At 39.2% G+C, this 72,089-nt stretch overlaps 1 long non-coding RNA gene across 1 annotated transcript; it reads left to right on the forward strand.

Annotated features, from left to right (window-relative positions):
* The first annotated feature begins 26,022 nt into the window (after positions 1 to 26,022).
* Positions 26,023 to 36,580, forward strand: LOC106034124 (uncharacterized). Its single transcript, XR_001205822.3, has 4 exons — positions 26,023 to 26,124; positions 26,702 to 26,862; positions 34,991 to 35,080; positions 35,893 to 36,580. It is a non-coding gene; the product is annotated as an uncharacterized lncRNA (long non-coding RNA).
* The last annotated feature ends 35,509 nt before the right edge of the window (positions 36,581 to 72,089 follow it).

The raw sequence follows: 72,089 nt of genomic DNA on the forward strand, positions 1-72,089 counted from the left end.
CTACAGAGCAAACATGAGGGGTTATTACCAGAGGGTCAGTCTCTGGTGTAGCTATCCAACTACACCGCTGTGAAGCTGTGGACCATTTAGTCTCTATCACAGTGGGTTTGTTCTGTTCATAATATGACTGCTAGGTGATATTTTCATGCATTTCCTCTTCCTCTGTCTGCCGCTGAAACTGATAATGCATTACAAATTCCTTTTGAGGAACAACAGGCTATTGTTTAAAAAGTAGACAAGCCATCGAGGTTTAGATTATAGATATGTCAGAGACAAAGAAAAAGAACGGTGTTTTACACAGGTCACGACATGCAGGAAGGACACAGATGTGTCTTCTCACTCTTGCAAATACAATTTTATGTGTTTGTGACTGTATCTGAAATGAAAAGAGAACAAACAACACTAACAAAAAGCAAATTTCAGCTAGAGAATTTGAGGAGATCTGGGACATGATGAGTACAGATTGTTGTCTGACATTCCTGATAACAGTTCAGATTTGGCCATTCCCACAATGATTGCGCTGTGGTTTATTTTTCCCATATGTAAAATAAGCCATGGCCCAACCCATATGCCTACAAATATTTACTGTAAGCAAACAAGTTATTTTTACTCTCCACGGACAAGACAGCTTTGGCATAATATAACCCAGGGATATATTTCCTGGCAGGATACTGGGGATGGTATCAGTACTGCTCCCTGCACAAAATCTCTTGATTGACCACATTATCTCTTCATCCATGTCACAGCTTCATCTGGCCCTCCTATAATCAATGGATATGTAGAAACACTTGTCTAAAGCAAATGTTAGACAAGGACTGTGAAGTGAAATATGGAGTGGAAAGACTTGGGTAATGAGACTAGGTCCACAAGTTTATGTTTTCCTGTAGGGTCCAAGAATTTGCGGTAGAGAGATGGTGGTGATCTTGTAGAGGACTGAGTTTCCCTTCCCCTGCAAACAAGCACGGAGACTCCCAGGTCTGCAGCTCCATAGGTGTGGGGATGAGAAGCCTCTATCTGAGCCAAGCACTAGCACTGCAGCTTGCAGGGGAGGCAGGAGCAACAGGAGACTGGTTTCCTGGAGGCATTTGCTAAACTCTGTTTCTACTGAGCCACACTGAATCATCTCAGTGATGCTGATTCTGCGCTGACCGGCCACTTCTGGGATTTTGTGCAGTGACTTAGTAAAGCAAATGTGTCAGTTTGGTGTATACTATAATAGGGTTTCATCTCACCTGACTCCCTGTAAGTCACTGAAGTCCAGTCACAGCAAGTGGAGGCAATAAGGTTGTTAGAGAATGCAGATCCCCTGACCTACTTTGGATATCTGCCTTTAAATGATATGGATTCTGTCTGTGAAGTGCCTGTTTTTCTCCACTAACAGCACAGGGACTGTAGATAACAAGATCAGATGTAGATATCTACACAATAGATGTCTAAATTTGATGAGATTAATTCCATTTTATCTATCTGTACCAAACCGCAAACTCCATTTTGTTCATGAAAATGTGTCATGTCTCCCATGTTGTCTTTCAGCTTCTACCTTAGATTCATAATTCAATAACTGTTGTGGAAGGCAAGCAGTGGAGGTAAATCAAGCACTGCTAACAGCACACATTTCTCCTTTTTATTCAGGCTAAAGGAGAACAGGAATAGCGATCTAGTTTACACAGTATCTCACTGTGCCTTACACTGACACAAAACACGAAGTACAAATAGAGCAGAGTAAACATAAGAAGTAGAGTAGAAGTAAGCAAAGAAAAAAATGGTTTGGATAGGAGAGTGTGTAAGAACATCTTCAAACAGCTTTGCAGGCAGCTTTGATGAACCAAACATGGAAGGAAGCCTGAGCTGAAGAAGTGTATCTTTTGATCCCAAACAGTTATCAAAGCCAGAAGAGCTTTAAAAAATGTGGCAGCAATGAAGACACAGATTTTGTTTAATATTTTGCACTTAGGCATCTAATTAACTGTAATAGGAAAATGCAATAACTTACAGACCACCAGGTGAGAAAGATGTTGAGTATAGTCTTTGGGTAGTCTCTCCCTGGGAAGTGAAAGGTGTGTTTGTTTAAGAAACTGTTTTGCAAAGTTATTTTGTTCTGTTTTTCCTGCCAGAACAATTTGAACATTTGTGTTGTCTAGGAAAGGTACAGCTTTTTGCAGGGAGTAGCTAGGGGTAGGAAGTTTCAACATAATTTGCAAAAAGTGATCGAGCAGAGAGTCGAAGTCTGTGACCATGTTTCTAAAGACTACAAGAGGATTCTGCTCAGACCCAACAAGCCAGTGCTGAAGGACCACAAGCTTGATCCAGTATGTCAAACTCTGAGTGTCCAGCTGTGGTAAGCTCATAGCAGTAGCAGTAAATGTATGCACAGCAAGATAGAATACCGTGGTTAAGTTGGTCTGCTATGTACTCAGGCCTACCAGTAGTCAGGTTGGTCAGCTTTGTATAAATTGTTTCCAGAAACACAGAAGTAGGAAATGACACTCAAGAGGATTTAAAGAGGCCATCCAGGGCAACACCTGCTCCCAAACAGAATTTATGGCTGGCCCTAATCCTCTTACAGGTGAAAGATAAAACTTCCAACATCTAGAGGTATATTATTCAACCGTTTAACAAGTCACCCAAACACAAAAAGCATACCATTTTTTGACAATATTTCCTGTGTACATTATAGGAATTTATTATATGGTTTAGTTAATTCAAACCAATGAATGGTTTTGCTGACCTTTCATTAGTAGTTTGCTTTAATGAGAGATTTTTCAATAAAGGATTGTTTGAACATGCTAAACCTGCCAGTTCATTTTTATAAAATATTTTGGCAACTCTTTTGCTAGACATTGTGATGCAATGTGATATCTTTTCTGAGAGATTAGAGGGTTGCTTTCTTGGCTGACAGCTTTGTTTCAAATAGAAAAGAAAGAAAAACGACGTCACTACCGATGTTGAAAATGATATCTTTTTGTTGCACATATTCCTAGCCATTATCTTGAACAATACAAAACACTTTGTTGGATTTCAAAAGATGAAACAGCTACTTCAATTTCAGACCTCATGGAGGACTGGTTCATGGGACGTGTTTGGAATTGCTCATAAGTAATAACGTGTAGCTCACAAACTGTCATAACTATTTCCTGGTCTGGTTCCCTCCAATAATAAATGTAGCAGTTCACAACTTGCTAAACAAGGAAAACATCTACTTATTCCAATTGGTAAAGCAAATCCATCTCTTTATTTAATGCAGGTATGAACATTCCAGGCTACAAATTTTGCACTTAGAAAATTCAGTTTACAATTAAAATAACTGACTGAGATGGGGTATTTACTGATATGAGTGAATGCCCTGTTTTTCAGGACACCCAACGGAGTAAGAAAAGCTCATCATTTTTTGTATGTACCAGTAAGACATTTGTTGACAGTGTAGTGGCTTTTATCTATCAATATAGTCCCTCTGGCGATATGTCAGTGCATCTTGAGACTTTATGAATTATCCTTGTAAGGATTTTGACATGAGTTACAGCAATTTTACCCTCAGTGTACAGACGGCAGAGATGAGGTATTTGTCCAGAACCATAAAGAAGCTATGTCTGGTTTTACTGAAACTTATCTTACAGTCTTAAACACAATGCACCATTATTCCTATCTTATGTCTTTGGGACATCAGTTAAGGACACGTTGAATCAACAGGGGTAATTTTGCCAGGTTGAGTTTTAAATGTGCCTTTAGAACAGAAGAAAAGTAATTTATGCCACAATTTTCTCTTTGGACTGGTAGAAATCACTGGGCCAAGGCATCCAGTTATATGGATAAATGTCCCAACTATTCTTTTCCCATGAATAGCAAAAAAGGAAAATATATTCTTCTGGTATAGGACATGGCTGCTCCCACTCCATATTCTCCTTTATTTTTTTCTCCCTTCACATTAGAAAACAGACTTCTGCAAGTAGCAGTGAACATGGTACCATGGTCAACTCAAGTAGCATCCAAATGGCCCACAATTGCCCTATATTGGCGGAGCTGCTCAGACCATAACCCTGTCCCAAGGGAAGCAGGGCAGGAACCTCCCACCTGTGTGTAAGAAGTTAATGTGGAATACCATTTTTCCATACAAATGTACATGCAGGAAGTAAGACCCTGCAGGCATGTGCATGTGTGTGTAATCATATGCATGTCATGTCTGCTCAATTGTATTTTTTCCTCTTTCTAGAAACTGAAGGGTCCTGTCACCTGAGTGATCAATTCATGTGACTGGTGAATGGATTAGACAGTAAAAGTGAATAAAGACAACATTGGAAAGATGTGAGAAGGAATGAATACATCTGCACAACGCTCAGTGGTAAAATTAAAGCATAAGGAACTCAAGGAGCAATTGTATGCAGCAGTATGGATTTTGGTATGTGCTGTCCAGCCTTGCTAGAGTCCTGAATCCTGTGCACCTGTTTGGATCCTTAAGGACATGTCTGCCATATCTTCACTGTGACTTAGACCCACATGAAATAGATCACAAATGAACTTATTCCACAGTTCAGATCAATCAGCATCTCTCAACAACCCTTCCTATTACCCAACAGCTGGAGATGAATGTGGGCTTTTCTCTAAGAATTTGCAACAAAAGTGCAACATCACATCAACAAAATACACTCATAGAGAATCAAAGGGCCAAGAAAGTCTGCCCTGCCTATAATCTACCTCTATCCTTTGAGATTATCTGGATTCTTGTTTTCTACAATTTGGAGTCTCTCCTTCAATGCTGTAAATTGCAGACGTGGTATATCACTTTCCGAGATGTATGCAATGTTTTGTTTCATATTCACAACCAGAGCTGAGTCCTGATTTGTACCAGGCTTGCTGTTTTTCATCCAGTTTGTTTCTAGGTAGTACCCCATTGCTAAAAGGTATTTTTGGTATTTTGTAGTTGTTTGAGAAAACATGCTCCCGGGGCAAGGATAGCAGTAGATGATGGAGATCTTGCATGTTGTCTTTTTTTTCTCAATATAGCCTACAGCATCAGTTTTTTCACAGTCTCCAGTCCTTTAATGAGAGTATTTATGGCTAGATCTGGATCAAAGGTTATGACTTTCTTCAACTTGAACTTTTATATTGCATCAGTTTTAGCTTATTACATTTTGTAAAATAAAAATGATGAGCAACTTGTGCTGTTGTAGTATGAGAAAAAGCAAAGCTTTTAAATGGTATCTGTCAGAACACATTTTGTGGTAAATATTTTGGTTTATTGGTAAATGTTTAACAATACTCACTTGAAAAATAGCCACATATACAGTGTGATCTCAAGTAGTTCTCAGTTCCAGTTCTGCAGATAATCTTTCTCCCATTTAATGAGTAAAGGGCAAAGGGTGGCTGTGAACAATGACACTTTTCCCATTCTGTGCAGATTCTCACACTTATGACTGCAGTATATGGGCTGAGCAAAGTGACTAATGTCTATCTAGTGTTTGCTTTCTCTTCCCCTTCCTATGAGGAAGCACTGCATGTACTCGAAGTATAATACTGTTGGAGGTAATTTGTACTAAAATTTATATTAAATACTGGACTTTGTTAACTAGGGTTTCAAGTTAATTAGGTGATGTGTCTTGTGATTTAACCAGCTGATAATGATACTTAAATATTTTTTCTTTTTTTGTTTGTTTGTTTGTTTGGCTCCAACTTCAATTTATGTTGAGATCCAGTTGCTGTGAGTTGTGATCTAAACCGCAAAGTGACCAAAGGATGGAACTGCATACGCTGAATTTACTTTTTAGATTATATAGAGAAGCATATATTATGTATTTTTAACAGAATAGAACATTTGAAGGAAGCATTTGAAGAAAGCAGAACATTTGAAGGAAGCAGATTTGAAGTCAGGCAAAAAAGGGCCACTAAACTCAGTGAACAGTAACCAGGAAGAAGAGCAGATGTGCTCCCACAAGTCTGTAAGGAAAATTCAGGCAAGAGATATAATCATGGATGGCACAAACAAACTCCCTATAAACTTGTTGTGTGTATTCTGAAATAAGAAACAACACCCCTTAAATTATAAGCATTTGAAAAACACTTTCAAATTTTGCATTAGAAATAAGCAAATACATTGCATGAGTAAGCTTTAGTTTGAGCAAATCCCCCTTTCCAGTTCTTCAGATTGAGGTCTCTAGAGTTTATTATGTGAATGGCAATAACTCCCAATAGAAAACAAGTATATTCCTAACTTGTGAGGCTAGATGACAAAAAAACTTTATCTGATTTCTGTGATATGCATCAATTAACATCACTGCTGACTGCTGGGTGCAGCTTTTCTCAAAATTCTTTACTTGTGACCTACAAAATGACTAGAGATGTAGCATCTCTGTAACAGTCAGAGGCCCTGCCTCAGTATATCAGAAGCTCTAGTTTTTAAAGTATTCTCCCCAAATCCAGATAATTCCCTATTACTTTGAGATGGCACATTTGAAACATGTTTTAGGAGAAAGTGGCTGAATTGGAGTGGTTAAATAGCAACATTGAATGCCAATATCGCTGCTGAATCTAACAGCTGGCACACATGTCTGTATTAGGGAAATCTTTTGCATATTACCTCCTCAGTGATACTTACAGCGTTTTACAGAAAAGGCCCAGTTACCTCATAAACGGCTCCATTATCTGATTTACATTTTGGACTTTGATAAATCTTCTGTGATAACATGTTACGAGTTGCAATTAGGCAAGAGGTATGTGGAATAGATTCACTTCATTAACCGGCTTCTGGCATAGAGTTTAAAGGTCGAATTCTGATCTCACCTATAGGGAGATCATGAGTATACATCACATGTAACCTGCAGAAATAATCTATATTACCATCTGGCAAAGAGACACAAGAGTCATAACAGATAACCCAAGAGTATTGATTGTGACCTATACCGCAGAGCTTATTGAAAACTACTTACAGCTGTAGGGTCATATATAAGTTTAAGGAAGGTTTCTATCTACTAAGTTCCAAGAAAATATACTGATTTTATTTCCTTGAAGTTGTGAGTTACCCTACATGGGACTATTGCGAAGTACAAAACACTTCATCAGCATATATCAATGTCTACCAACTTCATTAATATCATTAATGCATTAGAAATGCAGCATTCTTCCCTTGACTGTTGTAAATATATAAAAGTTTGTGCATGTCCAGAAAGTACCCTTAGGCCACAGAAAGTAAATTTGGAGCAACGTCACTTATTTGCCTAGAATTGCTCCAAATTTATCCCCATAAATCTCAGAACAGCATTTTGCTCCCTTATTTGAAACACACATGCAAAATTAAGAACGTTAAGCCATGCTGAACCCGGAAAAGAAGTCATCCTGTCACAGAATAACATTAAAAAGACCACATTTCATGGATAAATTAAGGCTGTATGGTCAGAAAATGTCATGTTTTGTGAAAAAATAAAAAAAATTAAAAAAAATCCTTGCCATTGCTACCCAGGAATGTGCAGAAAGAGCTAATGAAAGTCCTTTAATGGGTATATATTTCAGAATACTTCTTTTCTGAATATAATAATTTTTCATATAAAGGATACCAAATCAGATAAGGAGAAGCTTTGATAGAAGCTATTGGTAGGTAAATCTAATTGAACTGCTAGAAAAGGAGTAGCAAATGGAACAAATAATATCCTTTTGTAAGAAAGAAAAAAGGAATAGAAGTGCATGCTTTCTTTTTTAATACAAAGAATAATCAGAACACGCTGCAGTGTTGAAAACAACCATATTAAAACAGATATCTGATTTCATTGGGGTAACAGATGCTTGGCTAATTCAAGATATCAACAAGGATGTAAAAACAGTAGGACATAAAGTCACCCCATGATGTGTCAAAGCTGGGGAAATTTTAAAAGATGTAATTCGCTGAGTCACCAGCTTAATTGTGTGAATTGCTGTTACTTTCAAACTTGATGTTAAAAACTTTATTTTATCACTGTGTCTTGTCCTACACCAACAGCAAGAGAAGCAGTGACTCTGCCACCTTTTAGTGCTCCTAGGTTCTTCTGAACTGCGGCCTCTGAATACCTAAAACTTCTGGAGTTTTGTCCAGACAGAAACAAGAATATATCAAAGATAAGCTTGCTTATTACTTACATTTTCTTCAGCTTTTATCTTTCTTGATCATTGAGGGCCTAATCTGGCTAAGACTTCCGTGTATTTTATTTATTGATATATTCCGTGTTGTTATTCCTGCCACAACTCTGTAGCATGTGATAGCTTTACTTGTCAAATAAAGAGATAGAACCACACGGAAAAAAATCATCAGGGCCAGATGAAGGATTTGAGCCTATGCTTCCTCGTTCCTTGTCTAGTTACTTCTTCAACAACCTGAGCTATTTTGCTGATGACACAGTAAGAGTATAACTGCTAAGTATTTGTTAAAGCTTCATTTTGCCAAGGAGCAGTGGGAAGGTGAGGAAACACGAATGTGTGAATGGGACCATCAATATGATTTTTCTTCTAGCTTTCTGCATTCACAAGAGTGAGACCATGCCCCTATATCAATACAAATGCCTGTTCAGCATGGCACAATGTGTTACAACATGTAGCAGAAAGCCATATACATGTAAGTTTTCTGGTCCACTACAGACAGGATCTTTTCAAAATGAAGCTTTTAAATGTTCATTTCAAAATCTCTTTTCAAGAAAGGATTTGGAGATGGCATATGCAGGGTGCACATTTCCTCTTACAAGCTTTTACTTTCAACAAATGCTCTCTTTCTGTTACTTTTATGCTGCTTCCTCTTTTCAGAAAGCATTTCATAAAATTGATATGGAGAAAGAAGCAACAAGGTTTTAATATACATAGAGCAATCAAAGGCTCCCCAGGTGCTGACCATAATATTGACTAGAATATGATTATGGAAGACATATAGAAAGGCAGAAAAACATAAGGGGCTAGGTAACATTGTGGTACATCTTCTTCTGAAGGCCCATGGCAGAATAATTACCTACAGTCTTCTGCCAGTTCCCTGCTAGGGATCACACCCAGTTCCTGTGAATCACTGCTCCCATTGCAGGAATAAGAGACAGGGAGGAAAAGATCTTGTAAACCTCTGCTGTCAGCTAATCCTTTAGAGCACTTCATCCTCTGTCCCAAATCCACTTTCATGTACAGGATAAGAGCAATCACATCTAGAGGAGCTTCTCTGTGTTGCACCCAGGGAAATCAAAATGTAACAGAAGTAGTAATGTTAAAAATAAATAAATAAATAAATAAATAAATAAATAAATAAATAAATGCTAAAGACAAAAATATTGTCCAGAAAGTAGATGAGATTGTCTAAGGAATGGGCCAAGGACATTCATGAGAAAAATAAGCATTTACAGCGGAAGAGAAGAGGAAAAACATAGGGTTCCTAGGTTTCCTCAAACTCATTTTTTGTCTGATTATGCCTCACTCTTATGTCATTTAAATATTTCAGTTCCATACCTTTGGTGAGTCTGATGATCAAATTCTATTAACTCCAACATCTTGATCCTTACAAATTAATACTTTCTCAATTGTCAGTCATGGTACAATCCACCTGTATGACAAGACTGATGGCACATAAATGCATGTGATTTACAACCCATATCACTCTCTGCCATTAATTTCTGCATCTCCAATTTCAAATCCTAGCTTACACCCTGTCTCCTCTAACTAAACTGTGATAAGATTAATATCTTATTTCTAGATTCTCATTATTTCTTAAAGCTGTTTCCTACCTTTCAACCTTTACTTGATGAATATAGCTGTCAAAAAACTGGGCATGAACCCAGAAATGAATTTTCTTACACTATTTATATTAGCTGTTTTACTAGAATCTCTCTGCAGTTGTAGTTCACTACTGTGAAGGACGTTTTAAACTGTTTCAAATGCACCACAAACTAAAGACACATTATGAAACAGTATAACTAGATAGTGTTATTTGCCACCCAGTAAATCTTGCTCATCAGCTTATACCTACTACCAGAAAAATTAGATTTCCCTTTAAAATGAGAATAATCAGGTTTTGCATTTGATTGAAATCATGCAAACAATGTATTGGTGAAAAGATGTTGCTCTCTAAAATAATCACAATAATAATAATAATACCATGCAATAATTACAAGATTTTGGAAGCAAATAAACATATCAAGCATAGAATTGAGTTTTGTTTGAGAGGTTTTTAGTTTGGAGAGAATCTTTCCTCATGCTTTACAATAACCCAGCGAAAGACAAAGAAGAGTTTAAAAATTAAATAAACTAAAAGTGAATTGGTCAATAGGACTTACTAAAAGCCATAAGTGGAAACAAAGAGAAAAATTACATAAATGGGACAAAAAGAATACACATACAGAGCTAGTTTAAAGGTCCATTTACCCCTGTACAGTGTCTGCAAGTGAAACCAAAAGTAAAGACAATGGTAAAGAGTATAAGAAATAAAGCTTGTACTGATTTGTCTTGGTTTATTTCCCTACTTTATGACAATCTGAAATTAGGAACTTCTAGGAATAGCAGATGCATGCAAAACAGTCTCTAGACACTGATGGATTTATCTCCCTTTCATTTGTCTAGCTGAACAGAGGAAGATATGTACAGAAGGTAAGATGTGTTTCAGTGACAAAAGGTGTGTTCTAGGGCTTAGAAAGAAAACTCAAATAATGGAAAATGAAATTTGAAAAATAAAGCAAGCAATTCAAAAGCTCAATAAAAAGAGGAAATAAAGGATGAAATCAATGCAGAATGGCAAGCAGGGATACCCTGATATTATAAAACATTGCACGGACAAGTAGAGCAGAACTCAGCAGCTATTAAATATAAGGATTAAAGTGTATACTTGTTCTGATAAACGACTACATAAAGCTGATGTCTTCTCTGTCATAAGATTTGAAATGATGCTCTGTTCTGGCTATGTTGTAGAAAACCTAGGAGGATATGAACAGAAAATGATTGAGTTTTTTGTTTGTTTTGTTTGTTTTTGTTTTTGTTTTTGTTTTTGTGTGTGTGTGTTTTGTGGTTTTTTTTCATGCTTTGTGTAATTAAATGTGAAGTCATTTCCAAACTGAAGTTGAATTTTAAACCAAAGGAAAGTCTAAGTTGTTGAATTTGGTTTCTTTAATTAATTTGATATCCTCTGGTGCCACTCCCCGACTACGTAACTTCTGAAATCATAATCTGAGTGAATAGAACAATGGTGGATTTAGGACGGCTTTTAGAATTGAATAGAATTGTTCATTTGGGAGGGATCTACAAAGATTATGGAGTCCAACCATCTGACTGCTTTAGGGCTAACCAAAATTTAAAGGGTATTAAGGAGGACATTATCCAAATGCCTCTTGAGTACTGACAGGTGTGGGGCATCAACCACCTTGCTGGGCAGCCTATTCCAGCATTTGACCACCCTCATGGTACAGGAATTTTCCCTCATGCCCAGGCTGACCCTCCCTGGTGCAGATCTGTGCCATTCCCTTGTGCTCTACCATCAGTCCCAGGGAGCAGAGACCAGCCCCTCCCTTGGTGCTTCCCTCCTCAGGGAGCTGCAGGGAGCAGTGAGGCCACCTCACATCCTTCTCTTCTACAGATTGGACAGCCCAAGAGTCCTCAGCCTCTTGTCCTCAGCACATGCCTCCCTGCCCTTTTACCAGCTAAACAGAGCAGGAGAATTACCTCTTTTGACCAACCGGCCATGATGTGTTTAATGCACCCTGAAATGTGTTTTGCCCTCTTGTCTGCCAGGGCACACCACTGGTTCATGCTAAGCCTGCTGTTAACCATCACCCTCAGGTCCCTTTCTGCTGAGCTGCTCTCCAGCCACACATTTCCCTGTCTGGGCCTGTTTGGCATTACTCTGTCCCAGGTACGGCACCTGGCATTTTCCTCTGTTGAATTTCATGTCCTTGAGGATTGTCCAATGCCCCTCTGCAGGGCCTCTCAGAATTCCAGAAAGTCAACAGCACCTCCCAGTTTAGTATCCTTGGTGAAGTAGCTAGTTGATTTTCCCTAGAAAATGAGATCTGTGTACCTGCTTTTGGAAAAGCACTAAAAATTTTCAAATAGACAAAGGCTGAAAAATATTGCTTTTGATAGACTATATATAGACTATGAGGAATAGTTATTAATTGATTACATGACTAGAAGTAGAACTAGGCATTTGGAGGAAAACCTTAATGCAAGGAAAAATATGTTGGCATTCATTTACTGTTCATACATGAATTCATTTGTATCTAGTTTAAGCATCATAGCTAAGAAGTGTCTATTTTAACCACCAAAATTAAGTTAGTACAGAGTTCAACAGATTGACTTGATTGTCCAGCCTCACCGACAGAAAGCAAGAATGGCATTCTGGAAGCAAAGTAAGCTGTATTGCTTTGACATCAGTGGAAATAAGGAGGAAGATCAGGCACAGCCTGCATGCATTGTAATATACTCTTTCCTACATATACCAAAGTCAATGCGAATGATATTGTCCCTCCCATACAAAACAGATGCTTTGGCATCAAGAACAGAAAAGATGCAGTTCACAGGGGCTCATGGGGCAAGAGGGCTACATGGCAAACCACAAACAGAAAGAAGGAGGGAAGGAGGGAAGAGAGAGAGGAGGAGTATGAGCATTTTGCTTATCACCACCAGCCTCTAACCATTCTGTGTGTTGTGGCCATTTTGTTGCTGACCAGGCAGTGATGGTCAAAGCATCTGTGGCAGAGGCTAATCCTAAACTGAAAAACTGCACTGATGGCATCCCCAGCAAGCACTTCCATGTCAACAAAATATCTTCAGGCCTTCTTCTCTCCAAACGACCACGATCTCTGTTGTGGTTTAGCCCAGCAGGCAGATAAGTTGCGCACAGCTATTCACTTACTCCCCTGCAGTAGGATGGGGGAAAGATTAAAAAAACCAAACAAAAAAAAAAAAAAAACCTCATTGGTCAAGATAAAAACTGTTTAACAGGACAGAAAAGGAAGGGATAATAATAAAAACAATGCAAGTGATGCACAATGCACTTGCTCACCACTAGCCAACTGATGCCTATCCCATCTCTGAGCAGTATCCCTACCCCAGCCAACTCTCCCCATTTTTTATTGTTTCTTATGATGACATCAGATGGTATGGGACAGCCCTTTGGCCAGTCTAGGTCAGTTGACCTGGTCCCCTCCCAGTTCCTTGTGCACCCCCAGCTTCCTCACTGGCAGGGCAGCACAAGAAGCAGAAAAGTTCTTGGCTCTGTGTGAGTGCTGATCTGCAACAAGTAAAACTTCAGTGTGATATCAGAATTATTTTCCTCCTAAATCCAAAACACGGCACCATACCATCCACTATGAAGAAAATTATCTCTCAGCCAAAACTAGGACAGTCTCAGTCTCTTTGGGATAGCAGAGTGATCCAACCAAGAGCAAAGGCTCCCCTATTGCACCAATCTCTGCTACCCATCACAGCTGAGTTACCAGAGGGGGCATCCCCCTTTAAGCCTCTTTTGTTGTTCTGCAAGAGTGTTGCTGAAACTATAATGAGATTGTGTTGTTGTTATTTTTCTACAAGGACAGCTGCAATGGTCAACTTCAAGTGGAAAGAAAAATGACTGTCATCAGTATGCAGCACCTGCCAGTGAGGCATTCACACCAGTGAAGCATAATCAAGTTTTTAATGTAGGACCAAAAAAGCAAGCTCAGCACTTTTGCTATTACTGTAGCCACTGATAACAATTACTTTCCTGGTGGCAGGGACAGGGACAGGGGTCTTCTCCCCCTTTTGATTTTGACCTTTGTAAATCTTTTGGCACTGATACAGCAATTACTGCTTAAACCCATTACAGGCATGGAGATGGAGTTACAATCAATCACTGCTGTTTGATGGACCAGCATCCTGTTGTGTTACACGCTGCATGAACACCAAACAAAAGGTTGGTCCAAACACTTGCTCTTTTCTTGTTTAATAATCAAGGGAGAATCAGCTGCCTGGGACTCAGACCAACATGTTAAATCTAAAGATGTGTCTTTCCTGGTTCTACAATGACCTTCCAACATCTGTTCTATTGTCTAATTACAGTTCATACTGCTTGTGTAACTGTATTAGGAAAGCACCAACATTTCCTTAAAAAAACAAAAAAACAAAAACAAAAACAACAAAAAAAAACACTGTTTCCTTGTACTTACTCCATGCAAGGTTTGTAACTCCTACTTGAAAACTGCGATGGCAAACCAAAAACTTAGTAGATTTTTTCCCTATTTTAAATACAGATCAGGTACTTTTACGAAAACACACAAGATGAACGATATGCTAATGTTACCTATAACAAACTATTATTTTTACAGGGCTCAATGACTGCTACTAAAAAGGTGCAAATCTGATGCCAGAGTCAGCACACAAGTTGCTGGTAAAGAGGTTAAACATGTCAGGAGACAGCCACGTGGGAGCTTCCCAAGAGCACTGCTAAAAAGCCAGTTGCTGAGAGGAGTCAGATCACTTGTTAGGCTTTTTGGTTGGAACCATTACATGAAAATATTGTCAGTAAAACATGCAAAGTGAGAGCTTGAATTTACAGAGCAGCACAAACAAATTGCATTGCTATAGCTGTGAACCATGAAGATTCTATAGGAGCATGCCACGGTAATGCAAAACTCACTTGTGTGGTACAGATGTCACACTTGGCTGAAGCAATGGTCTCCAGCCATTGCCAAAAGTACCTCAAATGTAAAGTACAACTTATATTGCCTCCTTAAGATCCACTGGCCCCCCAGCCACCTTAAATACTGTGGAGATAGCTATAGCAGAGGTGCTGGGTTTTTTTGTTTGTTTGTCTGTTTTTTATCTCACGAGAATTAACTTGTCCTAATACGTTCTGAGAAAGCTTCCACGCAAAAGGGTCGCTTACTGAAAAACATCGCTTATACATATTTGCATATAACCAACGTAACAGACCTTGAAGTCACTGATAAAAGCTATGCTATCAGGAAACTAATTCTCAAAAATTTTCAGTATGCATTTTAAATTTTTCAGAAGTGACCATCTGGGATACAACCATATAAAAGCCCATATCAAGTAATGTGCTATTTAGAGGTGTGAGTTTTTTTATTATTATGGTATGTGTAACCAATTGCATTTTATGTAATTTTATGTTTGCATATATGAATATGTAATAAAATGTACTTAAATGTAGGCTCATATACATGTGCGTACAATGTTTGTGTGTTATAAATAAATATCTTTAAAAGATGTTATTAGCTATCTGTAAATTTCTCTTCCTTTTGGAGGGGCTCTAGATCTATAACGTCAAGAAAAAAATAGAAATTGAATAGTTACTTATGAAGACAATCAGCTTCTTCTAGAAGGTAGTCTTGATGTAAATACTTCCACATTCTTCTGTATTGTATAGAAATTTAGCATGCAAGGTCAGAAAGGATAAATCTTTGTTGCTTGGCTTCAAACACCAGTGTGGACTGATAACCCTATGTTACCCTAACCCTAGTCTGAAATTCCCTTGTCCAAAAGAGGGATTTGTGACTCATAGTGATACCTTGCTGTGTTTTTTCACAACTGTAAAAGATTCATGTGGTTGTTTTCCTCAAAATTACAAGAGTGTGGAGAGGCAGAAACCCTCAGTTTCAGTTTGTGTCCTGAATTGGCTGGAAATGAGGGGACTCAGCTTTGATTGCACTAATAAACCTGACAGTAGCAACTAAATCCTAAAGTGAGGGTTAAGGTTGGCAATACAAGAGGCTCATATGCAGTCCTCTGCAGGAGAGCTCAGCCTCCAGAGTCTGAAGCTTGCAGGAGGAGATGAGATTTATGAAAGTTTTGGGGAGAGGGAAGGATAGGTTATTTACTGAGTGAGTTTTTAGGAAGTATCCAGGGAAAGTGAGTCAGTATCTGGAACAGCAAAATAGCTTTTTTTGCTATTTCAGATACTTGAAGGCAGGGAGTTACATGGGGTAATGTGGGAGAGGAAAGATGCCATCTGACTGTGTACTTACTAATAAGGAGATCTAGCTCTTTCTGATAACCATTTTACAGGCATTCAACATTCACAGGATCCACTGTGATAAAATCTTCAGCCCCTGTATGTCTGTCAAGTATGCACACAATCCAACTGTGGTGCATGGACATGGGTGCCCAGAGCTCAACAAAATAAAAGGCAGTGATGAGAACTTGCAGCAAAATTGCAATGGGTGTTCCCATCTCATCCTGTCCACCAAAGGTCCTGCTACACGCATTCCCTGACAGTCCAGGGCCATATCCCTAGACCTCAAAGTGTCAATGCCCAGCTGTTCTCCATGTAAATACAAACATAAAGCTTTGGAACTAAATTTCTGACAGAAAACCATTATGGAATCTCCCCAGTTTGGTCCTTTAACTTTTACTTTCTCCATGATGCCTACATAAGAATGCATCTGCTACTGCAGGGGAATTCAGCTTTTTCTTCCCAGTTTAACAATTAAATAGGCCTTGAAAGCTGCCCAGAGGAGAGCAGCTGGTGAAATTGACTGGTTTGCTGAGAAAACTGGAGCTCCAATTTGCAGTTTTTGTAACCACTGACCTGAGGTCAATTCTAATACAAGAATCTATTAAAATATCCAAAGGCAAGAGAAGAACTAATCTGGGAGGGGAGGTCTCTTGAACTACCTGTAAGCACTGACAGCTCAATAATATTTGATTCATCCCCTAAAGCATATTTGTCAAGAAGAAACATCTGTAATGATAGATAGGGTAGGTAAGATTTCCAAGACAGCTGGACATGAGGGATGATCTCCATAAATAAAGGCAGTCAGACCCACAGAAGGTACAATGTGTACATGTATTATGTCTTTGTCTCTTTCTCCCACTTAAAAAAGAACAGAAGAAAAAGAAATATATTCTATTCAATTCACTGCTGACTTTGAAGCCTCAGACTTTTTTTCTGATTCTGATTTGGCACCAGAAACATTAAGCATTGCTTAATTAAACAATCTCTCCGCCTCCATCCCACCTCCTAAATCAAATTACAAGGTACAGCAACAGGAAAACGTCTGCAAAAATTAGACCAGTACAGAAAAGGCAACCAATCCTTTCTGAAAACAATGGTGTAATGCAACATAAACATCAGGCTCAAAGACTGTAAAAAGAACTCAGGGTTGTATATCCGTTCCCCTAGTGCATAGAGTTAGTAGGGACAGCTCAACTCAGCATAATGTAGAGCATCTCCAGGAATTCTTGAAGCTCTGGCATCCAGCAATAGCCAGAGCTGCACAGGCAGGACTGCTGACATCCTGCAATGCTCTTGTCATTAGCATGGTTCCAGCACAGCTCCGCCACTGGGACACCTAGGATGGACCGAGGAAGACAGACACTGTAGCTCCACACTAATCTTAGGCTTCACAGCAGAAGGGGAATCTTTAACTCTCCATTTAGGGAATGAGAAGAATGAAAAATCACGGACAGGTGTAGTCATGACACAGCCTACATGCAACCAGGATCTGAACACAGGGAGCACATCACACAAAAAATGCCTTATGCCGTTAAAATGGACAACATAAACTCTAGGCTTTCGTATGTAAAAACTCAAGTTATCTAGTTCTACAGAAAGCTACTAGATTTTCCCATCATCTTTTCTGTCTTAATGCATTTATGCCTAAACACTTAAGCTGTAGGCATTAAATTAGTTTGGCGGGAGTCTATCATCTTTCACTACGATTCATTTTCAAGGTAATCTTTATTTATTTATTTATTTATTTTTGTAGGACACACTTCTGTAAATAAGACTTTATCGATAATAACAGAAGAGAGAGAAACATTTTCAAGTTTGCTCAGCCAGGGAAACATTGCCAGAGCTGTTCATTGATAAAATACGTGAGTTGCCTATGTGTTTTGCCCTGACTGAAGTATGACCCAACACCAAAAAATATAACAAAATACTATTTGTTATCAAATCACTCCTGTGTTTTTTCCTTCATACTTTCTTCATCACTCAGTCATCATGAACAATTTTTAAACCTGATGCACACCATACATTTTTTTATCCTTCAAATATATCAATATTGCAACATAGTTTGTTTTCTTTATTTTGGAAATTCAAAGCATGAAGATTTGTGGTTTTGCCAACTGAATTTAGTCTTACTTTCTAAATATTTTAGCATTTAAACTTAGTTCCATGACTCTAAGGAAAAAAGAAAAAAAGGAATCTTTTTTCCCACCTTGACTCGATCTAGAGGTTTTGTTTATTTGTTTTGTCTATTTATTTGCTTGCTTGATTTTATTTATTTTTGAACCAGTAATTGTCATAGTCACAAATTAATAATTTAAGTAAGAAATCCTACATTTTGATTGAGTTATTACTAGGAAAGTTGAATATAATTACTTGAAATAATATTTAATTTTTCAAATAGGCCTTTTGTGATAATTACATTGCTAATGCTTTTGATTTGGTGGGTATTTGTTTCAGATGCCTGAGTATCATGAATTTTATCTCTTTATGTTGTAAACAATGTGAAAGTGTTGTTTTGATTTAAATATGTCAATTTCTACACAAGATGCAGAAGGATAGAGAATTTGTCTCTGATTCTTTGTTTTGGATTTGTTCAATCTAAAGAATCAATTTAGGATAGTAGAGCTGGGAGACCAAACCACCTACACAGGACATGAATATTTTCCTTGATGTCAAGTGGAACTTTTTGCAGTTCAAAAAGTAACTAAATCAGATTACGTGGAAGAAAATAGGAAAATCCCTATAAAATATAAAACCTTAGGCTCACATAAGACTGCATGCTTATCCTGTGGTTATAAAGGATGGTATTTTCCCCAGTAAATCTAAAAGTCTAATTGGGACCTTAGTAATCTAGTTGTCTCTCTATATAGTCACCAGCAAAGGACAGACAGGCTTATGGGATGATGTTTCAACCTTTCTAAGATGTGGAAGAGATGGTATAAAACTAGCCATTTGATCCTGCACAGAGAGTAGTTATCAGTCATTCTATGTTACTATGAAAAGATTAAGAATAACCTCAGGTCCTGCAACTGTCTGTTCTGGTTGTGGTGCTCCTCATTAATCCACTCATCCGTAACCTCGATGGTGGAGTACAGTGTGTCCTAGGTTCACAGAGCGTGGTGACCTTTAAGTGTCAGGGCACTGGCAGTAAGTAGCTGCTAATACCTTGGCGGCAGGTTTCTGAATGTGAACTGCAAAAATATGACAAAATTCAACGGAGATGAACATAAAATGTTGTAGAAATAATCAACTAGACTTACTGGAAAGAATGGGGAGTTAATAAGAATAGTTCGCTAAGTGCAAATCTATAATGTCATGCTGTGTGAAAGGAAGAATATAGTAATAGGTCATAGAAACAGAAATATAATTCACTAACATCTCCTGCTGCATGGTAAGGCCTAATTTGGGGTGTCCCATCTGGAGGACTACATTTCAAGATGGGAATTTACTGGAGACAGTCCAGACAAGAGCAGGAGGAATTGTGTACAATCTAAAACAACAGATCCAAGAAGATCAATAAAGTCAGGGTTAGAGAATGCTCAGTAAATAAAACCAATACATAAAATCACAAGATGATTTGCTAAAGTAATATTTTTTTTCTAAAGACAGAATACTAGAATTTAAACAACAACAACAAACAAATATAAGTGTCATACACTGTCCTTGACTTTTCTCTCCTCACTGCTGAATGATGTTTATCTGTGCTTAGTCAGAATCCTGTTTCCTGGACTTCTTTTCTCCAACGCATTTCAAACAACCAGAGAGAGCTACTCCAAGCTGGCTGAATGCCTTTTTGCCAAGTCCTTCTCTCAAGTCATCCTTGAAGATCTGGAAAAACTGTCTTATCATGCAGCAGTAGTCAGCTTTTTGTCCAATGAGATTTTTATTTGAATTACTAAACATGAGTTTTAATGACGGTCTATCACTAGTTTCCATACTCTGACTTCTTAGCATACACTTGTTTCTAACACAGAATGAAGACTAATGACAACTTAAAGGCAAGGAATAGTCCGTGAGGCTAAATTAAGCTCATTCTTTCATCCAAACACATAAAAAAAATTTGTGATTTCAGATGGAACTCATGGATTGTATGCATATGAGTCCCTGAAAACATCACAGATTCCAGTTAACACCTACTGCCAATTTTTTGCACCGATTTATACCATCTGCCACCATATTAGAGCAACTCACTAAAATCTGTGGTAGGTTTGGCTCATTACACAGGGATTCATTTAGTTGGTATCAGATGCTGCAAAAGAACAGGGAAAAAAAAAAAAAGTCAAGTTCTAAAAACTTCTGATGCTTTCTTACAACAATGTTTAAACTCTTGTTTCCTTTGTGCTGATACAGTTGTCATTATTCAGGCATTAATTTAGACTATATTTCCAGATTTTTGTCTTTTGAATTGATTGCTGCCTCTTACACCTTAAACATTTAAAAACTTCTTAGTCACTATTTTATTTCTGTATGTTTGAGTCACTTGTCAGAAAGATGTGGGCTGTGTTATATGAAAGAAGTTTTAGAGACTCCATCCTTATTTGTGGTGTGAACACACTGTTGATTTTTCCTTGCTGAAGAACACTTTGATAGTACTATCATCCATACTAGTAGGCATTCGTTGCAAAATTTTTTGTCCTTTTCTGCCAAATAACTTGTAATGATAATGGCCAGATACCAGGTGCTGCAGCTGTGGTGGTTGTTTAAAGATATGCGATTAAATTTAATTGGGTACTTAACCCACCAGCTTCCTGCTCTTTTACTGTTCTGCTATTGCACCTCCAGCAGCATGCTCCAAAACTGTTTTGTCAGTCACACAAATCAAACCATCCATTTCAATTCTCCCTAAGAAATCAAGGCAACTTTTCACCAATCACTTTTCCTCCTGCTGTGTTTCCAGCAGATTCATAACCTTTAGCACTTTCTGTTAATCTGTTATACAGTGAATCATTTTCTTCTCTGTAACTTCAACAGTACATTGTAGGTCCTGAGCCAAGACTAACAGTTATGGATTTTTAAATGTTATTGGACTTCTCACCTATGGCAAACTTCATCCTCTCTTCTTTTTTTCTAGGTTCTGATGAGAGGTTATACCACCATTCAGAGCACCTACAATTAGTGTCTAAATTCAACATTGTTATGAGCAGTCCAGTTCATACTCTTTAAAGCTGCCAGATTCTGGCATGGCAAAGAAACGAAACAGACAAAGAAAGATGCAATATCCAAACTTCCTAGGTTTCTAATTCAGTCTGTGCTTACCAATTTGCACTTTCTACACAGCCAAGCAAGGTCAATGTATGGAAGATAAACAGAGATGGTTTGAATTACTAATATCTCTCATACACATAGATTAGGATTTCCCTACTGCAAAGATATCTGCAGAGATCAGAACATGGAATGGTGTCATTTGTTCTGACGGAGATGACAGCATCTCTACCAGCATAACACACCCTTCAGCAGCAAACCACAGCAAGGGTGGCAGTCATCTACCTCATTTCACACATGCAGGACCACAAGCTGGTGAGAGGAAGCTGGAAGAGCAAGTCCAGTCCTTACTTTGAAGAAGTTTGTGACTTTGCTTGATCCAATCTATTGGAATTGTCTGTGTTTAAAAACCCAAACCAAAAGAGTCAGCAGAGACTGTCTCTTAAAAGAACACTGATGCTTTCAGATAGCACGAAGAATGTTTTAATAACTCTTTTGTCTAGCCATTTCTAGATATATGCTTTCAGTGAACATGCCTAGAAACAGAATGCACATTCAAAGGGAACAGAAAATAATTCTAATTCAACAAAACTAAAACCTTTAATTTTAAGTAAGTCTTATTACAAGGTAAAGAACTAAATGCTTCAAATGAGATCCATCCCTTACAGGAGATGATTGAAGAAAAGGGGTTTTGCACACCTGAGGTGCTTCTAATTTGGAATAGGCAGCTTGAAAGGTAATACCTCTAGTTCTTTCAAGAACAGTTATTTAGGCAATATACCTGTATCACCCTTCCCACAGAAACCACAGCTGTATTTTGAACTATGATACTTTTGGCTTTACATTCTAATTGTAGAAACTATGAGCCAAGGCATAATTAAGGCAGAAAAGGAAAAATGCAAATGAAAAATGTAATGAACTAAAAAAAAAAAGAAGTAAAACTACACTTCTGCCATGGGCCAGAACAGATCTGGGGAGCAAAAAATGAGGGTTTTTACTACCAAAGGATTCACTTAGCCAGTAAATAAAATTCATGAGAGAAAACAAGAAACATTCAGAAGACAGGAGACTCTGATTCCAGCTTGTCTTGGGGAAACATGAGATCAAAAATAATTCTACAGTTTTGTGGATATTTCCACTTCATTATGTCTTCCCATCCACTCTGTCCCATTAAGATCCTGTTAGTCCCCAACATTTCTGAAACTGTCAGCTATTAGCCAGTATACTGTAAAAGACCTTCATTTGTATCCTTGGCATTGGCACTGTACTGTCTTCATCCCGTTCCTGTGATGAATACCTGCACTGACATTCCTTCTCAGCAAATAGATTTTGTTACAAACGATCCCATTATTGATTTTGTAGTAAGTTGAGTAAATCCTAAACCTCAAATACGATGTGGTGGTTATGTTTCACAGCTCTCAGTACCTTATTGGCATTCAGGTTGTGCTAGCCCCTACTAAAATCATTTTGTTGCAGCATGAAGCACAAATACATTTTACTGATACACTTGCTGCAGTGCTGCCAATTATTTTAATGCTGCCATACAATAAATAAATGAATGCTTAGATGTTTGTTTCAGCAGCTGATTTTTAAGCAAAATCATCTTCTGCATTCTTTGCAAAGTGTGCTTTGATCATGACAAATTATGGATCGTGGAATCTAGCCAATTTCTTGTGAGACAGGCAAGCCCACCAGTTATAGGCAGACAAACCATAGATGCCTCTTTTTATGATTTTGGATTATATGTGGTATATTGTTATGTTTCATACATTAAAATTAGCAAGGCGTGCAATAGCAGATTGCAAAACAGAGCTGATAACATTTCAGCCACTTCTTTCACTGCTGCTCTATTATTCAGCAGTGGTCATTAGAACTAGCACTAGGCATTATTTTGTTTGTTTTAAACCACACTCACAACAAAAATAATAATCTCCCTCCCCCCACTCCCCTAGTCCTGCCCAGAATTATTTCTCTCTGGTCCCAAAAGGTGCTTACGTCTGAATGGCAGACCTCCGGCCAGTCACATTCAGTTAAATCAGGTTTCTTATGTTCAAGAGTAATAAAGTCTGTTACATTACACTTCATTGACAAAAGGTTAAACAGGAATGATAGCATGTATCTATGAAAGTCTGGAGGTCAAGAGGTTAGAAAAACCCATGGTGCATCTATTGAAACTCAGAGCTGAATCTAGTGTTTTTGAGTCACCAAGTAACGGTGAAGTGCAGCTAAGCTTCTCTGGAGACACTGGAGAGATGTAGCTACCAGGCAGAGACAGTCTGACGCACTCTTTGAAAGCACCTGCTTTTCTCCCCTTCCTGTTAGGGAGCTTGGGACCAAGAAAGTACTCTGAACTTCCTATGCCAGACACCCTCTGCTGATATGTGTCACCACACTGAAGATTGCTGTCTGAATGCTGTTAACTACACTGCATCCACACCAGTACAGAGCAGGAAAAGGACAGTCATTGGGGAGTTGGCTGCAAGTATGACATTAATCCTTTATCAAATGAACCCCTTACCCTCCACCCACAAGTCCTGATCATACTGAACATGGGATTTGAAGTTTGCAGTTACACACATATCACTGAAAAGCAAGTAGTTCTTCTGTCAGGCAGGTGGTTGGGAAATAGGTAAGCAGCCAGAGAGGCTTTGTGCCTCCACCAGATCTTTGGAGCTTGAAGTGCTTCCTCAGCAAATTACTGCTCTCAGACTAAAAGAGAAAAATGGGTGCAGATGTGTCTCTAAAGAGTTTATCTCAAGCACAGAACCTTTGCTGCTTGAAAAGGAGTTCTATGGGCTACACAACTGTCAGAAAACAGGGACCAGACTTACCTCATCAGTTTTAGAACTAGAGAATATCCCGAGTTTGAAGGGACCCACAAGGATCATTGACTCCAACTCCTGGCTCCACAAAGGACCACACAAAAATCAGACATGTGAGAGCATTGTCCTAACACTTCTTGAACTCCAGCAGGCTCAGTGCCGTGACTGCTGTTGAAAATGATTGAGAGAGGTCTCATGATGATATCAGCCATTTCTCTTGAGTACCCTGGGATGAATCCCATCGGGCCCCATAGACTTATGTGCATCCAGCTAGAGCAGCAAATCCCACACAACTGCAGGGTTGGCTGGGAGATTATCATTCCCGTATTCACAGTCCTCTAACTCAGGGTAACTAGGGTCCCAGAGTCTATCATCATTGTTGAAAGCAGAGGCAAAGAAGGCCTTAAATATCTCTGCTTTTTCTGTTTCCGTTTGTGAAATGACCATACTCATCAAGTAATGGATCAATGTTTTCTCTGTTCCTCCTTTTGCACCCTGAGATTTGGGTGGCCACATGTTCCCTTGGGAGCTCTGCTGGATGGCTGCATTGTTTCCTGTAGCTGGAGAGACCACAGGAGATGCAGAGGACATAGCTTTCTGCTGGGTGGATACCATGTTGGAGCTCCTCACAAGCAGGTTACCACTGCTGTTGGAACTAGCAGTTTTAGATATCTATATCGTCTATGTCTCAAAAGGTCATTCAGAGCTCACTTTATGGTCAACAGGGGAAAACAGGTTTTCCTTAGGAGCAGTTCTCCTGACCTGTTTTAAACATTTTTATTATGACACCTTATGAGTACCTGTCTGTCTCCAACTACTGTGAAGGGAGACCTAGCTCAGAATTAGATGTCTACAATGTAGATTTCTACATTTGCCGGATTAATCTAATCTATTACTTCTGTGACATGCTGACTGATAGTGACATGCTTTGGATTTCAATACTCACCAGATAGTGTAGGGAAAAAAACGAAAGTTACAGTCCATCCACAGTATTACTAATATTGGGTATTTCACTGGTATTGGGCATTTCTTGCTTTTAGCAGGTGAAAAGTATGGACAAACTTTTCTGCTAAATATTGCTTCTTTGGGGCATGACCATAAAATTCTATCAACAGTATGCAAGAATAAAAGGGTACTTGAAATACGCATGCTAGAATAAAATTCCAGATTTAGGAGTATGGAAGGGAAAAGAAAGGGTAGAAGAAAAGAAGTGAGAGAAAGAAAAAACAAGATGTTGATAGATTAGGTAGATTGCATAGATAAACAGACATGCTTCAGAAAGACAGCAGTTGTACTGCTAACAAGCATTTCACTAAACCAGTTTTCTTTGTATTTTGTCAAAAATAGTCTGATATGAAGCTGGGTTTGGATAGTACCAGGCTGCTCTTATAATATAGAAGTAGGTGACCAAGCCAGAATGGCTCACAATCAGGCAGGAAGGCAAGTAGATGCTCTGGCAAGGCTAGGTTTGTTTCTGCTGGAGTGACAAAACAAGTGGGATTACCATTTCTGTTTCTGGAAAAGGTTCCTCCTTTCCCCAGCCTTAGACTTCCTTCTGCACCCACCCATTGGTAGTGGAAGCACAATAAGCCTCATTTATCTGTAGCAGTCCTCCTAAGATAATGGCTGCTTTCATTCCCTCACCTGTCTAACATGACTCAGGTTAGAGACTGCCTACCTTTGTAGTCAGTAATGTATTAGCAAAAGTGAAAATGTGAAATCTCCGTCCTCAGAAAAGCTCTTGGTCAGTGTTGTGGTTTAACCTGTCAGGCATCTCAGCACCACACAGCCGTTTGCTCACCCCCCCCCTCAGTAGGATGGGGTAGAGAATCAGGAAAAGAAAGCAAAAGCTTGTGAGTTGAGATAAAGACAGTTTAATAGGACAGAAAAGGAAGATAAATTATAATAATTATGATAATAGTAATAATAATTTGTACAAAGCAAGTGATGCACAATGCAATTGCTCACCACCCACTGACCAATGCCCAGCGCGTACCCAAGCAGCAGACCTCACACACTCCAGCCAGACACCCCATATTAATTGCTCAGCATGACATCACAGGGTATGGAATACCCCTTTGGCCAGTCTGGGTCATCTGTCCTGGTTCTGTCCCCTCCCAGCTCCTCGTGCACCCCCAGCCTCATTGCTGTGAGAAGCTGAAAAGTCCTTGGCTTAGTGTAAGTGCTGCTCTGCAACAATTAAAACATCAGCGTGGTATCAACATTATTCTCATCCAAAATCCCAAACACAGCACCATACCAGCCACTAGGAGGAAAATTAACTCTCTCTTAGCTGAAACCAGGACAGTCAGGAAATGAGGAAAATCTGAAGGTGGGGTCTGCCATTCACGCACAGCAGAGAGTCAGTGACACCTGAGTTAAAGACTCAGACCTTGCAAGGGCATCCCTTGGTACCAGGCATTTAATGATTGACACAGACACCTCAGTGCATGCAAAGCCTTTGATCAACATTGGCCGCACACATTTATGCCCTCACTGGCTTCTTAAGGGCAGAAAACACAATAGGTCAAAAAATACCATCCAGCAAGGTAAGTTTTTTTGGTTTGCTTTGTTCTTTTTGTTTTCCTGAGGTACTTACCCTCTTCTTCCATTTCTTACTAGAGCAGCATCAGTGAGAACTGAGCTTGCTGACAGCCAGTGCATTCATATTTGTTACACACATCACCTGTCTTGTTTAAATGTTTTCTCTGTAATATGGATTTTTGTCCAGTGTTTAGGTTGCATTTCTCTGTAGGTAGCTGAGGAAAGGGAGCAGAAGGTTATTTACAACCTGCAGAAGCTGAGGAAGGCTCTGTTAGAAAGTGAAATAGAAAAGCTGCTTGGAACAAAACCACCCTGCCACAATGCACTGTGCTTGCCAGCCTGCCCCAGAGCCTGACTCTCAGTGTACACTGGGTAAGTGTATTTACTTCAAAGGGCTACTTCGGTTTACTCCTGCCATGAATTTAAACCCCAGGCTATAAAGTACTCACCAGACACGATATGTATTTTTACCTACGTTTTGCCTACATGTTACACATCCTTCTTTGTGATAGAGAACTGTTGTTAAATGAAACAGTGGACATTTGAAGGAAAAAAAATAATAAAATCAATACATGCACTGATACGCCTTTCTGTGAAATCAGACACACCACAATATTTCTATTCTGAATATTATGTTTTGCTTCTCAATAAAAATAATAATAATAAATCAGCTAGAATTATGGACAGTCCAATAAAAGGTAACAGAGTCTGTATACTGACACCCATTCTTTCAGAATGCATGCTCCATGATAGCGTGTTTTACTTGGATTACACAAAATGACACTTATAAAACACATCAGAACAACAGTGACTCAGTTCAAATCGATCATTCCAATTGTTGGCCCAGCGGGGGTGGTATGATTAGCTAGACATGCATTTACATGTTTATTTTTAGTTTTAAAAAAGATAGATAATTTCACATAGAAATTAAAATCAAAAGACGAATGATCATTTGCAAAAGTGTTTAGCCCAGAGCTTAATATTTTAAGCTCTCTACAACATCCTTTAGCTGGGCAGCCAAGAGATGAACTATTTATCAAGGCAATGAAGTTTATCTTTATGGTCACAGTAGGCATCACCTTTCAGTGGATGGAAATGTATGCATTTCCATCAAACTGACATTTGCTTCTTAAAAACTAAGCCTTTCTGAGCACACAGCTTAAAAAGCAAACACAAATGGTGAAAAAAATAGACTGTTACAGATGTAATTTTAAAGATCATCCGCAAAACATGCAATGTTAAGGGAAAATGTAACATTAAGTAGCTAAGGGAAGTGAGATTGGGTCTCCTAAGAGCTCTCTGAGAGCTAAGTCTCTAAACTGCAGTTTCAACACTACTAAGCTTTGATGGCAACAACAACTTAGTAGTTTTATCACCTCCTTTGTCTTCTCCTCACCACAGGACACTCTCCCTCTGGCTGCCCTGTCATAGCCATTCATTGGCTATGCAGAGTTGTGTAGTTAAATCGATACAGACTAAAAAAAAAATATTTATGTTGCTTTCTTAAACCAGATTTGCTAGTGAGGTCACAACATAATCCCTCAAGTGACAAAGCATATCTTGGCCAAATTGTGGGATTATGAAGTGGTATCAAGCTTAGTGTGAAGCTTAGTTTCTACAAAAATCTTCGTCATATATAATCACAACCTAAAACTAATTGTTCAGGATTCTTATGGAGACCTTGCAGATAGCAGAGCTTCGCTCTGACTTGCCAAGCTTGCTTGCACAAGCAGTTTCAAAAATGTTTGTATTTGACTCAAAGTAGACAAATTCAGTGTAGACATCTACCTCTTTGCTCATTGCTCCAAGCTATCTTTATAGTCAGCAGAGAGACAGATTCAGAGTGAAATTCATATGATGTTTTTTGTATGGCTCCTTCAGACTTAGATGAATTGAACAATAAAAGGGGCAATCTGTCTTCGCTGTCTACAAAAGGAGCCTGGGGTAATTAGTTCAGATAAAGACTTGAGATATCAAGTTTTGCTCAAAGGAAACCCACCACTTTTGTTCTATGAACCTGTTACTGCTCCTGCTTCATCTAACTGACTGCTGACTGAAAGCAGAGTCAGAACAGTGATTATATATATAACATATATGTTTACACATCACACAGTCAGTGGAAGGGACAACTTGCTAGCATGATGGAGTACAAAAGCAAGGTAATATAAAATTACACTGCATTGCACAGGTGTTTATGGATGAGTCTCTGTTTAATGTTCGCAATGTTCTTCAGCAATTAGCGATTCTGAACTCCACCACCTTTCACACTGCCACAAGTAGGCAACTTTTCAGCTACTACTAACAATCAGCCATCTGAAGCTATAGAGTGTGCACATACATGTGTGTTACATCCCTCCTAACGTAGCAGATACTTGACAGCTTCTGAATTGGGAGCACCATCTTGTTGAACACACAAAATCCCATCTCAGCAACTGGGAATTGAAGCTAACCCTGAGGATTTCTATAATGACTCACAAACAAGACTTTCATAAAACTGTCTGTCTTTAGGCTTGTCCACTCCAGCATATTTGCAAGGTACTCAGATCCAAGACAGGACATTTCTATAATGACTATTTCTATAATGACTGTTTTTTCTGTAATGTCTATAAGGGCATTTCTATAATGTATTTAGCTAATAGCTTTATGAAAACATAAAACAGGGATAACAGTTTAAAGATATAATGTGATTGATCAATGAAATACAGCCATAACCTAGCCATAGCACCAAGGGCTATGATTCAGCATGAGTTTATCTTACCCATTTTAGGACAGGCCAAACTGCAATCCATTGAGTTACCCTGTCTCCACTAAAGAGTGAGGTGGCACAGATGAATAGATTAGACAGTATGTTATTTTTTAGACAAGTAAGCATTAACATGATATCTCCAGACAATGTGACAGTTTGGAATCAAGAGATATCATTTCTTTAACCACTATTGTCTTCTTTAATCTGAAAGCTTTTTTTATGTTGAAACTTAGATGAGAAAGATAAACATCCATGCGAACAAAAAAAAAAAAAGAGGAAAACAGATTAATCAAATTATAATTTTCTGCCAAATAATAAAATTAGATTCATACTCCCAACACATTCTTGTTAGAAGACATGAATTAATTTCATTAGTATTTCATTACTGACACAGAGGAAAATAAAAACTCTGTTCATACCTTTTTTGTTCAACAAGCCATAAAATGAACTAATAATTCTGTAGTCCTTTTTTGTTCTTGCTGTAACCTCAGTTGTTTTTAACTGCAAGACAAAATTTGACTTGCTTGTTCACACTATTGAAGAAAAGCAAAGATTTTCCTTTTTTTTTTTGTTTCTGATTGTTATTTGAAAAAATAAAAATAAAAATAGGTAGGCTCCAACATACTTCAAAACTACTTTATAAAGCCACCATAACTTAACTCTGAGGTAGACAACACTTTGTGAGGGGATAACCTTGTGCCTTCTGAAAGACAAACAAAAAGTAAACTTGCCCAACACTTAGTTTTCTTACACTATCATTTTTCAAGGAAACAACTTATTTTTAATAGCATTTATTACTAACAATATTGTATTTTTAAGGGAAAAAAATCCACAGATTTATCCTCAGGTACTTCCTCAATTGTTCAAGATCTGTCTACATGACATTGTACAGATGCATGTTGGGGGGTGAGGGTACAGATTAGGGCTTTATCCTTAGCTAAAGTTACTAATTGCTCTATACATGCACCCCCTTCCAGACAGGACCAAGCTCCAGGACATCCTTCCAGCCAGCCATTCTCCAAGTCTGTTGAACAAGGAAGGCAAACTGAGAAAAAGCCTCCATTTGTTGCTTTTCCCTGTCTTCTTTAGTAGTACGGACCCAATTCCAATCTGTAGAGTTAGCCTGGTTTTAGTTATTACTATAGGGGTGTTGGAGGTGAGAGAAGCAAACTCCAAAGAGTAAGTTGATAAATGACTAGGTGTCTCCAGAGGGTGACATTGACTTCAGTGGGAGCAGGCTCATGGAAATTCAGCTACATGCTTAATTTTCACACAACTAAAATCATGAGAGAATTCCACTCCAAGCAAGTCTGTGTACAATAATACAGGAAAGTTTCCCTCCCTTCTTGGAGAGCAAAGCAGTTTTCTCATAATCTTCCCAAGAACCTTGTTCTTGGGGAGTTATGGGTGCAGAAGCAGGCAAGGCTTTTATGACCAAAGTGTTCTGTACCGGGAAAGTATTTGCCTCCTAAAGAAACTTATTATTACAGTGCAAAATCACCATTCCAGGGGTAATGCAGTGCACTGTATACCAAGTTTCTACTCAAATATTTACAGCAACTGAAAAAAACCCTGGAAATAGGGTAGGAAATGGAAACACAGAAGCAGCCTTTCCTATAGTAGCATGAATGGTGCTGCTTTAACGTTGTTCAGAATTTTGGCTGGAGGCACTGAGAACATCAACTTTTTAATGAAAACTCAAAGCATCCATAGCAGTGTGAAAATTCTAACATTGTTGTATTCCCACATCACTTTTTAACAGCTTGGGGGGAGAAAAACTTTCATTTTAAATGATTCTTGGTTAATTTACAAAGAAATTAGTAGAATAAAACTTCTAGAAGGTAATAGAACAGCATTACTTGTGCAGGTCACACAACATCAAACCCTGAAAAGTCACCATAAACTACTTTTACTTATCCTAGAATTATCCTGCTTTTTCATGGCCACTTATCAGAGACTCATGGATTAGGATCTGGTTTCAGATGGACTGATATCTTCAGGTGGCATGAGGTGGTGTAACTTCTCCAACTTTGCTTGTTGAGGCTATGGCCCATACATAAATTCCTAGAGAAAATTGTTGTATGAACTAAATGCCTGCTTTAAGCTGTAGTATTTATTTAGTCGCTCTAATCAGCAAGGCAATGATCTCTTGAACTCCACATAGCTAAATAAAAGACAATAAGAATTGCAGTATTGAGCTGGCTATAAATATTTTGGAAGATGGGGAAGGTAAAGGAGTGAAAGAAGGCTTTGTCTACTCCATATAAAACAGTGCAGTGCAGGAATTCCTGAACTTGAAGAAACAATAAATCCAGTATCAGTAGCCAGGGAAGTAAGTCTTCTTTGTTCAGCACAGCATCCACAGCATGTGGATGTCCAGAAATTTTGTAGCCAGACGGCACCAAAAAAAAAAAAAAAAAAAAAGTAGTACTTCAGACAGTGGCTGGCATAAACGTGGCTTTCTAGGCAAGCATAGGCATGCCCTACTCCACTGTCTCCATATCCTCCAGTTTCATTGCGTAACAAAGAGCTTAGAGTGTAGGATCACTTCAGCATCCAGGATAAGTGGTTTGGTACCTTGCAGGGCTTGGCCCTAAATCAAGTGGCAGAGCAATGCTGAGAGAAAGCAGGTTATCCTCCTTTCTGATGATCCTGTTCTTGCTGTAGCTAATCCAGCACTCCTCTAACAAATCCTCTCAGTAGGGATGCATACACTGAAGGGATGCATCACTTCAGAAGGACTGTTGTTTTATTTTTCTTAATACCAGCCATTCTCATGCCCCTCAGAGCAAAGTGGCAATTTGCCTGGACAATGTATATTTACTGTGTGTCAGCCATGCATCCCCACAAATCTGACAAGGAAAAACAGTACCCTTACAGATGACAAATGGGACTGGGAAGGGTAGTGAGGAGAGCATGAACATAAGAAGCTTCTGCACAAAAAAAAACATTAGATGAAGAACTGAGTAGAGTCAGAGAGAGGTAACACTACTGCTCCAGGCAACAGGTATTACATGGGAGAAGGTTTTTGCCTGCACTGTCAGAGTAGAGGTTGGAATGAAAGCCAAAGGGCCAAGGAGGGGGAATCTATATCTGGAGCACGCAGCCCAATCTCAAAAGGCTGCCTGAAAAAAAGCTAGACAGAAGTTTTTTTCACCTGCATTCCTAAGGAAATTATGTTTATGCAGTCACAATATCTCTGTGTGTACATATCTCTATGTTCTCCAACTTACATATCTTCAGAAAAAAATACAGATTTGGCAATAGAGCTGACCTATCAAAAAGTCCTTAGTAGCTTCATACAAGTGGGTGTCCAAAGTGTGGTGGTTTTACTCAGCTGTGTAAGGACAAAGAGACCACTGAATAACTATCATCATGGGCAAAACAGGCTCAGCATAGGGAGATTAATGTAATTTATTACCTATTACTAACAGGCTACAGCAGTGAGAAACTAAAAGCAAACTAATAAAATAATTCTGCAATGATTCTACTCATTGTCGCATTGGATACCTGAATATAATAGTACAGCGAGGTTTAATTTTCAAACGTATTTCTCTCAAACTCATTCTTATATTTTCCATAAATTTATTTCCTTTCCTTCCCATTCCTGTCTACACAAATAGGCATTTCCCCTCATCTACTTTTAATGAGGTTTTGTTAACTTGCCCAGGGTCAGACTAAACCATTTAATTTCTGCATTAAATGGGCTAAAGAAGTATGTGTCTTCAGAAGCATGCTGTTCTGTGTGGCACAGAGCTGTTTTCTTAAAGATAAACCAGCTAAACTTGAGCACTGTACTTCAAGCTCACCACATTTTCTGGAAAAGAAAAAAATAAAAATAAAAATCACAGCTGTGCTCCCCCCACCTTTCTCTCTCTTTTTTTTTTTTTTTTTATTGCAGTGGTTTCTTATTCAATCATCTTCATGAAAGTGCCAAGCATTTCAGCAGTCCAGCCTTTCTTAAGACTTCCAGGGAGGATTGGAATGAGCCTCATGGGGAAGGTTAGAAGCAGGCTAGCATGCTGAATTTTGGCAGACTCATAAAGGAAAGGAAGAAATATGTACCTACTTGGGGGTAATTTGGAGTTAAAAATAATTTGAGGCCTTTGTAAACAATAGCATCTTAAATTGGTTTCCACAAAGCTCTTTCATTTTTCACTAACAGCTTTTCAACATCAGATCAGTACTGAATTCACTACAGTTTCCTTCCTTTCCCTCTCCCTTTGTTCTCTTAGTAACTTCTGTTCATCAACAAGTAACTTTCTACATTATTTTATATTTCAAAACCTGTTATTTTTGTATCCCATCCTTCAGCTTCTCTGATATTACTTCTCTTGGTCTAGGTATGAACAAGAGACTCTCTTATGCACAAAAAAAAAGATGCTCTTAAGTAGAATTAAATCTCCTCTAGTTTGAACAGTAAATCAAAATAGAATCATGCTTGTCACACTCCACATGCATACTTAATAGTTCTACGAATAACTATTGCAATGTTAACTTTCTGGATGGAAGTCAGCTTTGAACACTGCAGAAGCAAGAAGCAAAGACCAGAAACACAGATCTGCCATAGTACCTTAAAACTGCATTTAAATCTCAAAAGTTTTCAAATAAGCACACACCCAGTAACATTTAGATGGGGAGAGATACCTAAAATAAGTTTCTCAGTCCTATGTTCAGATGTCTACTTTAACTCTATGACAATTATGTTCAAGACAGTAAAGAAAAAATGACCGATTATCAGGAATAGTCAGCCACCTACAGACAAAAGAGAGAGAGTTTGTACTGAGATTGGCTTCTGTGGATTATTAACCCAAGTTTCACAGATAATTACTGCAATAAATGGAAAAGCTAGCGTCTGTCTGCCTTAGAAAACTAAGATCTTGATCTGAACTTTTTTCTCTTGAACAATAGAGTACACAGATTCAAGCACCTAGTGCAGGAAAAAATAAATAAATAAATAAATAAAAGACAGGGACACAAATATATATTTAATGGTTTGTGTTTAGGCAACTGAATAAGACAGGTTGCTGAGAACCCAGCCACTGACATGAGATCTTTTAAGTTTTAATACCTGCTGTTATGTATACAAAAATGCTTGGGGTGAATGAAAAGCATAAACCCTGAACAAAATAGATCAGTGAGCAGAATGGAGGTGAAGCAGAGAAATATGTGATGTGTTGCATAGCCATAGGATGAAATAAATGTTCACGTAGGTATTAACTGTCCTTGACCCCCTACAAAATGCAGTGCAGGCAAATGACAACAGTAAATAACACACTTAATCTGCAAAGAGAAAAGAGAACAAATGACAGAGTGCTGTGAATTATCAAACAGGGAATGTGTGAAAAAGCCAGCAGCAGCACAGGAGAAAACTCATTATTGTTAGAGTTTTTTCTTGGGCCGGCTCATGAGTTTCTGCAAATGGCAGTCGGTTTAGTCATTTGAGCTGGCAGTATGAGTTTACAAACAGCAATGTTCTGTCATCTTTTCCCCATGAAATATAATTCTTCCTCTCTTTCCCTTTTCTCCTTATTTTTATTTTTAAATGACTAAATATCCTTCCCTGTGTGTCTGAAATCAGTGTCTTGTCATACTCTTCAATCACACTCATGTATGTGAGCTTAAGCATTTCAAGAAGAGTTTTGTACAATCAGACTTTCAGATTAGAACATTTGCAAAACCAAGAAACATTTAGCATTATATTCCTGTGTTCTTTGCTATTGACTAAGATATTTGTCTTACCTCTACCAACAGAGCTTCCCCTGCAGTGAATTCATAATTGTGCATTACGGAAATACAGATGTTGGCAATAGAAGAGAGCAAAACAAGATCGTTTCCTTTCTTGTGAGTGTTTGTTATCTCTAGTGTCAAATGATTCAAGTGATGAGTCTTCAGCCGCAACCCTTGGGACACTGTTCCACAACTCAATATACCTCAATGTCAGGAAATTTGCACAGAGATTCAAAGAAAAAATTCCCCTCCATCTTCCATCCCATTACTTCTACTTACAACTACCTCTCTTGCACTACATAATTTCTCTCACATGCCTCATGTCAATGTTGTGGTGTGTTATTCTGTCCCTTCTGCCAAACCACTCATTTAGCTACTTGGATCTTTCCTCATAAGTCAAGACCTGCTAACTCCCTCGATCATTTTTGTTGCTCTTCTCTGAAATGCCTTCAATTTATCAGCCTTTTTTCAAAGCTGGAGTGCTCAGAAATGAGTGAAGCAAAGACAAAAACCTCCTGCTACTCGTTTGGCAAAATTGTGCTTCCTTTTTTCCATCTCTCTGACATGGTCTCCTCCCATCCATATTATAAACTAAAAAGACATTGAAAACTCCACTAATTGGAAAATTTCAGGTTTGGGGCTTTTATTTCTAATTAAAATCAATTGGATTTGAAAATCTATATGAAAAACATTTCTTTCTGGTGTCTCAGAATTTCATAAAACAGTAAGCATTGTGGTGTTTATATGTTGCTGGGCAGATGAACTCCACCACAACTGCTTTCTATGCAAACATACAAAGGATCTGTTGGATCCACATATCTGAATGGATTTACATTAGACTTGATCCATTTGAGAATTAGTTGCGATCGGGAAATCCCTTTTCTAAGTTTCCTATGATAACAGCCAATTCATATTCCTTTTAACAGCTAATATGCGATGGCTTCTTAGACTGGCAGCTCTTAATTTCCCATCATAACTGGGCGAAGAGAAATACAGAGAGCTACACAAAAAGCCCCAGATACCATCAGTGCTGAAAGGGAAAACTTCTGTAGTCCTCCAAACTTATTTGATTGCATCCATGTAATTATGGGTGAAGGAGAATCAACAGAGGTACTTTATTTTAGCTGTTTGATTGTAATAATTTGCATGAGCTCTTGCTGGAGAGAAGAGACAGTGGGATGAAACAGGTGGAGAGATGCCAGACTGATGGTCTGCATACATGTGACTAGAAAGTTGGACATAGAAATATAACTTTTAAACATTTGTATGAATAAAGAGCCAAACTAAATGTTTTGTGAAATTATTGTCCAGCAATAACTTTTAAAGCAGGATTATTTTTTCCCCATCAAAGGGCAAATCACAGTTTTCACCTCATCGGTCCATCACCATCACTACTTATATGGCACTGAGCGTAAAAACTTCTTTATCTGTATAACAAAGAGTACAGATATTCTACATGGAATTTCCTGAGTGAAATTGTAGCAATATTTGTTTGTTTCCCAAATATTTGGTTACATAAACTCATCAAAATAGGTACTTAAAAACTAAAGAATCTAAGAAGAGATAAGAAATATATATATATATTGTCTTGAATCAGAAACTGGTTAAAATATAGAGTAGGACTAATTTTTATTGGAGAGGGTAATTTTGTATTGAGCTGTACATCTCACAAACTGTACCTTTTGTCCAGCGCTTTTCTTAAAACAAACAAACAAAGAAAAACAAAACTCTTTTTACCCAGACTAAAACCTTTCAAGTCTGATTTTGCTGTGTGTGGGAGGAACAGCCTTCCCCTGGCAACAGACTACAGATAAGTTGACATAGCAGGTTTCTTCCTGATCTCATCTCTGATTCATATATCTTTCAGGCATGTCATGAGCTTTTTCATCATCATTTCTGAATTATCCAGCAATCAGTGTTAGTTCCAAAACAACCTCACATGGTCCACAGTGCTTTTCCATACAGATTGAATTTCTGCTTCATGTTACTAACTGTCTTCATGGACTGGGGAAAACAGATATGGCACCAGAGCCTGCCTCTCTCCATTCTGAATCACCAGTGAAGCCCCATGAAGTGTCTCTGGCAGACATGAAAGCATTTGTCCCTGTCTCATGACAGGTACACTTGTGAGAAAAGGTGCTGTTGCATATTCATTCACCAGAGGTCAGCGTGGAGGATATAAACAGAATGTATTTATATGTACAATACCTCAACTTTCTAAAGCGTTATTTTATCTATTTCCTTCATGAGTATGCATTGTATTGAATATGCATGGGTCTGTATAAAGCATTCCTGGAGTCGTCTCCTCTAAGAGATCAGGGTAGTAACCTTTCATACACAGAAAACAGCAATAACAACCAGCACATTTTATTAATATACTTTTAGGCTTGAAAAGTGATGAAAGAAAAATCTACGCTACTGTGAAGGAGATGGGAGAGCAGAAATTGGAATACTGGACTGGGATTACATACCCAGCACTACACCGGGCTTCTGGTGACACAACAGTAAATATTCTAAAGCAGCCACCACTTTTTGATTATTGGCTAAAGACAAAAGTGGTTTGGCTCCCAGAGATTTGTGTAAATTGAGCAGCCCTGTAACCAGAACCTCTGAAAGGTGTGTAAAACATATATGAAATCTGACACACATGTAAAGAGACAAAAAAATATGGAGCTGGGCACAGGAGAAAATCTGGACATTCCTTTTCTGCATTCTTCACTTCCCACATGCAAAATGAGTGACAGTACTTTATAGGAAATACTCTATTAAGTTCACTGGTAGTAGAAAACAGCATTTTACACAGATATACCATTTGCAGAAGTGCAATTTAATTATAATTTCCTACTTCAAAAAGGGCTTGTTTTCAGCACGCTCCTTTGTTTATGCAGTGCATCCCAACCAGCAAAACTATCTTGTCTTGAGAAAGTAGAGGTTAAATGTATTCAATACAGCAGGAGAATCTAACTCCATCTCTATTCTTTGCAAGACTGGTCTCTGAAGTAGCAAGGTAAAAGTTCTGAGTGAGAACCTAGTAACATCTGAACAAAATGCTTCTCTAAAAAAGAAGCAGCTCGATCCTTTCTAGATTGGTAGATTTTCTTTAAATAGGTCTAACATAGCAACTAACTTTTCAGTTCAGATAGGACAGAAGGCATGTTATAGATTACTGTTACATATGTGGAAGAGTTAAATATAGGCAAAAAGGATAACAAGGACACAAGGCTGTAAGGATTAAAAATAAATTAAAAAATAATATATGGACAGGATATTTAAAGGGAGAAAACAGAAGCAAACATTATTGCCCCAAAATCATACTGAATTAATGTCATAGAATCATACAATCATAGAATAGTTTGGGTTGGAAGGGACCTTAAAGCCCATCCAGTTCCAACCCCCTGCCATGGGCAGGGATACCTCCCACCAGACCAAGTTGCTCAAAGCCATATCCATCCTGGCCTTGAACACAGCAGCTACATCTGCCATTTCCCTCAGGACCTACGGATGTATTTCTTCAGGCCCTGTATACTTGTGCACCTTCAGGTTCCTTATCTGGTCTCAAACCTGATCTTCTCCTACTCCGGGTGGTTCATCATTCTTCCAGTCCTTGCCTTTGCCTTCTGGCTGGAGCTCTTGCTGGTGAAGACTGAGGCAAAAAAAGTAATTGAGTTTCTCAGACTTTCCCATATCCCAGGTGACCAGGTCTCCCTTTTCCTTCTGGAGAGGGCCTGCAATTTCCATAATCTTCCAAATTTAATTCTAAATGATCTTTGACTTTCCTAACCTGATCCCTGGCTGCTTGGACAATATCTCTCTATCCCTCCCAGTATATCTGTCCTTGCTTCCACTCTCTGAATGCTTTCTTTTTCTGTTTAAGCTTGGTCAGGAGCTCCTTGTTCATCCATGCAGGTCTCCTAGCATTTTTTCCCAGCTTCCTCTTTGGTGGGGTGCATCACTCGTGAGTTTGAAGGAGGTGATCCTTGAATATTACCAGCTTTCTTGGGCCCCTCTTCCCTCCAGGGCTTTGTCCAATGGTACTTTACCAAGCAGATTCCTGAAGAGGGCAAAGTCTGCTCTCCCGAAGTCCAGAGTAGTGAACTTGCTGTGCTCTGTCCTCTGAATACAAAAGACACTATTCCAGTCACGGTCCAGCTGCCTTGGGTATTGAATGAACACAAAAATAACCTGTGTCCCAGAAAAGGTACAGTCAAAGAGAGAGTAATGTATTACAAGCAGAGGTGAATAAGGTAGCAGCTGTCACTTTGGTTGCTCAATTTGCCTTGTGGTTGTGCTGTTTATTAAGAGGCTGGGAACATTCTTCTTGTAGGATTATTTTTTGTACCTTATGACACTGTTGAAGATTTACAATAAAAAGAATTCTGCATTGAATTCAATGAGATTTTCCTGTCTCATCTTCCTTTTTAATCTCTCTGAGGCTGAGGGAGTAGAAACCTCAGAAAGAATTCTCACCATTTTCTCATTTGGTTTTAACACAACTAAGATGTCAAGAATATTTTGAAAAATATTTTGTCAAAATATTTGAAAATGATAGGATTTCTTTGATTTTGTTGTGGTATAACCCATCAGGAAGCTCAGTACCACACAGCCACTCACTCGCTCTCCCCAGGTGGGATGGGGGAGAGAACCTGAAAGGTAAAACTGTGAGAATTCATGGGTTGAAATACAGCTTACTAGGTAAAGCAAAAGCTGTGCATGCAAGCAAAGCAAACCAAGTAATTAATTCACTACTTCCCATCAGCAGGCAGGTTCGGCCACCTCTAGGAAAACAGATCATACGTAACAGTTTCTTAGGAAGACAAACGTCATCACTCCGAATGTCCCCACCTTCCTCCTTCTTTACCTTTGCTGTTATTGCTGAGCATGACACCACGTGGTGTCTTGGGACATCCCTTTGGCCAGTCTGGGTCAGTTCCTGGCTGTGTCCCCTCCCAGCTCCTTGTGCACCCCCAGGTACCTTGCTGGCAGGGCAGCACCAGGAGCTGAACAGTCCTTGGCTCTGTTTGAGCACTGCTCTGCAACAACTGAAACATTGGTTTGTCATCACCACTACTGTCATCAAAAATCCAAACTACAGCATTGTGTCAGCCTCAATGAAGAAAATTAACTTTGTCCCAGCAAAAAACATGACAGTTTTCAAGTTGCAGTTGCTTATGAAAAGTGTTTGTACAAGCTTCTCAGGTTTTCCAACAAGCTGAAGACCTGTGTGCTAACAAAGAGACCCCCCATTAGCATTCTGTATGAAGTTGAGGGGGCTGACATCACAGAACTGGAGGTCACCCCAATAGTCATTTCAAGTAATAATAAGATACTTTGGAGGTGATAGAGTTGTAAAAGCTGACAAAACAGAATGCAATCATGAAAATCAATGAAATCAAGGCTGCAATAATGATCAGGGGTGTTAAGGAGCCTGATAGATCACAGGCCATGAATTTGGACTATGCTTTTTGATGCAGGTAGGAAGAAGTCATTAGAAATGTCAGCAAGAACCACTCAGTTGCATTAAGAGAATTTATGATCAAAGTGAAAAAGAAAAAATTCACAATAGTAATAGGCAGTACATTCACGTTATCTGGAGATGACAGGATAAAAAATTAGTGAATGGTTTGAGTACAAATCAAGGGTGAGTGTTCTGAGATACATGAAAAATAAATGGGGACATAGCCATAGAAGACAAGACTCTTATTAAAATATGTCAAATGAAAGGCTGCTGGTAGAGCAGGGCAGATGTCTTGTCCTGCAGTATATTTTTATAAGTTCAACCAAGTTGTTGCAAAGAAAATAGGAAATAAAATATATGGTGTGTAATTTAAGTAAGACATCAGTACCCATGGAAATTTACAGATTAGTTCAAATCACTGCATTGTAAGTTTACAAATGCACCAATGAAACTGATACATCTATCTTTGTATTTTGTTCTACTGAAGCTTGAAAGAGAAAAAGAGAAAGATAAAGAAAATGAAGAAGATGAAGATGAAGATGAAGATGAAGATGAAGATGAAGATGAAGATGAAGATGAAGATGAAGATGAAGATGAAGAGAAAGAGAAAGAGAAAGAGAAAGAGAAAGAGAAAGAGAAAGAGAAAGAGAAAGAGAAAGAAAAAGAAAAAGAAAAAGAAAAAGAAAAAGAAAAAGAAAAAGAAAAAGAAAAAGAAAAAGAAAAAGAAAAAGAAAAAGAAAAAGAAAAAGAAAAAGAAAAAGAAAAAGAAAAAGAAAAAGAAAAAGAAAAAGAAAAAGAAAAAGAAAAAGAAAAAGAAAAAGAAAAAGAAAAAGAAAAAGAAAAATACTTTTCTGTCAGCTCCAACTGTAAACACTAGAAACATTTCCTGTAGTCATTGTTCACAGTTGCCATTTGATCTGATCATGAGAATTATAGTATATTAAGAGAAAGAAGTAAATTCTGGAAGCAGAAGAGGAAATAAATGAAGGGCGCTCCACCTCTGGGAAATGAGTCAGTGATTAGAATCTCTTGGAGTTTGCTGTTGTACAAATATCCATCTTTTATTCAGTGTCATTTAAGCAAAATAATATTATCACAGAGAAGATGGCTCCAGAGTCTAGCATATATCTCCTAAACTAATCCTTTAGAAAGAATATGCTTAGAAAGACATGGTTTGGAAATTATTTTAATGAAAGTCTGCTTTCCAGGACCACAAAATGCAGCCTTTTTTTCATTTGCAGTAAAAACATCAAATAAATGGGGTATATATGAGCTCCTTGGTATCAATATTTTGAAATGGATGCTCTTAAACAGAAAAAGTTACTGTACATCTCATCCTGCTAAGAAAGCAAGTTTAACATGAAAGCATTACACAGAGTAGCTAGCATTGATTTAGAAACTAACCACTCTTAATATCACAGATGCAAGGAACATTTTTAACGTGATTATAGCAGCTTGTGTTCTAGGTTAGGCTTATTTCTCAAAAAGATTTACTTACATTATTTGTGTTACCGCAGTCTAGAATTTGTAAAATCCTAGAAGAAATATTGGTGCTACACCAAGGATGATATAACCCATGTAAAAGACACTGGAAGGAAGATAGCTATGGACAAATAGAAATACACAGAAATTTTGAGAGTATGCAGTAAGCATGATGGAAATAAACAATTAAAAAAACAGCAGTGAAAGCACAGTAAAGGAGATTTTTTGTGTAGGTGTATGAAGTAGAGAAACAAAATGTTTTTTAGTTGTTCACAGGTAGTTTCTTCCATGTACAAAGGATGGCATGGCAGAAGGACCCCAAATGCTTGTTTGACTGTGTAATAAGTGAACCAATGATCAATGAATGGGTCAATGACAGTAGATATCATCAGCTAGAGGCACAAGTCAAAATCTAATCACAAATGGGAAGATGTGGGCCATAAAGCTCTTGAAGTTAAAGATGGCAAGTGTGCCTCAGAGTGAGGAAACATCAGGGAAACTGAAAGAGAGTGGACAGAGGATATCCACTATCCATATTCAAGATACGGACTAGAATAATAATGTTTATGGCAGCAGAATTCAACATTGACAGGGTGAGGCCAGGTCATATCTCCCAGCCAGCAAAAGCACCCCACTGTAATTAATGCACATGAGACTGGTAGGCAGATTCAGTCATTCATTTGAAAGTCATGAGGGCAATAATCTGAAAGATGTTGTCATATCCCAGCTGAAAGAGCGTACAGAGACATTCAAATTAAAGTTAATGCCCAAGCTACACACCTGAATGATAGGCAGTGTAATGACATAGTCCTGAGATGTCAGCACAGGAGACTGATAAGAAGGGACAAAAATTAAAAGCTGTCTTTTGACCACAGAGAACCTCCAGTAAGACATCCATAATGTGTCAGAAAGATAGGTAGATTTGCTAGCTTTGGCACCCTGGTTAGGTCCAAGATAAGTTGACAGTCCTGCACAAAAATCATTGCTAAGCTTGTGCTGCCAGATTCCCAGAAGCAAAATGCACAAGAGAGAAGACTGAAATTGAGAGCAGGGGATTTGTTAAAAAAGAAGAAGAACCACACAACTGGAGTTAGGTATGATTTATAGCTTTATCCCAAAATTCAATTCATTTAACACTGAAGCACTTTAAAAAGTTCTTCCTTGGATATAAGCCATAACGTTTGGTATCTTGCAGGATGAAGTCATTAGTTAAAATACTAAGGTTCAAGAGAAGTATCAAATAAAAGAGTAATAAAGTGACAAAGAAATAAATCTTTGGAAACAAATTCAAATTAAATTGTTATAGCCTACACAAATATAGCATACAGTGAAGTTCTTAGCAACTGCAGGCTGCAAAGCACATTTGCTTGCTATTTGAATCTTGAACTATGATTGGGAGGTGACGGAGCAGAGGCTGACATTTTAAGCCTCTAACACAATGAAATTTCCCTCTCCTCCTGACTTTTTTTTCCCCGGTTGTTGATTTTGTTTATATGCTAAAATGAAATTGTTGCCTTTCTTAAATTGGCATTTTGTTTGAACTTTTCCTTTCAAAATAAATCTTGACTGGCTGAGAATTATACTGCAGATTGCTCTGCATTTTTTGTTAACCCTGAGACCTGTTATTTTCATACTACTTTGGATATTTCTGAAATTTTTAAGTGTCAAACCACATAAATTTCAAATGTCCCTTTAAGCTATTTAGACACTTTTCTCATTATTGATGATGAGTTAAAATCATTTTGGAGGCCACACTGTGTGGGTTTATTTATCTCATTTACCCTGGATATGAGTTTGTTACATTCCAAATTTTATAGCCAATAATGCAGCTGTGCTAGACATTTTCCAATTGTTACTATGGTGTGGGTTTTGTTTTGTTTTGTTTTTGTTTTTAACTTGTGTGCTAAAGGCTATGAGGATTTAATACTCCAGCTATGCACTGAAATGATACCTCTTGTCAAAGTACACACAGCACTATACTGAAGGAAGATCAAACTTTCCAGAACATTATAGAAAGCTTAGACTATCAAGTAATATCGGTTGCTTCTCTTGACTACCTTTCTTTACACTTGGGAACTTGCTTGCATTTTTTTCAAACACAAAATGAACATTAACTAAGCTACTCTTTTTACTAAATAATTTTCTTTTAAAAAAAAATAAATCCCCCTGTGAAGATGAAATTAATGGTCAAAATGAAGAGGGATAGCAGAGTACTGCCAGCAAGAGCCTGAAAGAGGATTACCCAGAGCTCATCTGAGTGCCTTAATCTCCAGACTATAAAGCTAGCTCTTCTCACGTTCCCTGGCTGGAGCACTCTTAATTTGCATAAACAGTGCAGTAACTAACAGGAAGGCTGGAAAAATATAGGCAATGCAGAAACACTCACAAGGGTTTAAGCGCTGAAGTTAGTTTCCTTCCTATTTTTTTGACTATGTTTTAACGCTTTCTTTACATTCTGGAAAGAATTAAAATAAGGGTTTAAACCCTCATGTATTTCACAAGGCTTAAAGACTTACTTTTGGACTATTTGTGTCTACCACCATTCTTCAAGCTTTATAACTCCGTCTAAAGGTATAAATGCAGAAGTACGGACCGCATTCATGAACATATTTAAATACTTAAAACCCAATTTGGACTTCTGTCATGCTGAAGCTAAGGGAATATGGACCTATGTATAAATGCTTTCCTAAATTATCATGAGAGATGTTAAGTCTGGAATGTTTCTGAGAACAAAAGGAAAGAAAATATCCTTTTACTCCCATTTCTCCTTATCGAAGTCAAGGGAATTGGAGTTTCCAAATAATAGAGGCTGAGATTTCTGCAGCTTACAGAGATTTCATCAGTAAGGTATAAATTTTTAAATGTTTTTTTCCAAATTGGTACAGAGAAAGATTTGTCCCATGCTTGACACACAGAATATGGCTACAGCAACATTTAATAACAAATCTAAGATCCAACCTCACACATTTAGGGGTGAGTGTTCACTCTACAGTAAGTGAAAACACCAACAGACAGTCCTTTGAACTTAAGATTTGAAGCATCTCATGAAGGTGCCTCTGAAGGGAGCTGAGGATGCTTGGTTTGACTGAAGTCTAATTCAGCCACTTCTGTGAAGTACCCACATTCAAGAAGGACAAGCCCAGGCCTAAATCTAAAGTCACAGAATCACAGAATTGTCTAGGTTGGAAGAGACTTCCAAGATCACCTAGTCCAACCTCTGACCTAACACTAACAAGTCCTTCACTAAACCATATCACTAAGCTCAACATCTAAACGTCTTTTAAAGACCTCCAGGGATGGTGACTCAACCACTTCCCTGGGCAGCCCATTCCAATGCCTAACAACCCTTTCGGTAAAGTTTTTCCTAATATCCTACCTAAACCTCCCCTGGCGCAACTTTAGCCCATTCCCCCTCGTCCTGTCACTAGGCACGTGGGAGAATAGACCAACCCCCACCCCACTACAGCCTCCTTCAAGATACCTATAGAGAGTGATAAGGTTGCCCCTGAGCCTCCTCTTCTCCAGGCTGAAAATAATAATAAAAATAATAATATTGTAAAAAATAAAATAAACAATATTAAATAATATTATAAATAATAATAAACAAATAATAATAATAATGATAAATAAAAATAAAAAGAAATAAAAAATAAAAAGGGCCACACACACACAAAACAAAACAATCGAACAAAAAATGGATAAGCATTAAAACAAATTAAAAACAGAATTATATTTTCCCCTAGGTCATTCACAAGGTAAATTGAAAGACCACAATGTTTTAGTTAAGACTTGATTTTGTTCCTGAAGACCTAAGTGGAAAAATCTTCCACTGACTACAGTAGATAGGGGATTATGCTTCTAATGTGCCATACCAAGATCAACAAAGCATGCAGAGGCAATTAATAACAAAGCATGCAGAGGCAATTAATACTAACTTGTATCACCAGAAACTACAGAACTTGAGATAAACAACAAGAAAAAGAGTACTGTTTCCAAAAACATTGCATGCTTTGACTCCCTCTGGCAAATCCAGTTTTGTACAACTTTCCATATAGCCTATGAAGTTTATAGTTAAGTCAACAGACTTCATATCCAGTGAAATTGCTTGTGTTAAAATCCTATAATCCAGACTGAACTAATTGATTATCTTTACTAAGGCAAAAGCAAGCAGTTGCAAAGCTGTAAAGCCAAAGAAAAGATGGGTCAGCATGAGTCACTAGTATTTGCATAATCATTTTTTCCAGTTCTACCAAGTTTCTCTGAATTCTTCAACAATAACAGTAGGTTACCGAGATGTCTTTTATACCTGCGTGACTCAGAGTTTCACCAATGGTTTGTGGGTGTTTTAATTTTTTTTATTTTTTTTTTGCGGGTGGGTGGGTTTTGGGGGGGTGGTTTTGGTTTTTTGTTTTTTTCCCTATCTGAAATAAGGCTAAGAAAACAAAGATATAGAGATATAAAAGTCACCATCTGAAATTTTGTGGTTGTAAACAGAAATCAGTGATAAAGGACAATTAAGCCAAAATACTGTCATCTCTACTTCTCAGCAAGATTACAGATGCTTTCCCACTAACACAAATCAGCAGATATTTTTACTCCCAATAAAGACTGCAATACAGCTCTATACTATAATTGTAATTGGTCAAATTATTTTATACTCACCACCCAGTGGTTCACTAACCAAAAGAGCAGTAGTAAAAATACATCTGTTTCAAAAGAGTAAATCATCATTTGGTTTCCATGTATTGACTGGCTTAATTTTCACTCATTTAGAAGCTTTTCTTTTTGTAGACACCCAGAAGAATATCAATAACTAGATTATCAGGAATTACTGTGAGTAGGAGATGGAGAAATAATCGGCTTAAAATCTTTGTGACCAGACATTATCACTAAACTAAAACAAACTCTGTTTTCCAAAGTTGCATATTTTAAAACTGAATATTTGGATTCCATGTTAAAAAAAAAAAAATCTGGGTATGTGGTTAAAAGAAGTGTCTTTATTTGTTTATTTGCTTTTTCTTTGGGACCGAGTTATTCTTCTAAAAGCAGGGCCTCTACAAAGAGATGTGAGAGCTCAAGGTCATCTTCTTGTCCCCTGGTCCACATTCTGTGCAACATATATACTTCAGGCCTCAAACTCTATTCAGTCCAACTTAATCATCAAGCCTCCCACCCTAGTCAATCCCTAGTCAATCGAAAGAAAGAGGCATTTCTGAGAGTTTTTTATTAAGACTATGCTATACAGATATTGTAGGGTGTCAAGAAGTATTCTCTGGAGATAGTTGACTCATGCTGTTTACTGTGCAAAGTGTATAGACATCGCAGACAAAATATTTTGCATTTAGATAGCTGAAGTTAGGTATGATATATACCACCATAAACTTAAACTGCTACGTTTATATGAGAAAATAGAGTATTATGAGAAGAAATATGCTAAAGACAGTCAGTCAGATATTAAATTATATAAATACACAGATCTCAAAAGTCCATCCCAAAATGCTGGATGCTGGTAAGGATTCCAGCCCAAATGTAGAGCTAACTTCTAGTTCAGGAATCTGCAATAGCTCTCTTTGGAAGACATTTCTTGAATTCATACTGCATCATAGATCAAATGAGTCCTTTGAATTTGCACAGAATTGGGGGTAAGCACTTTACAGGATGTCATAGAATAGTGTTTGCTTTTAAAATTTTAGGTCATAATAGTAACTTTGTATGCCAAACTGCTAAAGCAAGCACGTGTTCAAGACTCCATAGAAATAATAGCACAGTGAAGTAACTGCATTGTAGAAAAAAAAAAAAATATGTTTATTTGTTTCCACCTCTGTTTTCTTTAGAAATATTTGTTTTTCAGGATTTGCGATTCATTAAACTTCATTTGTATATTTCTTGAAGTCAAAGGCAATGTATCTTCATCTTAGTATGAGCAAGCTTTAGGTAAACAAAGTTGGTATCAGCTGTCAACATCAGAAAATAAAACTTGTATTAGCCTTTGGGACATAATTATCACATCAATCTTTGTTTTAAATACGGAAGACTCTATCAAGCACTGGAAACAAGTTATGTGACATTTCCCAATCATGAAAAAGTCTTTCAGGGACATTAAATCACTTCTCAGCCTTTAAACGTTAACTCTAACCAGTACCATGAGTTAAGCAGCATAACCGACATACATAAACCTTCATGCCTTTTCTTTTGGGAGGGAAAATTATTGTAGTAGGAAGGAACATGTCAGAAGAAAGGGAAAATATTCAGGACTAATCAATTTTTTGTAACCTTTCTCTCCCTCTGAAACAGAGGGGGAAAATACAAACAGGTACATGCTGCCATGTGGGCGTTTTAATAAGAAAAGGCTGTTATCTCAAAGATAGCATGTATGAAGTATAAAGCAGTTTCCAAGGAAACTATTTTTTTGAATAGCTCTCTTGCCAGAGATTCATTGTTTTCATTGGCATCAATCTCTCTGTCACACATCCTCCTCCTTAGACAAGATGATAAAATCCAAATGTTTCCAGATTCTGAGTTTTGGGTTTGGCTATCACACCATCTTTAATGACTGACTGCTCACAACAACGTACAGAAATTTGAACACCTACTCCAATCCAGTCCTTTCTTAGCACAGCTAACTCAGCAGTCCTGATGCAAACAATTCAAATCTAAAAGTAAGTAGTTCTTTAAGTACCCAAGGAAAACTAACCACTAAAAAGGGCACCAAGCCATTTAGAAATGAAAAAAAAAATAAAAATCACAAGTAGACATTTTCAGATAGATTTTTTCTCATTTCTATATAGTTCAGTTAAAAAGGGAAAAGACAAAAAAAAAAGACTTATAAGACTTATAACAGCAATAATGGATATATGTTTCTGGTTAGGTAATGGTCAATTAGAGCATTAATGGCCTAAGGCAAAACAATGGGCTTTTTAGTTTTTCAAATCAGGTATAATCTCGCTTGCAAAGATCAGCAGTTTGAAAGCTACTTGGAATGATTATATGACTAAATGTACTTCATGGCCATTCATGGAGAAAAAGCTCAAGAACTGAACTCTGAAAGTGCGAAGCACCTGTCTTCAGCTAAGTAATCACTGCTACACTGAGATTTAGTTTAAATACACTCCTGAATGCTGGTGAGACAAGACCACTAGCACTACATGAATAAATCTGATTTATAATCCAGCAGGTCAGTGACTCACACTTACATTCTGCAATACCTGGATGATGTCATTTCCTTCCATATTTGAATAAGACCCTGTAACCTTTCAAGTAAAACACTTAAGCACATGCTTAACTCCATGGATTGACTTGTACACAGATTTCAATGATATAACGGTTGACTGAAGCCAAGCAGATGGTTATGTGTTTTGTTGGATGGAGGCCTAGATGCTTAGAAGGATGCTGGTGAAGCATTTTATGACTCCTTTTAAAGAGATAAAGTCATTTATCTGTTCTCTTTTTGTTTTGGATGCTAATATATGAAATATTTTTTCTTTAACCAAGTGTTTCCTTCTTCTGCACCTTCAGACTTCATCAGCATCCTTTTATTCGCATCATAAGTGCACTGCTTTGCTTTGTTACAGAGAAACGTATGTTAGTTTTTATCAGTAACATTCTTAATATTATAAAATAATATAAAGTTTAGCATAAGCAACTTAGGGAATCTAAATAAAAAATTAATCAGATTATCAGTTTTATCACACTATTAAAACTAGTCATCTAACAGGACTTTTTTTGTGCTAAGGAAAGTATTATCTCAGAACAAAACACAGTTTGTGCCTCAAGGACATTCCAGTGTATATATCACACAGTATAACAGAAAACTTCATACAGGCAGAGGATGAGAGGGAGAAATGGAATAATGGGGTAACAGAATCACAGGATCACAGAATTGTAGGGGTTGGAAGGGACCTCAAAAGATCATCAGGTCCAACCCCCCTGCCAAAGCAGGTTCCTTAGAGCAGGCTGCCCAGGTAGGCGTCCAGACGGGCCTTGAATATCTCCAGAGAAGGAGACTCCACAGCCTCCCTGGGCAGCCTGTTCCAGTGCTCCGTCACCCTCACCACGAAGAAGTTCTTTCGCATGTTGGTGCGGAACTTCCTGTGCTCCATTTTGTGGCCATTGCCCCTTGTCCTGTCCCCACAAACCACTGAAAAGAGGTTGGCCAAAAAATGAGAAACAGCAGAGTGAACACCAAGGTCAGAGGAGGAGGAGGATGTACTTCTCCTTGGAGGAGGAGGATGTACTTCTCCTCAATCTGGCAGCTTTTCACTACTTAAAGAATGAAAATGTGAAGCCACCTTTCTAAGACAAAGCTCTGAGTCCAAACAGAAAATTAACTAAACGTTGCAGATTCTCAATAGCATAATGTGGGGGCAATCCCTTGGCCTGCCCAAGGGGACTTTTCAGGGTAGGTTTCTGCAAAAGAACTTCTAGAAAGCCCTGGGAACTTTCCTACACAGGTGCTGAAGCCCATCAACACAGACTATGAGTCCATTTCCAGATCAGTGTGTATGTCTGCCACTGTATGGATTTATGTTCTTTAACATCCCATATCAGTAGAATAGAAGAGATGTCAAGAAGCATCTACCCATCCCAGGTCCGGTACATAAACTGGAGAAAACAAAGTGTAAATTTGCCACATTTTGGGCTCCAGGAGAGAAGAATGAAAGTCAGGTTCAATGTCATTATGGATAAATAGAGATATTATTAAATAAATCTGCTTTTTAATCAGTCTATTGTAATGAGTTGGAAGCATTTTTAAATTACCCCATAATTTATATGTTATTTGCTTAATGAGCTATTTCCTTATTGCTTGTTAATGACTATTGTCAGGAAGACATCTAAAATGCAGACTCATCTTGATCGTGCAGTATTTCTGTATATGCTTACCTTAACAAAAAGAGGCATTATGCCTCTTCCATCTGTAATCAAAGTTATCAAAAAATCAAATCAGGAAGACATTTTGTGAAATTCTTTTTTTTTTCTTTTTTTTTCTTTTTTTTTCCTTTTAGATTTTATTAGCATTAGTTAAAAAGAAAATAGTTGTGTCAGGGTTTCAGTTGGGATAGAGTTAATTTTCATCAAGTATTCCCCTTGGCAGCTAACTTTTTGCTTCTCTACTGTGGAGACTTTGAGACAGGCTGTTGCTTAAGACTGCAGTTCTGTGTTTGAGCAGTAACATTTATCCTGGAGAATAGAAGCATTTCAGATGAGTAAGCAGAAAACATACTTAGGGATAAACTGTTTCCTTTTAAAGGATATATGTGTATGGTTGTTCATCGTTTTTGTTTGTTTGTTTGTTTGTTTAATTTGCTTCTTTTACTTCCCCCTTTAGTTTCTCAATAAGTATTGAAACAAAATATTTTTTTGCCCTTAAGATAAATACTGCTGACAGAGAAATTCTGGATGCTGTGATCAGTCATGGTTCTGCACAGAACACAAGTCTCTGGCATCCTCTGCTTGAACCTTCCTTTCTTCTTTCTTTTTAAACATTATATAATGGTCAATCCTCTGGTCAGTTTTGTCACTTTTTGGAAAAAAAAATAAAAATAAAAAATTTAAAATAAAATGCCCTTGAAGGATCTAGGCATTAGCAAATCATTGGTGGTCTCTTTTACTCCAGGTAAGTAGTCTTTTCATCCAGACAAGGAATAGCAAGCCCCCAGATGTTCTGCAGTGCCTTGCCTCCATCATTCTTCAACGTAACAGGAGCACAAGGAGACCTAAAGATGTGTATATAGCAGACAAAGCACAATTTTGCTGAAAGCCCATCAGTTCTCCCCAAAGAAGCGGTGTGTGCATTGGCTTTTGGAATCAGCATAGCGTCCTCCACGAAGCAAGGCTATGCAGGGTTCAGTGCTCCAGCCCCAGCACCGACTTCTCCAGCTACATAGCAAAAAACATAACCCTCCTCAGGGCATGATCTGCTCAGTAATCAGACAGAGCACCGTTAAAAATGTTATTGTTTTTATTATTGTTTTCCTTTTTTCACAAGACTTTCTTGCCAACACTGAACTCCCTGTATGTTACAGAAAACTCACAGATCACTTCTTCCAAGTATTAAAAGCTTCCTCCTCCCACCACCCTCCAAAAATTGTTGCAGCCATGCTTGGGGATTCAGGGTTTGATTGCAAGATGTGTAGACAGGCAAAACTGAAATTGATGTATATTACTTCTGAGGACGCTAGTCCCATTTCCAGTAATTACTGACAGTTGCTACAACAGTTACACCAAGTCTATGGAAATATGTCCAAGTTTAAGTGTTAGTGAAATTAAATGTGATGTTATTCACATTCCTCTGCATTTGGGAAAATAAATAACTAAATAAAAGAATATTACCCAAGGCCATGAACAAAAAGAATTACAGGAGGATGCAATTCAACCATTTACGGTTTAGCAATGGGTGTGGTTTTGCTCTAATATATTGTACTGGGACTCAATGCAAATTACTTATTTTCAAGTATGCATTTTGTAACTTTTTAGAGTGACAGGCTTAAAATTTGGAGCAGTTATCTCTGTATTTGTGTATCAATTTTTGTTTCATGGAATTTCTTTCAGTTACTTTATTTCTAACCTCACAAAAGTACCAAAGAAATCCAAAAAAGTTTCTACCTGAATCTAATGCTAAATAAAAAAGAAGGGTGTTTTATTGCATTATAGAAAAAAAAAAAAAAAAAAAAAGATTAGAGGGTAGTTGAGTTACAACTTCTCTGCAATGTCTGTACAAAATTTCCTGTGTTTCCCACAGCTAAAATATACCCTTTCTCAAATAATGTGGATGCAACAGACAGTGCAAGGACAAAGGAGATAACTACCATATATATAATCACGAAGTAACAGTCAAAAGGGCCTCACAAAGCAGTTGTACCTGACAACTGGTTGACAGGGTATTTACAACATGCAGAAAATTTGGGATGAGAAGGAAGACTCAAACTTTAGCAGGAAACTTTGGTCTTTCCTGGAGCTTGAAAGTCACTTAGAAAAGAAGTGCATTCGTAGATACTGATGCATTCCCTATTTATAGTTAGAACCAAAGCACAAGCGACAGACCATGATAAAGCTGCTCTTACAGTACAATCAGCCAGATCTGAGACAGCTAGAGCAGAAAGCTGGCAAGAAAGTACATATATCTTCCTCTCCTTCCCTCTCTCCCCCATTATAGTGACAGCAAAGTGGAGATGGTTTACTGAGGATACACTCTGCTGCATTGCAGCCAAAGAACATAAACAGAAAAATGAAAGACCTCCTGACTCCAATGGGGCTGAAAAATAGATAGCTAGGGAAGAATATAAGAACAGGGTAGCTACAGACTGATAATTTCCCAGAATCCTTCCTCAGCATAAAAAAATTTATGGCTTGGGACTTCTTCAGTTTCTTTGTGAAAGTAAGCAGAAGGCTGCTTTCTGTGGTGCTGTGCAGAAGATGTGGTGGGTAATGTCCCCACCTCCAGACTGCTTCTTCTCCTATGATAGCCCACCCTTTGGCTATCTTCAGGACCCAGCACCCACCCACATCCTTTCATCCCTGTTTACTCAGGTGGCCTCGAGTTTACTTCTACACATGCTTCAGAAAGTCCTATGCCATATTTCCTTAGTGCCTGAGAACTTGATATGCATATTTGTTTAGTCTCAGAGCTTTTGTGGGGAAAATAAAACAGACTTTTGTCTTGGTTACAGGCTTTGCCATATAGCTGTCCAAGTGTAGAGACATGAACTTGGAACAGTAGAAGTATATACAGACTGATCCACAGAGACAGCGTATCATGTACGGAGCTTTCACACACAAGAATTTGGGGGCTGTTTCAGCCAAAAGAGCTACAGTAAGTTAGCAAAGGTCAGTCAGAACTGGGGCTGTGATCAACAGTTCCACAAAAGCACCAGCTCAGCACAGAAGGCAGCTCAGGCAGCAAGAGGAAATCAGTGTTAGAAATTGCAAGAAAAGGAACAGAGAATAAAAATAGAAAATATCATGCCAGATCACACCCACATCTTGATATTTTTGGTTCCAATGCCTGAAAAACAAACAAATGTACAAAAAAAAAAATGTAGTACTATAAAAGGATCAGAGAAAGGCAGCAAGGATAATTCAAGGTACAGAAGCACTTTCATCCAAAGAACAGCTTAGACTCTTCAGCTGGCAAGGAGATGTCCTGCTGTGCAATACAACTGAGGTTTCCAAATGTTCAGAGGGTTTCCAAAAGAGCAGACAAGGACTGGAGCTTCACCGTCTCCTTCAGTACAAGAACTAGGGGCCATAAAATGATGCTAACAGCAGATGGTTAAAAATGAATGTAAAGACATCTTTTTATGCAATGTGTTAAAACTGATTAGTGGTACCCCTTGACAAAGGATGTCATGAATACAAAAAACTTGTAGAAGTTCTTGGAAGAGTGTTTTGTTGGGTGCTACTAGATCAAATACAGCAGGCTTAGTTGTGAAATCCTGGAAGACAAATATAACTGGAAGCTAGGAACAAATAAGGGGAAGAATGCTTGTCTGGTTCTTATTCTCCCCACACATACTTTAAAGGCAGGCTACTGAGCTAAATAAACATTTATTCCAAAGAAGGATGACCATTCACATTATTTTATGCTAGGTTATGAAAACTTTGTTCTTCTGCACCAGTTCAGGGACAGGCAATGGGAAAGAGGAAGAAGTGAGAAAGAGAAACCTCTTCCCCTCCTGGGTATACTGCTGTAAGAAATGGTAGCAGGGGAGTACTGTGGAGAGAGGTAGAGGTAAAATTATGCCTGTGCTTCACCAGTTGGCATACCTTAGGAGTGTCAAATTAGAGAGAAAAGTGTCTTTGGAGATTGAACACCTAAGTACATATCTCCAGCCAACTGCTCAGGGATGCAGAATCCCTTCTTTCCAAACTTAGCTTTGGAAGTGGCAGTTTGGTCCCAGAGAAAATACAGCCCTTAGACTGGGAAGAAAGAGACTATTTCCACAAGCAACCCCACACTGTGTCAGATCTCAGCACTACCAGCCCCGACTTGCTGAAAGGATGCCAGCACTCTGGGAGGCTGCCTCTTACTGCTGACAGGAGACAGCCCAGCCTGGATGACTTCCACTGTTACTACAAGGGAGTGAAAGTACTGTGTGCTGTGGCCAATGCTGTTGACACCATTCTTACAGACACGGTGCTAACAAAAGCCTTATTAACAATTTCTTTGTTTAGATTCCCTTAATGAAAAGAAACATCAAAATGCAATGGAAGCTCTTGTGAGCAACGCTGTTAAAGCAGCAGCTTTCCTAATTTAGAAGCAATGTTCAAAGGGAATGTCACATAAGTGTGCACCGGATAGATAGCAATTCCATTATGCAATGGTGTCCTAAAATAAAAATGCAAAACAAAAGGCAATAGGTGCTCTGCCCAGTGAATAAAGTGTTTGTAAAGTCAAAGAAGAAAAAAATCCCAGTTAGAAAAGGAATGAAGGAGGAGATGGAGGCTGCACAGCTGCATCACAGGGTAAGGAACATTATAGTAGGCAGTGATGAGAGGGGACTACAGACCTCTCAGCATACCTCCTCCCCACGCCTATGTAGTTACCACCAGCAAGTGACCTACTGCCACTATCTAAACCAAGGCTGACAATCCTTTCTCAGGAGAATCTTTCAGCAAAAAAGACAGTTTCATAATCAGAGAAAATATCCCACTAGGATGCCAAAAAATATATGACTATACATATTGTTCTTCTGTCTGCCATAAAGAGTGTCTTGAATAAGACTCTCCACTGACCTCACAGAAAACACCAGCATTATTTAAAAAGCCTGTTGTGTGTCACAGCATCTCAGCAGGAAAGCGTCTGAAGCAGAATGAAATCCTGGGACATTGCACAGCAAGGAAACAGTACCAGAGAATCTGAACAGTACAACAAAATCAGGAGCAAAACTAAAAGGGGAAGATACTGGAGTGGATAACTAACTGTGTCTTTAACCAGCAAATATACAGGAAAGCTGGAGAGAGACTCTTTGTCAGGCAGTATAATGATAGGGCAAAGGGTAATGGCTTTAAATCAAAAATGGGTAGATTTAGTTTATACTTTAGGAAGAAGTTCTTTACTGTGAGGGTGGTGAGACACTGGACCAGGTTGCCCAGAGAAGCTGTGGATGCCCCATCCCTGGAGGTATTCAAGGCCAGGCTGGATGGGGCTTTGAGCAACCTGGTCTGATGGGAGGTGTTCCTCCCCCTTGGCAGAGGGGTTGGAACCAGATGATCTTTAAAGTCCCTTCCAACCCAACCCAATCAATGATTCTATGATTATTGTGTCAGAAATGTATTATTTTTAATTAACAAAAAATCCCCTGGAAAATGTTTGGTTAATTTACCCACTTGCAAGATATCAGTTTGTTCCTTAGCTGTAAAATTTATTGCATGCTAACATATTGTCTCAAGTACTTTTACCTGTTCACTGACTCAAGCATCATTTCATATAATGCTCAAAGCCTTACCCACTGAGTGGTCCATCCATCAAATCTATGTCTCTCTAATTTAGAGACATGTATGTCATGTGGGACAGTGTCAAATACTTTGCACAAACCCCAGTAGATGATGTCCGTTGGCCTTCCCTTGTCCACCAATGCTGTAACCCCACTGTAGAAGGCCACCAGATTTGTCAGGCATAATCTGCTCTTAGTGAAGCCATGTTGGCTGTCACCCCTCACCTCCTTGTTTTCCATGTGTCTTAGCACAGTTTCCAGGAAGATCTGCTCCATGACATTGTTGGGCACAGAGGCAAGACTGACTGGCTCCAAGTCTTCCTATTTTCCCATTTTAAACATCTTCAGGGAGAGACAAAGTCTGCTCTCCTGAAGTAGCGAGTTTCCTCAGCTCCTTCCTCACTGCACTCAGGATCAATTCCACCCCTCCTTGTTGGTCCAGCATAGCACGTCTCCTCATTGGCTTCGCTATCACTTGGAGAAGGAAGTTATCATCAATGTATTCCAGGAACCTCATGGACTGCCTATGCCTGCTGTGCTGTCCCTCCAACAGATACCATGGTTATTGAAGTCCCCCATGAGGACCAGGGCTTGTGAATGTGAGGCTGCTTCCATATGTCTATAGAGGGCCTCATCTGCTTCGTCTTCCTGATCAGGTGGCCTGTAACAGACACCCACTACAATGTTGCCTGTCCCTCTTCTCCTTTTAATCTTTGCCTTAAGCTCTGTCAGCTCCTCATCCATCCCCAGGCAGAGCTCCAAGCACTCCAGCTGCTCATTGACATAGACGGCAATGCCCCCACCTTGTTTCCCCAGCCTGTCCTTCCTGAAGAGCCTGTATCCTTCCACTCCAACACTCCAGTCACAAGAGCCATCCCACCATGACTCCATAATGCCAGTGAGGTCATAGGCCTGCAGGCACATGCATATCTCTAACTCCTCTTGTTTCTTCCCCATGCTACGTGCATTAGCATAGAGACATTTGAGTTGGGCCCCTGATGAAGCTGATTTAATGACTGGAGTGGCTGGAATTCCTTTGTGCTGCTCTTCAGACGCTCTCCTGCTGAACTATGACCCTTCTCCAGACTCGGCATCTATCACTGACACTGGCATCAAACTGCGAGGAGTGGAATGGATTAAGTATCACCTCCCCTACCAACTTTACTTTAAAGACCTCTTCACCAGCTTTACAAGCTTATGACCCTTTCTCTTCCCCTTCTGTGACAGGTGGGCCCCATTAGCCCCCAGCAGACCAGGTTTCTCAAAGTGAGTCCCATGGTCTAAGTAGCCAAAGACCTGACTATGGCACCAGTCCTGCAACCACCTGTTGATTTGCCAGATTTGACTGTCCCTTTCAATTCCCCTCCCTTTGACCGGCAGGACTGATGAAATAAACTACCTCTTCTCCCAGATCCTTTCCTGCTGTTCCCAGGGCTCTGCAATCCCTCTTGATACTCCTCAGAATGCTCCTGGCTGCATCACTGGTGCTCCCATGAAACAGCAGTAGATAACAGTCATTAGACTGTATGAAACTTGGTAGTCTCTTGGTGACATCCTTGATATGAGCCCCAGGTAAGCAGCAGACTTCTCTCAAGAGTGAATTAGGTCAGCCAATGTGTGCCTCTGCCTCTCTTTTCTAAAGAGAATCACCTACCACTATTACCCGTTGCCTCTTCTTAGTTGCACTCATCGTTACACAGGGAACAGATCAAGCTGCCTTACTGAGCTCTCCCGTCCCTGCAAGGGGTCTTGCCTTTTCAGTCCGCAGAGGGGTGAAGCAGTTCTGTAAGGGCACCTCAGCATTCAGGGAAAGACTCTTCCTCCTGCTGGTCCTTCATGTCTCCAGCTTCCAACCTCCAATGTTACTGAACCTCCTCCCTTCTGTGAGTGCTGGTGAGGGAGTTTTTAGCTGTTTGGCCACAGGATGTAGGTCCCCTATAGATTGTGCTAGGATCCAGCTGTCTAACTCCTCCTTAGCCTCCCTGATGCTACACAGCCTTCTCACTGCCTCCTGCAGCTCAGCCACCTGGTTCAGGAGGCCCTCCTACCTTTTGCAGGCAGTTCTGCCACACGTCCGTGCCCTGGGTGAAAGATTTAGGCTCTTCCAGCAGTCAGAAGTCTGCACTGCAGCCTCACCCCTCAGTAGCTGGGTCTGGGTGGAGGCATCAGCCACTGCTGGGGTAGACGGTGCAGACCACGCCACCAGAGCCATAGCCTTTGCCCTGAGATGAGTGCCCACCATTCTACCTTGAGGACCAGGTAGGCTGAGCGCCCATGGCCTGTGCAGATGGTCATGGAACAGCCTGACCACAGCGTTAAGCTGTTCTCAGTGCCTCCATGCAGCCTGTGGAAAGGCCCTGCCTCACAGGGTGCACTCCCTGTGCCCTCCTCACCCTGTCTGCCCCAATCCTGTGTGCTCGTGCTCCCTAGGGGCTGCCTGTGGAGGAGTGTGGGGTGGCCACCATGAGACTGCTGGCCCCGCACATGCCTTGTCAGCCACTCCTATGAGGAGCAGCTGATGGAACTGGGGTTGTTTACTCTGGAGAAGAGGAGGCTCAGGGGAGACCTTATTGCTCTCTACAACTACCTGAAAGGAAGCTGTGGGCAGCTGGGGGTGGTCCTCTTCTCACAGGTAACTAGTGATAGGACTAGAGGGAATGGCTTCAAGTTGTGCCAGGGGAAGATTAGGTTGGAAATTAGGAGACGTTTCTTCTCAGAAAGAACAGTCAGGCAATGGGATGGGTTGTCCAGGGAGGTGGTGGTGTCACCATCCCTGGGGGTGTTCAAGGAAAGGTTGGACGTGGTGCTTAGGTACATGGTTTAGTGGGCGACATTGGTAGTAGGGTGATGGTTGGACCAGATGATCTTGAAGGTCGTTTCCAGCCTTAATGATCCTATGATTCTGTGATTCTTGTGAGAGCTGCTGGCCCCCAGCAGGTCTCTGCACACCCCTGGGGCTGCCCCGGCACAGGAAACCCCCCTGTAGGCCACATCACCCCGCTGTGGAATACGCCCACCCCAGAGCTGATCACCTTGGTAATCATTTAAAAAAGTTCAGATGATTGCCTATTCTTAAAGCAGTTTCAAAGTAGAACATTAAATCAGAAAATAGTAATGTTTGGGGGTTCATTCATGTTTCTGTTTAATGTGTAAAGGCTTGATCTTTATTTTGGTAATTTTTCCCTTGAAAATAATCAAGTCAGACACTGGCCATTGTTTTTGTGCCTTCAGTGGCTACTTACATGTTTTCTTTTTAAATCTATTTCTTCTATTTTTACATGCTTCAAAGACATTTTTCTTAGCCACAGTTAAAAAGAGAGGATTGTGAATATTTGACAAAGCAAGCTTTTCTACCAACTGTTCCAGTCAGACAGATGTTAATCACCTACCTACTTTTTATGTCTGGCTTTCAATCATTCCAAGAGCCTTTAAAAAAAAAGCAAATGTGAATATCAAATACATTTCTGACGCAGAAAATCAAAACAGGAAGAATTTGAAGTATAATTTTTAGACATCTTCATTCATCATAAAGAAAATGGATTAAAATATCCTTTTTTCTTTTATGCTTGTTCTTTGTCAACATGAAAGAATACTGTTTTTCTATAGTTCTGAAGTCTGCTAGGGACTGCAGTGCAGCTGAAGATCCTACCAAGGAGGCACAGGAAAAAAAAAAATCTAAGATAACACTTAGAAACCTTGATAATTTCTTTATCCCAGTGTTCCCCAAAGTAGTCCACAGCTGAAAAATTTCTTCAGTTGAGAGCCCACTGCACCAGCCATTCTTTAGAAGAGTTTCAGCCTCTCCCATCCTTTTGACATCCTCCATTCCCAAGCCAGTAGTCTTATGGCTGTTTATGCTATATTGTTTTTCTTTTCTCTGGTAATGTGCCCTTTTCAAAAATTCTGCTAAAGGTACTGAGTTTAGTATAGAGCACCTCTACAATGGATACAACTTCACTGCAGAATCAAAGCAACTAAGTAGTACCAAAAATATAAAAACATAAAAATAAAAATCCACAGCTCTTATCTGTTCAAAGTGTTGACTGATGAATGCACATCCAGGTATATATTACTTGTACCTGGTGCATGAGTCATTCAGAGATAGCTACAGTTATTGTCTGTCATAAAACATTTAGAATATTGCAAAGCTGGATCATAAGATTTTCCCCCTCCAGAAAAGAATGTTGTTCTGCTTCATCTGGAAACCCTGATTATTTGAAGATTTATTCTGTAAAGTTGAAATAGTCTTAAGCCAGGTCAAAATTTAAAAATTTATTCAATTACTTATTTTAAAAGTTGGTAAAGTTCCAGAGATAACTCAGTGTTACGAAACAGGTGGCTTCATCATAGAAATAGCTATGTAGAGGTAAAAAAACAGAACATAAAAAAAATGGATCTTTATTTGTATTTTCCAGACTTCTCTGATGCTTAATCCATTACAGTCTCATTTGTTTGCTACCTTCACCCCCAATATAAATCTAAAATGAGTACTATGAAATACTGAAAGCTTTGTTGTAGTTGCTGAAAATGGCTGAGCTAAGGTAAAACTAGCTTTTCCCTTTCACTGCTGTGGAGAACTAATTTAACATCATATTTCCTTGAAAAGAATAGTTATTGGCAGCAATTTACACATATAAGGATGTAGTCGTGTGCATACGTATACACAGTTGTTGATATGCATTTCAGAAAGCTCTGTTTCATTTGAAAACTACTGGAATTCGGATGGCAAAGAAAAAAAAGACAGAGGCTCCAGAGCATTGACACATGATTAACATAGATCGAAATACTTTTCAGTCTTTCTGTTTAAAACATTTTTGATTTGTACAAAGCTTTTCTAACCAAGAGCACACTATAGAAAAAAAAAGTTTTTTGTTTTTCGTTTTTTTTTAAAAAGACTTTAAATATCTCAGGAGACGGGAACATACATAGCTTGAGATGACAACTCCAAATGGTCATACAGAAGCTCTAGAGAAACCTCACAAGCCCAAGCTTGTCCTTTCCAATATTCCTGAGGTAAAACATCACCAAGGCTGTCTTCATACACTAGAGAGCTGATAAAGCAGGGAATGGAAATGTGAGATAAATACCAACTTGTAATGTAGATTAACACCAGACTGAGGATTATTCCAACTTCCCATGTTTAACGTGTGATTTTATTTATTTTTTTATTTATTGGAGTCCCTACACAAAGATACCTAAGCTTGATGGTAAGAATGGCACTGTTTCCAGTTACTTCTCAGATGTGTTCAAGAAAGCAAGCCATCGCTTAAAGCTTGATGAACACAGAACAAGATTGCCAGGGAGACTGCAAAATGATATTAAAACCAACACAGACAAATATGCTCTAATATGCTCTGCTGGGAGCATATTAGGTAGAGTGGATCAGCCCTGAAGGATGGGGATGGATTTCCAAACCCTAAACAGAGACTCCAGATCCTGATGTAAGGTCATCAGTAGAAGACAGATATTTGCTGAGGGTACAGCTCAAGGCTACAGGAACCCCACATAACCAAAGGGTTTCCAGGAAAAAGCTAGTGCTTTTATGGCTGTGTATCTCCACAATCCCAGCAGTGCACTACTTCCAGAAACACCACTTTGTCAAGTGCAGCATGATCTGTAAGATGGCATGGCTATCTCTGAAAATAAGTCTTTTTTATTTCACTTGTTCAGCAGAGTGTATGTACGCCATCCATTGTGTGTTTTAGTAGGTCACTTTTCTTAGTAGCCCTGCTTTAACTCCAGTGAATTGATAGTTAACTCATGGCTACAGACACATGAACAAGGCAGGAACCTGGAACAAATCTCCCATGGCATCTTCTGTGGCACCTCAGCAGCAATGAACAGTCTGCGCTGTGAAAGACAGACATCTGAAAGCACGATTTACTCCCAGGTGGCAAATGAGATTGCACCTAACTCACAGACATAGTGTCATAACATACAAAGACTCAGTTACACATACATGTAAATTGAATCCTAGTTCAAACATATCATGTTCATCTGTTTTTTTTCTTGCTGATCCCAAGGGGGAAAAGTATTAATAGGTTTATGGATGAATGTATCTAGCTTTAGTTTTATTAATCTGGCTTTTTTAAATTTATTAATCTTTTAATCTCTGGCTTTACTAATCTTTTCTTCCAAAGGTACAGATCTTCATAGACAACTCTCCCAGGAACAACAAATGGCCACACAGTACTATCAACAGAAAGTTCCATGCTATCAGAATTTGCCCACGCTGGGAAGCTTGACAACTTTAGCTTTCTGAGTAGAGAAATAAGAAGCACTGGTATCCCCACCCTTAATACGGAAACAAACATTACAACACAGACATAGCAAATAGCATCTCTACTAAAGCTTATTTCACTTTGCAAGAAAAAGTTGTTTGTAGTCATCCATCACACACCTGTTTTTATAACCACATGGGATTTATACTTATTTTTCATAAGTTAAATGTCCAAAGAAAGTAAATTAGATTTAATTAAGGTTATTTAGTAGAGTTCTGCAATTTAGAGCTGAATTACTATAAATTAGTACATTCAGTGATATCCTGAGGAGGGGAAGAGGAGGCTTAGGAGTATCATGGCCTCAGTATCATCTTATATAAAGCACAGAGCCATATGCTCAGTAGTGCTTCCTCCCCTGATCACCTTCTCCTCTGATAAGTTACTGAGGACTTTGCTGTAAGTTAGATAGCAAACAATGTGTATTAAAATTATACCAATAAACTCTGCTCTCCACAGACAACCTGAGAATGTTCTGCCTATGTTGGGGAAAGGGAAGAGGGTAACAAGGAGAGTTTTGTGTACAATTTTCATCCCCAGCCCATCCTACAAGTGTTTCTCTACTGTGACAAATGACATTTGAAATAAGCCAGTTCCCTTCTGGCAAGAGACCCTGAGTAAATTGTGACTCTTTACCCCTGCTTCACCTTTCTTTAGAGGTCCTACACTCGGGGAGCATGCTGAGATTTTAATGCTTCAGGCATCAGCAAAGAGTTCTCTCCCAGCCAAAGAGAGGTCAAAGACAAGGTTAGGTGCACATGAGGCTACCAAGGTTATGGCAGCTCCCGGCACCAGTCCAATACCAGCATGTGAAAATGACAGAACCCCTTAGGTTGTCCTTTTTTGTTCTGCCCAAATGACCAGGGACATGCTTACAGCTCTATCGACTGTAAAGGGACCGAGTCAATACAAGGCTAAAGTAAAGCTTGAACTCAGCTCTGCCACTGCATCTCCAAAACATACAAGAAAATACTGACTCTGAATACTAACCATTCAGAATATATTTTCTTTCAGCAGGTTATGGTCTTCTGATAGATGATCTCCTTCCATCATGATGCTGAAGCAGTCCTGCAATCTAGAGATACAGGACTTGAGTCATTAATGCCTGCACCCACGCTCATGTCATCACACCAATTATATTGGTCATAAATAATCTTTTTATTCCTGAGATCTAGCCACAGCTCTCTGTTCAGCCAGGCCGGTCTTCTTCCACGTTGGTTCATCTTTCGGCATGTGGGGATGGCCTGCACCTGTACCTTTAGGATTTCTTTCCTGAAGAGTGTCCAGCCTTCCTGGACTCCTTTTCCCTTCAGGAATGCCTCCCAGGGGACTCTGCCAACCAGTCTCCTTAATAGGACGAAGTCTGCCCTCTGGAAGTCCAGGGAGGCAGTTCTGCTAACTCTACTTTTCCAAAAATCAAAACTGTATTAATTCATGATAGCTGTGCCCAAAACAACCTTCAACCTTCACATCACCCACAAGTTCTTCCCTATTTACAAGCAAAATGTCCAGCAGGGCACCATCCCTAGTTGGTTTATTCACCATCTGTGTCAGGAACTTATCTTCCACACACACTAGAAAGCTCCTAGCCTGTTTCCTCTCTGCTGTGTTGCATTTCCAGCAGACATCTGGTAAGTTGAAGTCCCCCATGAGAACAAGAGATAGCGATTGTGAGACTTCTCCCAGCTGTTTGTAGGATATTTTTTGTGCCTCTTCAGCCTGTTTAGGCGGTCAGTAACAGACATCATCCCCCCCCCCCCCCCCAAGACATCTGTCTCATTGGCCTTCCCCCTAACTCTTACACATAAACATTCAACCCTGTCATCACCATTATTAATCTCAAGACAATCCAAACACTTCCTAACATACAGGACTAGACATGTATGACCCGTTACCGTTTAAAACACAGAAGTGCTAACAAGAAACTGTGGGCAGGATTTCTGTCCCCTCTCTCCCCTCAGCACATAAAATAGTAAGGGAAAAATATTACTCTTAAAACTATCAGCATTTCCAAAGTTTTCACAATTCAGCTGTCCTAATCATGGTATAAATTAGAGGAGTGTAAGTGCAGTTATAAGAAGGTACCATGGTCCAAAAGGAAAACAATTTGACAGAGTGTTGGGAGAAATTATTTCCTATCACCCTCATTTTTGTCACTGTCTGCAAAGGAGCAAATTAAAAAGAATAACCTGTCTGCAAACATTACTTTCAGGTTCAATGCACACAATCTAAGTCAGGATTCTGAGAAAATGTTCTCCTCCTTAATGAAGTGACTCCAGCAGTTGCATATTTAATACCACTTTCTGTTCTGAGAGTTAGTTGGCATTGAATTTTTTCCCCTCTCTTTACGTTCTGTATGATTAATTGAGAAACCTCTTCCCTGGATGGCATCAATTCACCATAATCTCTGCTGCCTATTAAAAAAAATTCATTCCAGCATCTAATTTTTTATGTTTGAGGCTTGAATGTAATCAGTCCAGCCCAGCTGCTGGATACATGTGAGAAACAACTGTCAGAGGCACTAGCCATTTTTCTTCAGATTTGATGAGTTACCAATGATGCCATTTCATAAAGACTTCTATCTCATTCTATTGCTAAGTACCTGTCAAACACAGTGTATCTAAGGACATAGCAGAGAGGCTTTGTAGTCATTAGGATTTTGTTACTGCCTTTTTTCTTTTTTTTTTTTCCCTCCCCTAACACACCGATCTTATCAGATCTCTGCTAGTTTGCCATACTTGACTAAACCTTTGTCAGCCTGGCTTCTACGGAGCATCTCCTGGGAACAGTCTTGGTTTTTATTCATCCCAGGACTGAGATAATTAAGCAATCTATGAACTGTGAGGCTTGCTGAAATGTAATGCTTTCTTGTTGTCCTGACCTTGATGTTTTGGATGCTCTAAATCATGATGGATATACTGCCCATGACGATTCCTTCAAGGTTGTGGGCAGTTTTGTGCACCCAAGACAAGAATGGCAAACATTTGTGTTCTTCAAATTATCCAGTATTCTGCCATCTATCTGCTGTTTCTCCACAGAGCTATGGTCTATACCGTTATCTGACATGCTGTTAGGGCAGTTGTGGTTAGAAAAGAAATACCTGTCTCAAAGTCAGTTTCTCTAGCTGCTTCCTGCTAATTTTACCCAGTTCTTAAAATGGTCAAGTTATTAGAATATCAGGACTAAGAATTTAGACTTTCAGAGAAAAGATGCAGAATCTCTAACTGCTTAGTGGTGGCTGCTCATTATGGAGGCCTCTCCTTTCTTTAACTATTACAAAAAAGACCATTTAACTCCTTGGTGTGTGCTGATCATGAAAAACAGTGAAATATACTTCATCATGGAAGCAGACTTCAGACAGAGCCAAGAGCCAAAAGGGAAAGAGCCAGGAGCACCTCTTCAGTGATGCAATTCCTGCAGCAATAACCATCTCTGTGCAGCTGGTGAGACAGGTTTTCATGGAAGGAAATTTCTTTTCACAACAGAAGAGCAGATATTGCTTATACAAGATGAACACTAGGGTCATGCTTTAGCATTAACAGTTTATGGGATGTTGGTGTCTACATGGTTTTCTCTGTCCTAATGATAATCACTTGGTGAGGAAGCTGTGGGATCTAATTAAGTTCTGCACAAGGGGAAAAAAAAGTCTGGGATGTTCTGAAACTAAAATGACCATGTTGACATGTTGACAGCCAGCCCCAGGGAATATGCTGAAGGATGAGAAATAGCTGTTAGAAATGCTGGAGACCAATAGATCTCATGAAAGCTAGTGTCACCTGTAGGTACTCAGTCACAGAAATAAAGGTGGGGAACTGGAGTCCAAGAGCACAGTTCTCAGTTTTGCATTTTTTTATGAGACAGTTTACAAGATCATTTTAAACTAGTATATTTCCTCCTTCGAAATGGGAAAAAAGCTCTACTCATAAAGTATTTGGATTCAGCTCTGCTTCTCCCTCTGCCAGTTCAACCTCGTCAATGGCACTAGGAGGGCATCTGTTAGAGCTAGTTGAAATCAGACATATAAAAAAGTACTGAAAATAAGAAAGTGAGGTGAAAGGTTTATTAAAAACATGCTTAACAAACTGTCAGAACATTCCATCATATTTTCTCTCTGAATTTAAACCTCTACCTTATTTACACTCATCACTTTGAACATCCTATTTATTGAGTTTGCTCAAGACAATCTGGTTTTCCCGTACCCTCGCAGTTCTGGGAAACTCGCAATGGCTTTGTGAATTCCTGCAGTCATATAAGATGTATTGTATATTTTATGATTTGCTTAGTATACTCTGAGCATACTTAATACAGGTAATAAAAGTATACACTGTCTTTTTTGTGTAAACTATCAAATAATTCACAAATAAATAAATCATATAAAAGCAAATACAATTTTTCAATCTGTCATTAAATGTTCTATATTTAAAACAAATGCTGGGAAAAAAATATTAAAAGCTTAGGTCTAGAAATTGAAGAGGCACCATGAAAATGAAAATTGCATTTCTCCCTGAAAATCTAGTGCCTGTTATAGTTACAAGCAACTCCTAAAATTACTATAGGTGAAAGAAAAATGTCCTCTATTTCCTGCAGTTTGTTACATTGTGCATTTGACAGCACTTTGTGTGTAGTCATTTATTAAATCAATTTCTCCTCTGCTGAGAAGACTCCTATCAATACCAAGAGGGAACAAAACAAAACAAAAAGTTATATGTTTTTAAAAACAAAGTTTGTAAATCATTTCCAACACATAATAGCTACTCTTAATCCACTGAAATCAATGAATCTATATTGATTATTCTCTCAGAGTCTGTCCTACCCATTAATAAATGGTGTTTATTAAAATCTTTTTACATTAGAACCTATATTTTCAGTACACTAACATCTCTTTAATGTTTTCTTGCTTTTGGGCAAGCTGGGCAGTACATGTGAAAGGCAGCCAGGAGAAGATGCAGAAGAATCATACCAGCACAACTGCTATATTTCTCTTTAGCCAACACCTCTGGTCTGTTGAAGGTCTACTTCTGGAGAATCCCAGCCTACCTGTGCCACCAGTGTGCAGTCAGCCTCTCTGAAGCAGCAAGAATAATGCTGGATGGAGGCAGCTTTCTCCACAAAGGCACCAACCATCATGTGCCTCCTGCCTTCTTGGAGTCTTTGGGGGATCCCTCATGGTTCCAGCTCACACTCAACGCGGAGTGTCCCATAGAACCTGAGTCTTATCCACCAGCCACAGAGGGATACCTAAGGCACTGCAGAAACCACATGAAGTCCCTAAACTGAGGTGCCTTCATCTGGAGGCAAATCCCAGCAGGTGCCCCATGATCAGAGCAGGAAATCTGTACTGGATTTGGCTGGGATGGAGTTAACCTTCCTCACAACAGCCCATTTAGTGCTGTGCTTTGAACTTGTAGCTAGAACAGCAGTGGTATCACATAAATATTTTGGCTATTGCTGAGCAGTGTTGGTACAGCATCAAGACTCTTTTCAACCCCCCTCCAAAAGCCAGTGGGCTGGGGGTGGGCAAGAGGTGAGGAGGGGACATCCCCAGGGCAGCTGACCTAAACTGTCCAAAGAGATACACCATGTGGTGTCACACTCAGCAATAAATGGTGGGAAAGGAGGGTGGGAGGGGGATGTTTCTCCTTATGAAAACATCTGTCTTCCCCAACAACTGAGGCCCTGCTTACAAAGATGTGGCTGAACATCACTTGCTGATGCAAAGTAGAGAATAATTGTTTTCTCCTTTTGCTTCTGAAGGGCCTTTGCTTGTTTTTCTATTCTTTTAATTAAACTGCTCCTTATCTCAACCCATGAGACTTCTTTCATCATATTTTCTTCCCTTGTTGTTTTGAGGAGGGGAAGCGAGACAACGACATGGTGGAGCTTAGCTGTCTGTCAGTGTGGATGCACCACAGTCATTTTTGGTGCACAAGGTGGAGCACGAGGAATCTGAGATAAGGATGATAACTGGGAATGGTAACAGGCAAGACATGGACTGGACATTGTTAAAGACAGCAATAATTGTGAAGAATTTATGTTGTTGTAATGTAGTAAAGGGATGAAGGGTTGTTGAGGTTTAACCTGGCTGGCAGCTAAACACCACACAGCCGTTCGTTCACCCTCCCCCCTCCCTCTCTGGGATGGGGGAGAGAAACGGGAAAGTGAAGCCTGTGAGTTGAGATAAAGACAGTTTATTAAGACAGGAATATAATAATAACAATAATAGTGATAATGATAATAGTATTAATAATAATAATGTGTAAAAAAACAAGTGATGCACAATGCAATTGCTCACCACCCGCTGACCGATGCCCAGCCTATCCCCGAGCAGCCGCCCCCCCACCCCGGCCAGCCACCCCTATATATTGTTTAGCATGACGTCAGATGGTATGGAATACCCCTTTGGCCAGTTTGGGTCAGCTGCCCTGGGTCTGTCCTCTCCCAGCTCCTGCTGCACCCCCAGCCTGCTCGCTGGCAGGACAGAGCGAGAAGCTGAAAAGTCCTTGGCCTGGTGTAAACACTGCTCTGCAACAATTAAAACATCAGCATGTTATCAGCGCTCTTCTCATCCTAATCCAAAACATAGCACCCTACCAACTACTATGAGGAAAAATTAACTCTGTCCTAACTGGAACCAGGACAGATATCCACCCCTTATTCCATACCATTTATGTCATGCTCAGGTTACACTCTTCCCAATACCTTGTAATTAATCACCATTTTCATCTATGATATATAGCAATCATGGTAGTGATGACATACAGTATTATATAATAATTAACATACTACAATTCAACTCATGGGCTATTCTCACCCAGTATCAAATCCCCTTGAGGTACACACCGGACCTCCCCATTCTTTTGCATTACCAACCAAGTGCATCCAGGTCCTTGAGCAAAAGCAATTCCACGAATGGGTTTGCCTTTTCCTGAGGCAGGAGTAGCCCAGACTGTTTTACCCAGCATGTTTCTTACATGCACTACAGGAACTTTATCCCCTTCTACAGTGCCTAACAGGTTTGATTGGGCAGGTCCAGCTCGGTTGGCAGATCCCCTGGTATTGACTAACCAGGTGGCCTTTGCCAAATATGTATCCCAATTTTTGAATGTCCCAGCACCCATTGCTTTCAGCGTAGTCTTCAACAGTCCATTGTATCGTTCAACTTTTCCAGAGGCTGGTGCATGATAGGGGATGTGATACACCCACTCAATACCATGTTCTTTGGCCCAAGTGTCTATAAGGTTGTTTCAGAAATGAGTCCCGTTGTCTGACTCAATTCTCTCTGGGGTGCCATGTCGCCATAAGACTTGCTTTTCAAGGCCCAGGATAGTGTTCCGGGCAGTGGCATGAGGCACAGGATATGTTTCCAGCCATCCGGTGGTTGCTTCCACCATTGTAAGTACGTGGCGCTTGCCGTTGCGGGTTTGAGGGAGTGTGATGTAATCAATTTGCCAGGCCTCTCCATATTTATATTTCAGCCATCGTCCTCCATACCAAAGAGGCTTTGACCGTTTGGCTTGCTTGATTGCAGCACATGTTTCACAGTCATGAATAACCTGTGCTATAGTGTCAATGGTCAGGTCCACCCCTCGATCACGAGCCCATCTGTATGTTGCATCTCTACCTTGATGGCCTGAGGTGTCATGGGCCCATCGGGCTATAAATAATTCACCTTTATGTTGCCATTCCAGGTCCACCTGAGCCACTTCAATCTTAGCAGCCTGATCCACCTGCTGGTTGTTTTGATGTTCTTCAGTAGCCTGATTCTTGGGCACATGAGCATCTACATGGCGTACCTTTACAACCAGGTTAGAGTCGTGACCAGATATTTCATCATTTCATAAGCCATTGTTACACCGCACAGTACCATAACAATCTTAAACCAGGGCCCGGAAAGGATAAACAGTGCAACAGGGAGCACATACAGAAAGTAACGCGCTATAAAATTCAATTTGGAAAACAGGCACAGCAGACTGGAGATTAAGGCAATCAACATCATGACTAGCAACTATTAAGCAGGTCCAATACTTATACCAATTTTAGTTTAACACACTCTGGTCAAATTTGTCGATATCTCAACCCTTCGAGCCCCACGTTGGGCGCCAAAAGGACTGTTGTGGTTTAACCCGGCTGGCAGCTAAACACCACACAGCCGTTCGCTCACCCTCCCCCCTCCCTCTCTGGGTTGGGGGAGAGAAACGGGAAAGTGAAGCCTGTGAGTTGAGATAAAGACAGTTTATTAAGACAGGAATATAATAATAACAATAATAATAATAGTGATAATGATAATAGTATTAATAATAATAATGTGTATGAAACAAGTGATGCACAATGCAATTGCTCACCACCCGCTGACCGATGCCCAGCCTATCCCCGAGCAGCCGGCCCCCCACCCCGGCCAGCCACCCCTATATATTGTTCAGCATGACGTCAGATGGTATGGAATACCCCTTTGGCCAGTTTGGGTCAGCTGTCCTGGGTCTGTCCCCTCCCAGCTCCTGCTGCACCCCCAGCCTGCTCGCTGGCAGGACAGAGCGAGAAGCCGAAAAGTCCTTGGCCTGGTGTAAGCACTGCTCTGCAACAATTAAAACATCAGCATGTTATCAGCGCTCTTCTCATCCTAATCCAAAACATAGCACCCTACCAGCTACTATGAGGAAAAATTAACTCTGTCCTAACTGGAACCAGGACAAGGGTGACGTGTGTAAATGGTTCCCACAGCAAAGAGGTGATATAAGGAATGTTTTATCCATGGCACTCACTGTAAAGTTCAAGCATGTCCATGATATTGAAGACACACTTACTGTTCCCCTTCTGATTTTATTTAATAAATAAATAAATAAGGAAGTAGAAAGAAGAAAAGAAGAAAAAAGAACACTGAACACTTAGTAGTGAGGAAATAAAACTTGTCAAGGGGACACTATTTCAATGTGACACTGTATCTGCAGAAACATATTTTCCAGCTTGCTATTGAAATTCTATAATCTGAATAGGAGAGGTACAAATGAGTTGGAAAGAAAAACAAATCTTTTGAATTGCAGTTCATTTTTCACTTCAAAATTATAATGATTGACTGTGATCCATAACAGACGGATCATTACCTTAAACTGTAATAAATCCTCAGCTTTCAAGTCAAAGCACTTGTGGAGTAGAAGCACAACTAAAACCTCTGTGTTATGGACATTTCATATTATTCAAGATGTACTTGGAGCAAAACATGATACAGTTACCATAGTTTTATACAAAGGTGCGATTACAGCTGAAGGTCACCAGGAACAAATGTCCAATGTAATTTCTTCTGTGCTTTCCAAGGGAGTGCAAAGGCTTGGACTTGTTGGCTGAACACTAACGGGCAGGTCTGAAGTCAGGTGTGCTCAGCAAAGCTACCTTCACCTCCAATAGTCACAAGCACAGTTCCTCAGTCCAATTATATATTCATGTAAGATAGGTCTAGCTAAGAACTGGTTTTGTGTGTTTTA

The sequence above is a fragment of the Anser cygnoides genome, chromosome 1, assembly GCF_040182565.1.
Source record: "Anser cygnoides isolate HZ-2024a breed goose chromosome 1, Taihu_goose_T2T_genome, whole genome shotgun sequence".
NCBI lineage: Eukaryota > Metazoa > Chordata > Aves > Anseriformes > Anatidae > Anser > Anser cygnoides.